Here is a 71,760-nt window from a genome sequence, read left to right as displayed (position 1 = left end):
ACAAGGTTTTTAGTGAGACAATACTAAAAGAATCAAGTATATTGAACGTTGAAGACATAAAGATCGCGTTGATATTATTGAAAATATCTGAATCAAAGAAATGAAACACGATAGTCTGTTAAGCAACGTAAATTCCAGAATCAACAACATGGTTCTATAAACATCCAAGTCACCAAAGTAAAGTATAATAAACTCCTTTTGACTGTATTAGACTAATGAAAATTGTCTGACATCAGGGGGAGCATCTAATGGTGTGTTGAACTCTTTTCCTTCACCGAGATTACTTTTTCCCATTGGGTTTTGTTGCTCGGCAAGGTTTCTAATGAGACAATAACAAACACCGGGAAGTAATTTCCCAACTAAGGCTATTGTCTTTCCCACTAGGATTTTCTGCCTTAGGAGTTGTGAAGCAACTAGTCAACTTCAACGGAACAAAGGGATCATCTGCAACAGATCACCTTTACTTGCATCTGTCATGTTGTACTCTTTTCCCTTCGTCAAGGTTTTATCCCACTGGGTTTTCCTTGTCAAGGTTTTAATGAGGCAACATATTCGAGTCCAGCTATGTTCTAAGTTTGTTTAATATTGTACTCTTTTTCTTTAGTTCAAGTTTTGTCCATCTGGGTTTCTCTGGCGAAGTTTTAACGAGGCAATTAACTTATAATCATCGATCTATGAAGGTCGTATTGCATGCGATGAACTACATGTAAAGTAAGAGACAACATGTGAAGTACTACATGTGAAGAGTTGTACCAAGGTTTTATCCCACTGGGTTTTTCCTTGTCAAAGTTTTAGTAAGGAAATTGATTTCGGCACAAGTCATCAAGGAGAGAACAACATTTGAAGACCTACATCCGAAGCACTGTATGTGAAGTACTGCATATGAAGTTCTATTGGACCGCACAAGGGGGAGTGTTGTAGGGCTTTATCCCATAGATGTGCGGGCCAATATAGTAGCTAGGGCCTTATTCCTATTATATATAAAGGACTATATCTATGTAACATATACTTTCTCTAATGAATGAAATCTCCTTCTTTGCTTGCCTCTTTATCTTTTGCATCCACTGAAATATTAAATAATTTTTTATTTAGTTTATTATGTACAAATGTGTAATAGGAATATTTCTATTTATTGAATATATTAAACAAAAGAAAGATGTTGTATGTATAATTTTTCTTTTTAATTTAGTTGATGCTAGCATAATAAATATGCATTTAGTTGATTTGATAGTATAATAAATAAGCTATGATAAGTTTTATATTTTTACTTATCATGTTAGGTTTTTTATACAATTCTTTAAATTTTTGCAAATTTTAACATAAATATTTTTTTACAACTCTTCAAGATTGTACAGATTTCAAGCAAAATCTAACGAAAGTTCCTGGTGAGGGATCTCTATCTTCTACCTTAAAATAATTGGAGATTATTATGAAAGAAAATCAGAAACACCTGCAACTTATGAATATCAGTGTAAGAGAAAATCAACTTCATACAAAGCAAACATTGCAAGATTTCCAGAAGTATGCTGAACTATCTAATTCACAGTCAAGTAGGGTCTACAAACTGATCTTAGGAGTAGCTGTTGTTGCTACTCTTGGGAGTGTAGTCGCTAACCACCTGTACTGGAAGGAGGATAAATCATATCGAGAACTTATCTACCAGTGGTGTGTAACAACACCCAAGAGGTAGAAGGATTGAAGAATGCTGTTGCGGATGATACACTGGAAGTTAAAGAATTAAAGACTGATGTCGTTGAAGCCACAACACAACTAAAGAACAATGTAGTAAGCAGTACGCTTAATTTAATTTAATTTACTTTTTTTTTTGTCTTAGTTTATATCCAATAGATGAAATTGGAGTTCTTTTATCAAAATTAAAAGTAATTGGCCAAGAATTTAATACATAAGTTTTACTGATGCCTCTTGTATCTCGTGTTATTATGGTATCTGGTGCAGACAAAGTTTCCAATCCCAAAGAAGAAAGAGAATGTTGCAGAGGAGGTGAAACCAGAGGGTTCAAAACTTGCAGAGAAGCAAGCAGATAGTAAGTGAAAAGTATAGTCCCTCCAATCCTTCTTTATTCGATGTGTGCAAATAATCTAGCGCATCATAGGGTTGCTCTGATTGTTTTATGATGTAGTTTCTTAGCTCATTACTTTGTATGGTAAAGAAATTATAACAGATCAAGGAAAAGTTTTACTAGGTAGAGAAAAGATGTATTTGAAAGCAAACAATATAGAAAAAGATCTATAAGTAAGAGAAACGTATTACCATGTTTAGATTCAAAAAATGTTTCTTGCCAAAGTGGGTTTGATTTACATAGGTGTACTTTTCCTCTTCTTTTCAACTTGGGTCTGGTCATATTCGTTTCTTATTTTACACAGTGAACATGTGCAATCCCTCAGACCCACACATGTCGGGAATAGAGGGAGATATCTCCCTGGTGAACCTTTTTTTTTTGCCTTTTTTTCCTCTATCTGAATTTTAGGAGACTAGTTAGATCAAAATCATTAATTGCATATTTGCATAAACATGTGATGCTCTTGAGAATGTATGTGTCTCCATACATTCAGTCATACACATGGATTGAATTCTTAGATCTAACTAAAAGCTACATTCAAGCAGAAGTATCATCTTTGCAAATAGGTAAATCCTTCTCAAGATTTAGTGGCATTCTGAGAATTTGATTGCTTTAAAATAAATTGACTAGCTTTAGGGCGAAAGTCGAAGACACCGTCATTATGTCTTTGACAGGGAAATCCCCCTGGCACGATATGTGGTCAAACACTAATTAATGTGTACACAACATTATATCTTTGTTCTCTATAGGCACCCTGCACATATAACATATTAATATAGATAGAAGCCGGTTTTGGAAACTAAAATTTGTAGGGGGAAGCTGTTGTATCAAGTCTCACCCCTCAGACCAAACAACTAGAGTGACTTCCTCAAATTTTTAACCGCGTCTCAAATATAAGAAAGATTAAGATTGAAAGTGAAAATATAAGAAAATATGAAAATAGAAGGTGTGATTTTAGAGTTGAAATTGTCGAATTTGAGAGAGTGAAATGAGAACCGCTGGATGAATTACCCGTCGTTCTCAAATTGAGCCGCGGCTCGTGCCAAGTAAGGACAACCAACTTAACTTGGGACTCGATGGGAAAACACTGTAACTTGAGGATTTTCCCACCCTGTTTGCTTGTCTGTAAGTCCCACTATGGGTGAATTTTTTTATAGGCTAATTTGCATGTTTGCTAGTCCCACTAGACTTACTCTAAGAAAGTATGCTAGGATTAGCGCACAAGAGGATTCTTGGTCTAACCTGGATGTAAATGTCATTTTAACAAGGATGTATCGATCTTAGTTCTTATAAAACTTTCTGTTTACCATAGGAAACAAAAAACACCAAAGCAATTTCTGTCATATATCATGCCGTAGACTTGTATTCAATTGATTATTAGTGACATACAAACAATAATTTCAATTCCTGGACAGACCGTCACAGGACTACACCAAAAATGTCTCACTCACATTGAATGGGAGCAGCTATCAGGGAACTAGGATTTTTGTTTTGGAACGGTCTTGGAATACAATGAGACGGTTTGTTTAAATATTTTTGGACCATCTGTTTAGGATTTTTGTTTTACTATAAAGATTTTGCGCCAAGCAATTTCTGTCATATGAGTGTATAACATATATAAACAAGGTAGCCGAGGTGCATAGAAGATTCGAGGAAACTTTTCGGTGAAGTAAAGACCAGGTCAAGTGACCGTGTAATCAGGGAACGTGAAGTGAAGAATAAGTCAAAGAATAAACCTAGAACACTGATCTTTCTAGGCCTAATCTACTCTATAAATAATAGTTTTCTATGTAATTGTAAAACTATCATAGTATGTCACAAAGATCAATAAACAATCATCCTACGGGGTTTAATCAGCGGACGTAGGCTATTAGTGCCGAACTACTTTAGATGCCGTCTCCTTTAAGGTTTTGGTGTGTAGTTTATTTGTTAGTGATTTCTTTATTTGATCATTGATTAATTTTAATAATGACTGCTAATCAATGATATCCATCCTAATTTTGATCTACATATCAAAATCTAACAGTCTTGTTTCGTGTGCCGGTGCTAATTTCACTTTTGTTTTCGGTGGTGTTGTTATACCTTGCTGCTAATCTTAAGTAAATTTGTTCAATTTTGATCTTAATTAGTGAGTCAATTTGTTTTTGTTTTGGATTTTAGTCGGTTCAGTGAGCACAAGTCATCATCGAGGGCTTACACTGCCGCTTGTTAACAGGTTAATTATGTAACCTGTTATAGAGGTTGCTGTTTCCATTAGAGGGGCTTCATCCATGATAATAATGTATATTTAGTTGGTTATAGGGTTATCCTAATGGCATAGAAAAAGTCTACATTACCCTCTAATCATCAAAAAGACTAAATTACCCATCATTTTACTTTAATCCTAAACGAAAAAAAAAACTTAAAATCATAATCAGTTTTGTTCTTTCATCTTCTCTATAATAAGTCGTGACCTTTTCCCTGTGCAAATTATTTTTTCATCTTCTTCAATTAATCGACGACTATTCGAGAAACTCTTTTTGTATTTATTGGTTTTGTGCCCGAATTAGGTTATATTCATCAAAAATCTCGTTGAAAATTAGGGTTCCATATTAAGTTACGGTCGGTTATGTAGCGTCCCCTAAGCTAGCAGCTGACTAATCCAAGAGATTAACTAAATAAGAGGCACTAAAAATCTAAATCATTTACTTAAACACTCAATTAAGGAATCTGCTACAGAACTTAACCCAAAAACTAGCCCGCTCAGAAATATAAATATACAAGAACTCCTCTCAAATGATACATATACAATAACCATTTGGTTTACAAATAGGATATACAACATAACAAACATAGCATAGGTTAACCAACTAACGAAATCAACGCTTGAAGCTTTCGCTGCACAACTTTGATCTGTCTCTGAAACTGAAAGTGGGAATGGGTGAGCACATCATCCCTAAAAGGGGTGCCCAGTAGGAAAATAACATTTAACTTTAAAGTAATCATAAGCAAGATTTGGAAAACAATACATGTTTTCCCAAACATTAAATAGCGACCAAGTCACTGAAATAAACAAACATGTATATGGACAAACTCCTTCTTTAAACAATGTATACTATGGTTGTGCAATTCCGAACTCGCAAATCCACACCTAATCGTAAGTATTGATGTCGACAATTCCGAACTCGCAAACTGCCAACCAATATATCATAAAAACTCTAGGTATAAATGTGAAGGAGCATATCTTATATACCACACATGGAAATTCTTATTTCCCATAACAATTCATATTGACCACAACACATTATAGGTCCTTTCCAAACGATGTAAAGATTAACAGAATAGACAGAATTATAGTAAAACAAGTTAAACAATGCATATAACGCATAAACAGAAATACATGAGTTTGTTAAACATAAACTTTTGTAAAGGAAAACAATAATGGTTACCAAAGAGTCAAATGTATTCCCACCTCATTTGATGACAAGCCACGCCTACCTTGAGATCCACGATCCACTGGTTCATCCATTGAATCGATCGTTGTTAATATAGACTAACTGTTAATCATACAAGAAGTCTAAGAATCTAGCCAAAAGGCTCACATAAGAATCATATAAGTCTATCTAATGGTTCGAAGCCCATCTATGACTTTACACCTTTTCATCCTCCATCCTTTAACATAGCTAAGTTTTACTAATTCAATTAAATTAATTCTACAGTCCATAGCTAAGTCTTATGAATATCTGTAGAAGAAGCCAAAGGCCATAAGGGGTCCAAACATCAACTAGGAAAACTAGTCTTAAGCTCAAGTCTAATAAAGAATCCCATTAAACTAAGGTCCCATTCCATCTGAGTCAACTAACAGCCACTAACGGTCAAAGGGGTTAACTAACGGTAAATGTCAGTCAACGGTCAAGAAAAGTCTACGGTCAAGGTCGGGTCAACAGTCCAAGGTTAAAGTCTAACTCGGTCAATGAGTCAAACAAGAATCGGTCCGGGTCAATTCAATCAATAAGACTGATTCAGGCACACATGTGACTCAGTCAGATTAACTGAGTCAGCTGACTAGGATGACTAACAATCCTAATACTCAAGAACAGAAGTTCATACAATCAAATATATTTCATTCATTCAAAACAACAACAAACTTCATTTACAATAACCAAGCTTACCTGCAATTGCAGTGGCTGCAAGCTTCCAATAGAAACTCATCTCAGCACGTTCATACTTCCATTACCTCTCTAAAATTCATAAATCAATTAATCCCTACATCTAAAATTCAACTCAGACAACACTTCACATATCACCATTATCACCATTTATATCTATTTGAGACTTACCTTCTCTACAATTCTCAATAGCACAACCTCTACAGTAAACCCATTCACAATCACACCCTGCAATTTACATTAACTACCACCAACAAAGCGACACTCATATCATCTACCTCAATCTCAATTCAGAACGAACACAACTAAAGACTCACATATCCATCACCACTACATTACAACATCACCAACATCTTCTACATTTCACCATTTAACTCAACTCTTCCCTGTCATAGACACCAATACCAGATTACTATCTCAGCTCAATTCAAACCCAATACAATCAGTTAGGAAGCATCACCACCACCATTTGTTCCATACACACTAACTTCAGTTCATTCATATCTTCACTGAAATCACATCCATTCCAACTCGTTTCAATCTTGCCCACACAATCTACAAACAATACCACAACTTCATGCAACACCACTGTCACTCTTTCAGTCTCAACTCAATGTTCAGGTCCAAAAGTACTACCAATAACATCTTCTATGTTTGCAACTCATTCATCTAAACACATTCCAATACTATAGTCACACAACATCCCATTCAACTTCACTATTAAAATATCTTAATTATCACCAGAAATACAATCCACTCAACAACAATATCTCCAAATCAGACAACTTCAACCACAACTCATAATTTCACAATTAAACTGAAATTACAACACTATATAATTGATTCTACTTCAATCTAAAAAGACCATCTAAGATTCATTAACTCTTCTCCAATTTTACAGAACATAGAATCAAATCAAGAAACTCCAAATTACCTTTTCTCCAAGTTCTGTACCAGCCGCTTGAATCAACACCACCATCATCGACTAAAACTAACTCTGATTCTCTTCTCTCAATCTCAGACTCACAACCTTCCTCACCTTCATCAATTCAGCATCAACAACTTATGTATACTTTTCTCATGTAACTGAAATCACCAGCAAACCCTAATTCTCGATTCTTAAATTACTCTTCTTCTTTGCAGACAAATCTTGTAAATAAAACTATAACCTTCTTCTTCACATCCTGATCTTCAAAAACCATCTCTTAGTTTTTTCTTAATTATCACCTAATTCGATTTCTTGTTCAATTTACAGAAAATCATAGTTCAATTCTCAAATATTCTATTCTCTAATTCAACCTCAGAACATCAATCAAAACCTTCCAATTTATCAAACCCTAATTGAAAATCTTCATACTTCAACCTATACTCTAATCCACGTCAAACCCCAACTTTGATTTATAACAACAACTCCATATTCATCTTCCCATGTTCAATCAATCAAAGCAGTAACACCTTCTCCTTCAATACGTGAATACACCAAGCTTCTAATTCATCTCTCAAACGAAAACACTCTCAATTCATCTCTCGATAAACAACAGAGAAGGAGAGAAGAAAAATAAGAGAAGAGCAGAGAAGAAGTAGAAAAGAAAAGAAGAAAGAAGAAGAAAGAAAATAAAATGAATCCCTCTTCTCGATGAGTGAAGATAAGGCCAACCAAAATGCTAAAGGCACCCGAGAAATGGATAAGGGCAGCCAGGCGATCCAAGAAAAAATTACTATTTTTCCATTCATGCTCATCCAAAGATATCTTCTTCATCCGGTATCCGAATGACACGTTCGAGTAGTCCAAACCACGTAAATTTTCGATACTTATCTAGCGATACCATTTTCGTATCTAGATCGTTGTTAGATTAATTCCTATTAATTAATGTTCGTGTTAAACTAATCGAGTTATTATCGGCTAATACGTCTCTTGACTAGTCTAATAGCGTTGACGAGCTTAAGGGTCCTTATATTCTCCCCACCTTATTCATTTTCGTCCTCGAAAATCCAATTATCCTTCTGGTCTTCAAAACTCCCCGCCTTATAGAAAATCCTATCTCTCGTCTAAGCGCAAACAACATGAAACAAAGCACAAACCTATATGGCATTCTAAAACTAAAATTTTTGGCTCTAGGTTCAACTACGCTGATTTAATTTCTATCAAAAAAAGAAGTCTAATTTTTCTTAAACTAATTTTTATTTTATAAGATACATGTCTCTCTAACTACAAGGTAAAATCCTCCAGATCTTTCTAGGTGAAGTTGTATCTATAAGTTTACTAAAAAATTAAACCAAACTTCTATGATCGGTCATCTCTGAATGCAGTTGCCCTGTCAAGGTTGGCCAAGCCCAACAATGCCTTCCTACGAACAGAGGAAACACAACCTTCACTATTCCCCGGTGCTGGATTAATTATGTATTAGCTTATTAAAATTAACTAATCTCTAAACTTCTAAATATCATAACTGGTGTAGTTCTAATAAATTTATTTCATAAATTATATATAAGTAATTTACATCATTTTAAACAATTTAGTCATTTGAATTTATTTATTTATTTCTTTCACCAATACAAGTAATCCCAATCCGATTTTACGCCAATTTATAATATTTCATAATTTTAACTTCACTGTAATACCATATATAAATTTTTCCAATATTATTTATTATAAATTTACTACCAGCCTAATTATTTGCATACTATTATCAACTGTATTATTATTTCCATTATTCTTAAGTCGATAGTCCGGCTGATACACTAAGCCTTAATCTTGTAAACATAATTCTACTTTTACGTAAAGATTGATATAACAGATTTTATTCACTCAGATTGAATCCATATGTTATATCTTATTAATGATTGGCGTCGGTACTTTAATATTGTTTAAGTTTGAGTATGCATAAAATTATAATATATCTTAATAGTCTTTAGATCTTGATATTAATGTAAAGTATCCTATTAATATACAATTTTTTTTTTAATTATAATATTACACTAGGTATCTGAATAATATTATTACTATTTCATGTATATTTGTTTCATTTTAAAGAATTACTGGATCATTTGTTAGACTAAAAGTAATTTTGGTACAAGATTATTAACAAGTTGAGTCTTTTTATTTATATACTATATCCTCGTTTTCTTAAGTCTAACGCCTAATAAGTATTATATTAATTATGTAGTTTAGACGCAAACATATATTTCTGATTTGTCATTTGTTTAATTTACAAAATTTAACCGTAGATGAACATTATTAATCTTTTTCCATAACTATTTAATCATAATTATTATTTTTATCGTTCTATATCCTTATCGAAATTTTCGTTAAGATAAGTTCAATATGATCCTAATTAATAGATGCCAACATTACTTTCTTTAAATTTATTATTACTATTATTTTCATCTATAATTATTATTATAATATTTTTATTACTAACATTGATAGTCGAACTATTATTCTAACTACTCTTACACATATTATTAAGACCCAAAAATATTACTAACAATTATGTAGTTATAACTGTTGATTCTACATATAAATTGAGGTAGTCAATACGTTTCTATGTGACTTTCAACATTTATCAATAATGCTAATCTCACTGTTTTTAGTATTTAATTGTCTACGTGTTCATACTTTTTAGATTAATTATTCTCTAATCTTTATTAGCTAAAGTGGTGTACCCTAAATTTTTTACTTTATCACATATACGAACAACCAAACAAACAAATCAAACAATCAAATAAATTTTTAATTATTGATAGATTTTAGTGATTAAGATTTATCTCACAAACCCAACCCAATTCTAAACTAATCTAGTTCACTAACTGGCACTGGCTATTTCTATCTTTTCCCATAAAAGATCTAATAGTGAGCTCCGATACCAACACTGTAACGCCCCCTAAGATAGCAGCTGATTAATCCAAGAGATTAACTAAATAAGAGGCACTAAAAATCTAAATCATTTACTTAAACATTCAATTAAGGAATCTGCTACAAAACTTAACCCAAAAATTAGCCCCGCTCAGAAATATAAATATACAAGAACTCCTCTCAAATGATACATATACAATAGTCATTTGGTTTACAAATAGGATATACAACATAACAAACATAGCATAAGTTAACCAACTAACGAAATCAACGCTTGAAGCTTTCACTGCGCAACTCTGATCTGTCTCTGAAGCCGAAAGTGGGAATGGGTGAGCACATCATCCCTAAAAGGGGTGCCCAGTAGGAAAATAACATGTTTCCCAAACATTAAATAGCGACCAAGTCACTGAAATAAACAAACATGCATTTAGACAAACTCTTTCTTCAAACAATGTATACTATGGTTGTGCAATTTCGAACTCGCAAATCCACACCTAATCGTAAGTATTGATGTCGACAATTCCGAACTATCAAACTTCCGACCAATATATCATAAAATCTCTAGGTATAAATGTGAAGGAGCATATCTTATATACCACACGTGGAAATTATTATTTCCCATAACAATTCATATTGACCACAACACTTTACAGGTCCTTTCCAAACCATGGAAAGATTAACAGAATCAACAGAATTATCGTAAAACAAGTTAAACAATGCATAGAACGCACAAACAGAAATATATGAGTTTGTTAAACATAAACTTTTGTAAAGGAAAACAATAATGGTTACCAAAGAGTCAAATGTATTCCCACCTCTTTTGATGACAATCCACGCCTACCTTGAGATCCACGATCCACTGGTTCATCCTTTGAATCGATCGTTGTTAATATAGACTAACTGTTAATCATACAAGAAGTCTAAGAATCTATCCAAAAAGCTCACATAAGAATCATATAAGTCTATCTAATGGTTCGAAGCCCATCTATGACTTTACACCTTTTCATCCTCCATTCTTTAACATAGCTAAGGTTTACTAATTCAATTAAATTAATTTTATAGTCCATAGCTAAGTCTTATGAATATCTGTAGAAGAAGCCAAAGGCCATAAGGGGTCCAAACATCAACTAAGAAAACTAGTCTTAAGCTCAAGTCTACTAAAGCAGCCCATTAAACTAAGGTCTCATTCCATCTGAGTCAACTAACATCCACTAGAGGTTAAAAGGGTTAACTAACGGTAACCGTCAGTCAACGGTCAAGACAAGTCTACGGTCAAGGTCAGGTCAACAATCCAAGGTTAAAGTCTAACTTGGTCAATGAGTCAAACAAGAATCGGTCCGGGTCAATTCAATCAATAAGACTGATTCAGGTACACATGTGACTTAGTCAGATTATCTGAGTCAGCTGACTAGGATGACTAAAAATCCTAATACTCAAGAACAGAAGTTCATACAATCAAATATATTTCATTCATTCAAAACAACAACAAACTTCATTTACAATAACCAAGCTTACCTGCAATTGCAGTGGCTGCAAGCTTCCAATAGAGACTCATCTCAGCGCGTTCATACTTCCATTACCTCTCTACAATTCATAAATCATGTAATCCCTACATCTAAAATTCAACTCAGACAACACTTCACACATCACAATTATCACCATTTATATCTATTTGAGACTTACCTTCTGTAGTTGCAGGAAATCCTACACTACACCCCTCACAAGATTTCATTAACATTCAACTCATTTTAGATTAACAATCTTAATTTTATTGATGAATCTTTGAACAATCTTACAAGAAAAGATAAAGGAATCAAGAAAAACCACTACTTTAGATTTTCTCTCTCCTATTTACTTGCTTCTCTCTCAGAAAAGATCTCTCTCATTTCCTTTACAACTGAGCGGTTATTTATAAGGAATTACATAGTGGATGACATCTAATCTGTCCTTTATTTTCGGATATGACTTGCGACATTCTCGCAACCTTACAAATGTTAATCTCGCAAACTCTCTAATTTTCGCAGGACCATCACATTTTTCTCATGATTTAGCTGACGTCGTTTATTATTTCGTTTCTGAAGTTGTTCTGCGACACTGCTGTGTTGTGTTGTTAGTAATTTCACTGAGGCATTATTGCTGCGAGATTCTGATCCTACATCTTACATATTCTCATATCTTCTCTGCGAAGTAAAGAACAATGTGAGAAATGTCGCAGCTGTCCATCTCTTCATATTCTGCATTTATCACACGTATCCTTTCTTCCATCTATTTCTTGACACGTCTTCTGTAACCATTGCTTTTCAACCGCTCACGTCTTTTCGCATTAATGGTGTTTATTTCTTCCAGTAAAAAATCTTCTTTATATATTCTTCTTACTCTTCTTTCCATTTTCTTTTTACTTTCTCTTCTCTTTTTACTCTCTCATCTCTGCAACTCTATCGTTCTTTTGTAAGTTCTGCTACTGTAATTCTTCCCTCTTCAATCTTCTTACTTTTCATCCATTCCCATACTTTATATTCAGATATGCCTCCAAGCGGTCAAAAGCATGAGAAAATTTTTAAGGAAACCCAAAAAGATCTCGACGAGAGAGGTTTTACACTTTCTACCATTCCTGGTGAAAGTGCCAAATCAATTCTTTCTATTAAACTTTTTTCTAATCAACACTGTGATGATCAGATAATCATAGTTTCGCTGGGTCAAATTCTCGCAGGTCTCCCCATTCCTCTTTATGACCCTGATATTCCTTTATTTTATGAGATTCTCGCTCATCCAAACTTCTCGCGAGCTATCTTTCAATTAAGTGGAGATTGCATCCGTCTGATGCTGGAGTTCGCTAATCGTGGTGCTGGTAAAGGATCTCTTTACTCTAAAGAACTTAGGGATCCTAAATTCGCAGACTTGGAGATAATCGCTGAAAAATACACAGTAGCGAGTTTCTTTGAGAATTATGAATTGATCTCCATGAAGAAAGAGAATACTCGCTGGGGTATTCGCTTGAAAAGGAAAGATAATATTGATGAAGGTAAAATACTCATGAAAGACACTGATTGGCACTCTGGTAAGAACACAACCCCTCGCCAATCCAAAGATGATAAATGGTGCGTTTTTCCCTTGATGCTGAAAGGACCTTATATTGCTGGGTCAAATGTTCTTCCTGAGAATCTCGCTTCTTATCAACCTTGGGTATTCTCTTGGCCCGAGAAGGAGAGAGAGGTATTCTCTTCCAGTTTCACCCACTTTATATTTCTTTATTTGTCTTTATTCTTTTGTTCGCTGATTCTTGCGACATTCTACAGATCCAGAAACTGAAAGATAGTTATCACAGGAATGGGAAGGCTAGTACCTTGTTAGATCTTCGCTCATACACAGATGAGGTAAGAAATATTCTCTTATGATTTTAAACAACATATTGTTTCCTCTATTTCTTATTTCTATCTGTGTGTGAAGATTTTTGCTGAAATAGAAGAGCCTGCCAATGTTGAGAAGACTGGTGATAAAGGCAAAGGTGCTCTTCGCAGGGAAAAACCAACTGCTCCTCCTTTAAAGAAGAGAAAAATCCGTTCTTCCTCTCCTTCAAATATTCCTTCTCATGAAAATTCCGAGAGTGAGGAGGATGATGAGGATAATGATGACCTTGCTGCAAATGAAGATTCTTCACCTGAATCTTCTATGGCTAAGCTCTCTGGCCTCTTTTATGATTCCTGGAAAGGAATGGGAGATAATCAATTCTCTAATACCTGCAATGATCTCGCTACGATTTGCGATGTTCCTTTACTAGATAGTGATAATTCTCTTCGCGGAGTTTCTAGATCGGTTACTCCCAACTTCCTGCTTTCTATTAATAGTCTGGTATGCTTTCGTATTTTTACTTATTCATTACTGTAACTCAAAATCTCTTTCTATTTTAATACTTTTTACAGTTTTTCGCAGGCTGGAAAAGCTTTTTTCGTTGTTGCCTCAGATCTGGAGAGGAGACACGAAATTCTTGAAAAGAAGAATCTTCAATTTCGTGCAAAGAATGAGGATCTGGAAATTGAAGTCAAAGGTCTTCGCGAGAAGAATAAACAACTAGAAATTGATTCTTCTTCGTACAAGAATAAAATCTCTAGTCTTCAGCAAGCTAATAATCAACTCTATGGTATGTTATTTTTCTCCTTTCCCTTCATCCATTCATCATGTTGTTTTATCTTATTTGATTGATCCTTTTTGCAGACATTTATGGTCTTTCTGATGAAGCTACCATTCTTCGTTCATTTCCTAATGCCTTGGATAATGATACCCTTCTTGAGCGTCTTAATAAATCTTTAAATAGTTTCTCAAATGATAAAATTTCTTCTCTTTCTCTGAATGAACTGAGATCCAAATTTCGCCTCTTAGAGATTGACCATAGATCTAGTTTAGGTTTAGCCAACCGATTTAAGCGTTTCTTTCTTAATTCTAAAGAGAAAATCAATGAGCTAAGAACCAAAATTAGCGGTCTCATAGATGATAAGGATCGCATCTCTGATCAAGGTGCTAAGGCTTTGGCGAAATTCCAAGAGACCCTTCTTGAAGTTCAACTTGAACGAGATGAAGCTAACCGCGAGAATACCGAGCTATGCGAAAGAGAAAACCAAATTAGTTCTCGTCTCCTTATAAATAATGAGTATGAATTCGCTTGGGCTGCGAAAATCTTAGACGATGCCAGAAAAGATTTAGGTGTAAATGTTAGTCTCCAAGTTGAGCATACAGCCTTGATTAGAGATATGATTTCTGACAGAGAAGGTTATTAACTGTTCTTCTTCACCAATCTTTTGTTTTTTATGAATTTTCATCAAGTTATTAATTGATTGCCTTTTTCTCACAGATTCTGAAAGTAGATATCGCGAAAGAATTGAGGAACTTGAAGCTGAAAAAGAGGAACTCGCAAAGAATCTTTCTTCTCGCAACGATAATTATTCTAGATTAAAGAATCAAATCAAGATCATTGTTGCGAACTTTAAGAACGACGCTCTGCATTTTTGCAATCAAACTATTCAAATGGTTTGTGATGACCATAGTATTCCTCACTCTGATTATCCTTGTCTCTTGTAGGAGATCCCAAAGAACATTCCTAGTATGACCATCTCTGATAGAGAAGCTGAAGATGAAGAATATGATGGTGATGAAGATTCTGATGGAGATAAAAGTTCTGATGCAGACGAAGAAGGGAACAAGTCTGATGAAGATGATGAAGGATCAACTAAGAAGTAGTCTTTGTTTCTTTCTTTGATCTTCTGTAATACTTGTACATTTATTCCTTCTTTCTGTATATTTGCGAATTCTTTTGGTTCTCCATATTCCTTAATATATTAGTTTCTTTCATTTTGACCCGCATTCATTAATACAATTCTTCCTTACAATATGGTTAATCAACATAATCATTAATTTTTTAATTTTTGTATAAATCTATCATGTGGAGACAAATAATATTTTCTAATTTCATTCATTCCCATACTTTCCTCTGTTATTTGTATCCAAATGAGAGATTTTGCATATTTTTCTTATTTTGTGCCTCAACTTCGCAGTTGTTTATGTATAATTTCCCAATCATATGCAAAGTGAATTTTGATTCTTTTGATTGAGAAAATGCAGAGCATTGTTCTTAAAGTTCGCAACAGTGATCTTGATTTGATTCTTTTCAAAATCTCATCCCTGTGTGGTCTTATTTTGCCTTCCTAGTTAAAGGTCTTATTATGCCACCTCTTGTCATTGCGACAAAATCGCAGGACGTCGTTGCACTTTCATGCAAAAACCCATTGATCTTTCCTTAACTTTTTCTTTTGTATTATGGCCTCTTCAGGAATGTTGCGACAATATGATAGGCCTAAATATTCTTGCGAAAATAAATCCCCATTACATTGCCGTCTTGCGACGAAATCGCAGGACGTCTTCGCACTTTCATGCGAAAACCCATTAATCTCGTCTTATCTTTTTCTTTAGTATTATTGCCTCTTCAGGATTGTTTCACAAATATGAAAATCCTTAATACCTTGCGAGTAAAAAGCCTCATGACATTTGCGTCTTAAGACACTTATCAGCTCCCTAATGGAGGGTGCCTCCCTTATCTCCCCCCTGGTTGCCCCTTCAAGGAGGCGTACTTCTACCATACAAGGTTAGATCCTCCCATCCAGTCTTAACAACAACCAGTTTTTTTCGCAGCCTCTTATCCCTTTTACCTATAGGGTTTATGGTTACGAGACTGCACCCTAAGTGGGGTTTTCTTCGGGCCGAGTGAAGTATAAGCCAAGACTTGTCAAGAATGGCAAGGTACGCTCCATACACCCCTGGCACTCTTGACTCAACCGTGTACCTCGGCGCCTTGATCAGATTCTGCACTCCTTGGGAGAGTCCTTATTACCTTAGTTGCCCAACCTAAGTCATATGTTTAAGCTGAGAATCCAAGGTGCCTCTCCCGTATGGGCTTTATTGACCCCAAATCTCCATGACTCAGGTTCCGGTGGCGGTGTAGCCTTTCCCTGAGCCATGCAACAGGTACCCCCTTATATTACGTACTTTAGGTCTTACATTTGCCTCTTGCGAAATTGTATTCGCGAACTAGGGTGTACGCCATAAAGGTTCGCCCCTTTCTCTTTTGTCATTGTTCTCTGATTGTCTTTTGTTGAATTCATTATCTCTGTGAGATTCTCGCACATCATCATATCGTATTTGCATTTCACAATCTCTATTTTGTCATTCAATTTTGTCATTCAACAAATCAATCATTCATACATTACCTTTGCCATCCTCTGCTTCTTTGTTATTTTCTGCTACTGCTTCCTTGGTAGTGGTATGTTCACCATATTTTATTCTGAGCTAGCATTAGTTTCGCAACATCTCTTCTTCTTTTCTTTCGATTGCATCCACCATCAACCTCTCACTTCTTTGTGTCTCTTTGATTTTGTGTCGCCAACTTTCCTTCTTGTTTTCTCTTCCTTTGCAGGATTCTACCTCTGTTTCGTAACACCTCTTTCCTTCAACCCAATCTCCCTTTATGATTCCTACACCTCTGGGGTGAGGGAATTTGATGCACTGGTGGAAAGTTGAAGCTACACCTAGAATCTTCTTTATATATTCTTCTTACTCTTCTTTCCATTTCCTTTTTACTTTCTCTTCTCTTTTTACTCTCTCATCTCTGCAACTCTATCGTTCTTCCGTAAGTTCTGCTACTGTAATTCTTCCCTCTTCAATCTTCTTACTTTTCATCCATTCCCATACTCTATATTCAGATATTCCTCCAAGCGGTCAAAAGCATGAGAAAACTTTTAATGAAACCCAAAAAGATCTCGACGAGAGAGGTTTTACACTTTCTACCATTCCTGGTGAAAGTGCCAAATCAATTCTTTATATTAAACTTTTTTCTGATCAACACTGTGATGATCAGATAATCATAGTTTCGCTGGGTCAAATTCTCGCAGGTCTCCCCATTCCTTTTTATGACCCTGATATTCTTTTATTTTATGAGATTCTCGCTCATCCAAACTTCTCGCGAGCTATCTTTTAATTAAGTGGAGATTGCATCCGTCTCATGCTGGAGTTCGCTAATCGTGGTGCTGGTAAAGGATCTGATTCATCAATAAAATTAAGATTGTTAATCTAAAATGAGTTGAATATTAATGAAATCTTGAGAGGGGTGTAGTGTAGGATTTCCTGCAACTACACCTTCTCTACAATTCTCAATAGCACAACCTCTACAGTAAACCCATTCACAATCACACCCTGCAACTTACATTAACTGCCACCAACAAAGCGACACTCATATCATCTACCTCAATCTCCATTGAGAACGAACACAACTAAAGACTCACATATCCATCACCACTACATTACAGCATCACCAACATCTTCTACATTTCACCATTTAACTCAACTCTTCCATGTCACAGACACCAATACCAGATTACTATCTCAGCTCAATTCAAACCCAATACAATCAGTTAGGAAGCATCACCACCACTATTTGTTCCATACACACTAATCTCAGTTCATTCATATCTTCACTGAAATCACATCCATTCCAACTCGTTTCAATCTTGCATACACAATCTACAAACAATACCACAACTCCATGCAACACCACTGTCACTCTTTCAGTCTCAACTCAATGTTCAGGTCCAAAAGTACTACCAATAACATCTTCTCTGTTTGCAACTCATTCATCTAAACGCATTCCAATACTATAGTCACACAACATCCCATTCAACTTCACAATTAAAATATCTTCATTATCACCAGAAATACAATCCACTCAACAACAATATCTCCATATCAGACAACTTCAACCATAACTCATAATTTCACAATTAAACTGAAATTACAACACTATATAATTGATTCTACTTCAATCTAAAAAGACCATCTAAGATTCATTAACTCTTCTCCAATTTTACAGAACATAGAATCAAATCAAGAAACTCCAAATTACCTTTTCACCAAGTTCTGTACTAGCCGCTTGAATCAACACCACCACCATCGACTAAAACTAACGCTGCTTCTATTTTCTCAATCTCAGACTCACAACCTTCCTCACCTTCATCAATTCAGCATCAACAGCTTATGTATACTCTTCTCATGTAACTGAAATCACCAATAAACCCTAATTCTCGATTCTTAAATTACTCTTCTTCTTTGTAGACAAATCTTCTAAATAAAACTATAACCTTCTTCTTCACATCCTGATCTTCACAACCCATCTCTTAGTTTTTTCTTAATTATCACCTAATTCGATTTCCAGTTCAATTTACAGAAAACCCTAGTTCAATTCTCAAATATTCTATTCTCTAATTCAACCTCAGAACATCAATCAAAACCTTCCAATTTATCAAACCCTAATTGAAAATCTTCATACTTCAACATATACTCTAATTCACGTCAAACCCAACTTTGATTTATAACAAAAACTCTATATTCATCTTCCCATGTTCAATCAATCAAAGCAGTAACACCTTCTCCTTCAATACGTGAATACACCAAGATTTTAATGAATCTCTCAAAAGAAAACACTCTCAATTCATCTCTCGAGAAGCAACAGAGAAGGAGAGAAGAAAAATAAGAGAAGAGCAGAGAAGAAGCAGTAAAGAAAAGAAGAAAGAAGAAGGAAGAAGAAAGAAAAGAAAATGAATCCCTCTTCTCGGTAAGTGAAGATAAGTCCAACCAAAATGATAAAGGCACTCGAGAAATGGATAAGGGCAGCCAGGCAATCCAAGACAAAATTACTATTTTGCCATTCATGCTCATCCAAAGATATCTTCTTCATCCGGTATCCGAATGACACGTTCGAGTAGTCCAAACCACGTAACTTTTCGATACTTATCTAGCGATACCATTTTCGTATCTAGATCAATTCCTATTAATTAATGTTCGTGTTAAACTAATCGAGTTATTATCGGCTAATACGTCTCTTGACTAGTCTAATAGCGTTGACGAGCTTGAGGGTCCTTACAGGTTATTCTTCATTAACCAACCGTGGTTTGTTTCTCAAAGTGTTACGGTTCGTAATGAACTGGAGACCAACTATAAATTTCAACAAATAACCAGTTATGGTTGGTTATTGAACCGTATTTTTCTTTACGGTTGGTCTCATCTCTATTCTAATGAATCGTAAATGATCGTAAGTAGAATTTTGTTAAAATTTACAACCGTAGAAATTTGCGGTTTTTTTGCTTCTTTCTTTTGCCTTGTTTTCCGGTGTATGATGTGCCTTGCATAAAAGTGATCTAGTGCCTTCATAACTTGGTTCCTATTCCAACTGTCATATGTTCTCCATTCACATCAATTGGGACAACTGTTTGTATTCTGATTTTTTTTTTTTTGAAGAATCTTTCACTTTCATATGATGACAATGTAAGTATATATAGGTTTGGATGAAAGATTATTTTGTATTGTTTGATCATACATTCTGTTTTCTTTGTATTTGGATATCATAAATAAAATGATTCAACTGCGTGTTGCAGGACACTCTCATTATCGATAAAGAAAAGATGTATGGAATTGTTGGGAAGAGATTCAACAAAGAAGCTTGGTAGTACATTCTGCTCATGACAATATGGTAGAAGATCAACATCTAACTAGTTTAGGGACAGTCTGGAGGAGGCTTTAGAAACTCTTCATTATACAAAACAGACATAAGACACAATCCACGAGGTGGAATAGACAAGCATATTCTGGAAGTTCCCTTCGATATCGAGTAGACATAATTTAATCACCGGAAGATTAAACTATCCAATAATTGACCTAAAGAATTACATAAATAAAACTTATTGCTGGTTTAAAAACTACAAAAACCATCCGTAGTTTAAGTTAACATACTGTAAGTTTATATTTCAAAGCCGTAAAAACCAAAAACAACATGCACAAGAATTACGGTTGATATAGTAAGCACCAAAACCAACCGTAGCTTCAATTGCAGTTTGTTTTATTTTTCTTAACCAACTGTAATCTCTTCACGGTTGGACTCAATAGATTAAATACCCATCCATAACTAGTTTTTCCCAATTTTAACCTATGGTTGAAAGTTCATCATTATCTAAACGTAAATACCTCGTACAATTGGATTTGATGGAAAAAACCAGCCGTAAATAGCCCTGATAAGGTAAAAAAGTCAATCTTTTACATAGTGGTATGTAAAATTCTGTTGATCTATCTTATAAAGATTCATCCACATCAAACTTTTTACTGGAATCACTTGTATTGGTTGGATAATCAAAATCTAGGGTTTTGAAGAAAAAGAAAAATCAGTTTTTCTCCTTCTATTTCTCTTTCCTCCAAAAGAAAAACCAAAATACTAAACCGAATTTTAAATCAAAGTCATTAATCTAATTTAATAATTAATACTAGATTATCTAATCTAATCACTAATGAAATGGGGTTTATTTAGCTATTATAGAAAATATTTAGATAAAGGGCTTTTGGAATTACTAACTAGTGACCCAATTTTGTCCTATTATAGCAGACCCCTGCTAGTTTCAAGGAAAAAATATCGTTTGGTCTTTTTTTAGGTGGTCCCAAGTCTATTTGGTCCACCAACAAAGAAGAAGTTTAGTTTGGTCTTTATTTATTTAAAAATATTAAAAGATCTAAAGTACCATTTTTTTCTCTCTTTTGTTTACTTTCTTTACTTTCTTCCCCTGAGATATATTTTTCTTATCTTGTTTTCAATCTTTTCTTGTTTCTTTATTTTCTCTCCACTAATTTCTCTCCTTTTAACATAAACATTAATGAAAATTAAAACTAAATATCTCTCAAAATATAAGTCGAAAATAAAAAAAATTATATATTCGAAAAGGTCTCGACGAGATCTACGCAGTGAGTGCCTATTGTGATATGTTTCGAAACTTTGATTTTTCCCGTTGTAATGGTAGTTCATATCCAAGAATGAACATTATTTTAGAGCATGGTAGTTCTTAATTCTAGCAGTTCATTTTGTAACTCATAATAATAGTTCATTATTGTAGTTCATAGAACGAACTCATGATAGGTGTTCATATTTTTATAGAATGAACTCATAACGGGAGTTCCTATTGTAGGAATGTTAATTCATTTTGTAAAATGAACTAGTAATGATAATTAATGATGGTAGTTCATATTGTTGAATGAACTTGTAATAGGTATTCATTATGGTAGCTTTCACACCTCCAAATGCTCCAAGCAATTTTTCGCGAAGGTATAACCCGGTAATGCAGTGGTTCAGTGATCTCTTATCACCCACTCATATTTCAGCCTTATAACTTTGCGCCAATGAAAACAACCAACTCTACCTTGAGTATGCAACGGAAGACCTACTTAGATTTTCTCTACCATATAATGTAGCACATACTACAAAGAGGTTCCTACCATGTTTATGGAGTATTATCGAATCAACAGAATACCAAAGCCAAATGCATAAGCCAACAAACTCACTTTTATTAGCTTAAGGGAAAGATACAAAACTCGTCCAACCAATGGACTTACAAGCTTATTCTCTAAGCCTAACGCAGAAATCACTCTCTACTGCAAATGTGGTTCCTCAACACTAGAACTATTGAACAACTTCAATTACAAGGGTTCTATGGCTATTTATAATGCCAAGAACCAGGGCCAATCCGTATGCAACTCTGTTGCACGCCCCATGGACAAAAATCTGTCCATGGGCAGTTCCCTAACCGCCTGACTTACTTTTTAACTGCTAGCTTTGGTGCTGGCTTGCACAATGGCGCCAAACCTGTATAAAATGGTTAGGTCATGCCAAACTCGGTTATAAAGTCACTTTATAACCGTCTCTAACTTGCTCATTCACTTTGGCATGCGTATGATGCACACACGCTCGCAACTTATAGCTTGAACTCAAGTCCGACAATCATTATGTGTCACTGAACTTTGGTCCTGCCAATATTAGAAAATGATTGTGCTTCACTCACTCTTGGCCTACGCAAGTTCTCGATAATGATTACGCTTCGCCCAACTTGCACTTCTTCCAAGTATTCAGCAATGGTTGCGCTTTGTTCATTCCGATACACACTCATCTCATTTGGATGCCAACATCCAAATATCATGCCAACTGAGTTTTAACTTGCTTAGTTCAACTTCATACTTCATATGCATCACTTGCATTCCTTTTTCCTGAGCAATTGATACCAATGGCGCATTTGGCCCCGCCATTGTTGCATATGCGTATTCCAAGCCTTGGCCAAAGCTTAGAACCATGCCAAAGTCATTCCAGGACTTGCAATTCATCCTTTATTCCTTCCTTGAGCTGGGCCAACTATGAATAAGGATATGCAACACCATCTCATAGTTGTTGCATGTGCTAAGTAGCCTTTCTTGTCTCAGCCATGTTGGCGCTACATCGTCGGCATGTGCAGCTCCATCTGCCAGGCTACATTCACAGTAATGCACCACTGTTGCGCTTAATTATTGGGCCATATCATAGACCTCCCCAACCCAATCCATTCAATGTCCTCGTTGAATTCAACATCAGTTCAGCCTCTACTGAACTCTCTTTGTCCTTGTACGCATCTGAACCACTCTCAGAAATCAGCAACTTTGTTTGGCCTTCAACCTTGCCAAAACTTTTCTGCCTAGTACTTTCGGCCAACACTTAGTTTGTTTGCCTTGCCACTAAGCCTATGAATTCAAGCTTCATTGTCGCATCGTCGACTATGCTTCAATCTCCACTTCATTCACATCTTAACACCCAAATGCTTTTGTGATCTATTGCCATGCATTTTCAGAACTCCTCTGAAATTCGACAGTACTCTTTTGGATAACCCTAAACCAATTGTCCTCATTCGATTTCATCCGCATCACAAATGTTTTCTCCAAGCCATTCCGTGCCTAAGTGTACACTTCAAACAACCAACATATCATCCTGATATGCATAAATTAGCTTACTGTTTTCAATTCCGACTGACATTGCAATCTTGCAATTCAACAAGCCTTACTGTAATATAAGTGTTCTTCAATCATTTTGCAACACTCCTGTGCAAACTCGACTGAAATGCATGACATTAACCATGACTTAGGATACCAGGGGTTTACTATTGCCTCGCTGGACAGGGTTCCTCTTCACGCGCCTTTGAAACTAACAAGGCATCACTTGTTCTTTAAAACTGCTACGCTTTAATGTAGCGGAAAAACAATATCATGTTCTTCCTCACTATGAGTTACTCTTAACCCATATGCTTGATGGAATTACATCTTCATTCTTGCTGCGTAACTCCATGCTATCGCTGCCAAATACTGTCGCACTTCTACGTAACTCTCCCTACAACAAACTCGTCTATGCCACCAACTTCACTTCTTTCTTGGTTTTTCTTTCAGCGTTTATTATTGTATACTTTGGCTAAGTATAATTGTAGTGCTTCCCCAATGAACTAGCTTTACATTGTCCAAAAAGAGACAAGGTTTTTGCTTAAATACCTCATTCATTCACTACACTAGCCTTACATAAGAAACATAGGGACTGCTTCCCATTTACACCATTGGCCAACACTCGGCCTTACTGAAAGCAAACAACTAACCAAAGAAAATACACCAATACTAGTGTGCCATCTTTCAAGACCATAAGATCAGTAACACCCAACTTAAACTTGAAAAAGAACATCAAACAGATAACATGCCAAAGTCTCCATACTTCAGAAACCTTGCAGGTTCAAGCACTTGCAAATAGCAATGCAAGACCCCTACTTCATACACATGCTAATCACGGCGAACAAGGGATGCTAAGATCCATAGGATATCCAAATTCCATATGAATCTCAGCTAAGCTTTCTTCGAACGAGCGGACAGGAGTAAACTCACTTGCCTTTCCTTTGTCATATTTCATGTCAACCGGACTAACTTTCCTTACACCTTTCACGAAACAAGGTGCACTTGGACACTGTATGAAAATACCGCCAAGGTGAGGCATCACTGTTTCCTCTGCTTCTTTGAAAAAGTTGTTACCAAGGATCATCTCAAAGTCATTGAGATGCATCACCATTACACCGATTTGGCCACTCCATTCTCCAACTTCAACATTCACCACAACCATCCCCTTGATTGGCTTAGCTATATCATTTAGTCTTCATGCAGTGATCATCCTGATATACTTCCAAACCCAAGTACTCTGTTATCGAAAAGCTCATGACAGTGTGCGACGCACCTGTATCTGCAATGCCCCATAGACGATGATTGTGTATGCCAACTTTCACATAAACGAGGCCAGCGCCACTCAGCCCATGCTGTACTGCCGCCGTTTGTTCTACTATGTTGCATAGTTGAATAGGATTAACATGCTCCACTTGATCAGCTTCTTCTTTGTCGCCACTTCCCTCAGTGTCTATTGCACACAATTTTTCTTTCTTTGGACAATCACGCGCAAGGTGAGGACCCTTGCATAAGAAACAACCACCGGCCATGTTCTTCGCAACCACAATATCATACCTTTGATAGCTTTTCTCCTTGGCCTCATAACTTTTCTTATTCTCCTTGTCCTTACACTTCTGGTTCTTCTTATCCTTGCCCTTCCTATTAGCATCAGTTGAGGTATTGACTGACCTAAAATCAACAAGGCTGTCCACAATTATAATGGATGAAGGTAGGTCTTTGGCACCCTGCCTTCTCACTTCAGCCTGAGCCCATGCTTGCAAACCATATGTAAAATTAAACAACTTATCTTCCTCAGACATGTTGCGAATATCTAGCATCCGAGACGAAAACTCTTTCATGTATTCCCGTGGTGCACCGGTATGCCTCAGCTTACGCAAGTTCTCTCTGGCTAACCAAGCCGCATTGCTTGGAAATAATTGACTCTTTAATTCTTATTTCATGACATCCCATGTCACAATGCTTGGACGACCAGAAGTAAGATCATCATCAGTTCTAGTTCTCCACCATAATTTCGCATCACCCTCCAGGTACATGCTAACGAGAGTAACCTTTTGTTTTTCGGGGGTTCTGGCGGCCTTGAAGTATTGGTCCATGTCCCACATGAAATTCTACAATGCCTTCACATCTCATGCGCCAGAAAACGCCTTAGGTTCTAGGACTTTACTCTTCATAAAGTCACTGCCACTACCACCCGCATTAGCTTGATCCGAACCAATTACACTCACCATTCGCCTCAAGACACTTAACTCATCTGTAAGCTCTTTCAAGGCTCCTGTGAACATGGTCTTAACATCAGTGATTTGGCTTTCCAAATCAGCGTGCTTCTTAGTTGCTTCTTGGTTTGACTCCAACATATCAGCAGCGTACTCATCAAGAGCCTGAATGCGAGCTAACACCGTTGCATTATAATTGGCATTGTTAGGATGGCACACCTCATTGCCAATCTTGTCTTCCAAGTCCGCTACCTTATCAGTTAGGGCATCCAGCGTACTCTTCTTACCATCTATATATTATCTCTTGCAATTTCAGCAACTAAACTCGAGCAAAATAGAGAAAATCTTCCAACACAAAGCTAAAACAGAGCAATCTGTGCTCTGATACCCGATTGTCACACCTCCAAATGTTCCAAGAAATTTTTCGCGAAGGTATAACCCGACAATACAATGGTTCAGTGATCTCTTATCACCCATTCGTATTTCAGCCTTATAAGTTTGCTTCAATGCAAACAGCCAACTCTACCTTGAGTATGCAACGGAAGACTTACTTAGATTTTCTCAACCATACAATGTAGCCCATACTACAAAGAGGTTCCTGCCATGTTTATGCTTCACAAAATTGGGGGATTATTATCGAATCAACAGAATACCAAATCCAAATGCATAAGCCAACAGACTCACTATTATAATCTTAAGGGGAAGATACAAAACTCTTCCAACCAATGGACTTACAAGCTTATTCTCTAAGCCTAACGTAGAAATCACTCTCTACTACAAATGTGGTTCCTCAACACTTGAACTATTGAACAACTTCAATTACAAGGGTTCTCTGGCTATTTATAATGCCAAGAACCAGGGCCAATCCATATGCAACTCTGTTGCACGCCCCATGAACAACCATTTGTCCATGGGCAGTTCCCTAACCTCCTGACTTACTTTTTAACTGCTAGCTTTGGTGCTGGCTTGCACAATGGCGCCACACCTGTCTCAAACAGTTAGGTCATGCCAAACTCGGTTATAAAGCCACTTTATAACCGTCTGTAACTTGCTCCTTCACTTTGGCATGCGTGTGATGCACACACACTCGCAACTAACAGCTTGAACTCAAGTCCGACAATCATTATGCGTCACTGAACTTTGGCCCTTCCAATATCCGACAATGATTTGCTTCACTCACTCTTGGACTATGCCAAGTGCTCGATAATGATTACGCTTCACCCAACTTGCACTTCTTCCAAGTATTCAGCAATGGTTGCGCTTTGTTTATTCCGCTACACACTCAGCTCATTTGGATGCCAACATCCAAATATCATGCCAACTGAGTTTTAACTTGCTTAGTTCAACTTCATACTTCATATGCATCACCTGCATTCCTTTTTCCTGAGCAATTGATACCAATGGCGCGTTTGGCCCCGCCATTGTTGCATATGCATAGTCCAAGCCTTGGCCAAAGCTTAGAACCATGCCAAAGTCATTCCATGACTTGCAATTCATCTTTTATTCCTTCCTTGAGCTGGGACATCTCTGAATAAGGATATGCAACACTATATCATAGTTTTTGCATGTGCTAAGTAGCCTTTCTTGTCTCATCCATGTTGGCGCTGCATCGTCGGCATGTGCAGCTCCATCTGCCAGGCTACATTCACAGTAATGCTCCACTGTTGCGCTTAAATGTTGGGCCATGTCATAGTAGTTCGAATTGTATAATGAACTCAAAATAGGTATTCATATTGTAGAATGAACTCCTAAAGGTATTTCATATGGTATAATGTACTGGTAATACTAGTTTATATACTAGTTCATTTTGTAGAATGAACTCATGGAAGAATGAACTAGCACACGAGTTCATTCTAAAAAATGAACTAGTATAATAAACTAGTATTACGAGTTCATTAAAACATATGAAACTACTAAATACAAAAGTAGTTAGAAGGGAATCTACAAAAGTAAAATTATACAAAAGTAAAAGTAAATGCACTTATGTCAATGTAGTTGATAATATAAAGATGGCATATAGTTACAAATTTAAGAAGAAAAAGTACCTGGACCCATTCACTTTTATCATCTAGTGGTGCAAAAGTTGGTGCATATGTGGCCTTATAGTTCTCCACTGAATAGTAATCACTGCAGTACCTGCTCAAGCAGAGTATTTAAAGGTTAGTGCTAGATACATTTAAGCTAGAAAATTAACAACAAACTAGAAATTGCATAAAGAACTTCTGAGACAAGGTACAAATTTAAAAAAGAGAAATCTTACTTTCTCCATTGTGGCCTTATGCTATGCAATGCACTCACTGCATGCATACATGGGAACCCCCTCAACTGCCACTGCAAACAAGAGCAAGTCTTGGCAAGGATGTTCACTGTGAACACATAATTCTTTGGATTAGTCACCATATATAACTCTCCATCCACACAAGGGTCAACACCATAGTCAGTCACAAAATCCAACATTTTCTTAATCAATTTAACAACACTAGGAACCAAATTTCCATCTACCCATGATGCAGATTCAGTCCTCCTATTGTACCATGTACCCATCACTAAGTTAGCATACATTATTCCTATAATTATAATTGGTTTGTTTCTCATCTTTTTGATCATATTGTTAAAAGACTCTGAAAAATTGTTGTTCATATGTTCACAACAGTGAATAGGGTTAAAAAAGACCCTAGAGCATGTAGCAGGATCTTCTCTGCTGAGATAAGCACCAGCTGCAACACTCTCTTTCACAATATCGTCAAAATGTTCCTGCAAAACAAATTATATTGATAACAACTATCAAACAGTACATAACCAATCAAAAACTAGCTTAACTTGACTGTCAAACAGTGCATAAAACCAATAACAAATAAAAGTTGTGAACTGTCAAACCTGAAAATGCTTTTCTTTATATGCTTTTGCTGCATTCCACAAAGAACTGTATAATCCAAGACCCTTGTGATACTTCTTGAAATTTTTGTATAAATGTCTGCATTTTAACACATTGCAATTAAAATAAGGCCTTTAACTGATCTGACAAACAAAAGAAAAAAGATTACAAAAAAAAGTTACCTCCAACAGTATCTGTGGTGATGGCCAGGGAATACTATAGCAACAACTTCCAATAAACCTTTTTGCTATCTGAAATGAAAGCCACTTTCACTGAATGTGCTAATATTGCAGCCTTCAAATGCTTTAAAAAAGTGATCCAATTTTCCTTTGTTTCAGCTCTGCATACCATAATTCCTAACATTACTAACCCATTCTGTCCATCAAGTGCAGTTGCAGCCATCAATACATCCCCATATTCTCCTGTTAGATGGCAGGCATCAAGCCCTATAACTCTTCTGCATGCTTTTCGCCAACCCCTCATTGCAGGTTCAAATGAGAGTGTCATGCTTTCAAATGTGTTATTCACTGTGTCAAAAGTGAACTTAGCAACAGACCCATCATTACATTTAGTAAACATCTTGCAAAATGCTGGTACTTCATTGTAACTCTCTTTATAGTTCCCATATAATGACTCTAAAACTATATTTCTAGCCTTCCATGCACACTGATATGGTATATTTACTTTCTTTTCATCTAAGAAGTCTTCCTTGATTTTATAAGGGTCTGGAACAACTTTTTTAGGCTTATTCTTCATCCGATCAAGAACAAAATCCTTTACAAAATGAGGATCAGCAGATCTATTCCTACTTTTGTGATCCCCTTCACACTTATGTTCCAAATTCACTTTCCTAAGAACAAAAGTCTTCTCACCATCTTTCTTGCTAGCATACACAAACCAATGACAATCATGTTCGTTTTTAAACCTACACTCAGCCTTAATTCTAGAGGGAGTACTTCTATCCAAAATAAAAATTGACACTTATTAAGAACACAAAAACCTCTGAGATGTTTCTTAAATGCTTGCTTACTTGCAAATCTAGTTTTTACCTCCATTTTGCTAGGATCTACTGGAGTAAAAACTTCTTCTTCAGGAAAAAGATCTACATCATGCCCACCCTTCATGTACTCACCAAAATCATCATCAAAGTCATCCATGTAAGCATGTCTTTCATCCACATCCTTACTTGCGCATACAAGATCAACATCAGTACCATATAATAAGTTACAAATTACAATAAATGAAATCAGTTATAAATGAAATATACCTTTTTCTTTTCCTTCTTTTTCCTTTTCTTGTTCTTCTTCTTCTTCTTGTTCTTCTTCTTCTTCTTCATTGTCTTCTTGTTCTTCTTGCTCTTCTTCATCTGACCCATACTCAATGTCTTCATTACTGTCATGTACTGGAGGAGCTTCTGGATCCTCAATTGGGTGACATTCATCTATTTTGATGTTTTTCAGCTGAATATTCTCTACATGTTCAACAAACTTAACTTCATTTGTAGCTTTGACCCAATGTCCAACATCAAATACATCATCATCAAGGTTAATGGCTTTGGGAATTGGTACATCTTCAGCTTGTTGTAGCAAATATATGAAACCCATCTTTCTTGATACATCTTCTGCTGACTCTGTACTATTATCCACTCTATTTATCCTTGGAGATCTTCTAGGTGTAGTTTTCATACTAACTGTATTCTTTGGAGTCCCAAACTCTGTACCCTTTATCCCCATCCACAAACATATACACTCATCATCATTCACATAAGAATCCTCCCAAAAATCATCAAAATCATCATTATTTAGCAATGGTTGTGCCATACATGGTTCCTTAAACCAATATGAACAATACTTCTCCTTAGACATATCCAAAGACAATCTAGAATACACCATATACTCAACCTTCCTCAACTCTGTTTCATCTATATGACACTCTGGAAATACCAAAGTCTCATTCCTTGGCTCCACATACACGCTAATATTCCTCAATTTGAATAGACTGCAACACAAATAAAAAAAGGGCAAAGATCAGATAACTCAATCACAAAATTTATAACCTAATTAACCAATAAAGGAACCCATGAATTACAAATAAACCCTAATTACAAAAGGGGAAAACGGAAACCTTATAAATACAAGTAAATCGATCAATCATTGACTTTCATCATATATTAAGTCATGGGTTACGTTAATCTCACTTTGATTCAGATTTTTTAAATCCCAATTTGTACCTCATCTTCACTCTACCAAATCGTCTCTGGAACCCTAGATATCCAGAAACCCTAGTCTTCAAAATACGATCTGGTTTTTCACTAACATCTACATCTTCAACTGCTACTGCTTCTTCTCTAATAATCCCTAACCCTAGTTTCAACGGAGGAGAACAAAGAGAACGATGGAGAGAAGAAAGAGAATGAACCTTAGAGACTGAAAAAGAAAATGAGACTCATCTGCAGTTCACGTGTCTTTGAACTGGATTAGGGGTATGTTGGAAATTCTGCGCACCGAGTTAGACTTATTCAACGCCGACGACCGATCCGGTGGGTCCAGACGTGAAATCTAACGAAATGACAAGATTATAAAAGACTTTAGAATTCTGACGGGTTTATTAATTATATGCTTTGAAGCTGGTTAGTTTATTAATTTTCCCATTATATAATGGAAGGATAGTTCGTAAACCACCTCTCCTACTAGCATTTGCATTCATAATTAAATTGATTAACAGCTTCTCTTGCAAACTTCCATTTAATTACAAAAATACAATACATTGATATGCTGACGTCCATAAATGCAACCAATGCCATAAATGTCCTTCCCATTCTGAAATATAAGGAAAGCTAGAGAACAAAATGATCACAGGACAGCATGAACCATGCCGATTTTGTGAAAGGGCACCATAGTTTAAGCATATGCATCATTGTAATAACTACTCCTCAGTGATTGTTTTAAACAATACTCCTCGGTATTGTTTTAAAAATCATGTATAAGTGCATCTCAGTGATTTGTAGGCAAGCCGCTTTTGCCCAAACTGCAATAAAGACACCTCCTGGGGAAACTTTTTTTTAACAGAAACGCGTTACGTTTGGAAAATCTGTACAACAAAGACTCCTACTTAGGTTTATTTCGCAACTTATGCTTGGAAGAAACAAGAAATAGTTAAGTTTCTAGCCCTTGGAAAAAAGGAAGAAACCAGGATATGATTTTAATAGAAACCAAGTTACTCAATAAATATTGTCCAAGTAAAAGTGCCCATTAAAGCAGCAGGAGTCCAATTCGAGGAAAATGAATAATCTTTCATTGATATTTCTTTTGCTTGGCACCTCAAGACACTGCAGGGAAGACCACCTTGCCTCACAAAACATTTTCAAAAGCTTAATCATAACAAAGACAACAACCGCCTTATGTGGGCTTTTCGCTGTTGTATCCGCCTGCATGGCTTGTGTGCATTTTAATATATAATATATCCTCTTTACGATCAAAAAAAAAAAAAAAAACAACCGGTACTTGCAATACGAATTATACAAAGTTCTTCTACTATAAATAAATGCAAGTCGAAGGAACAATTTTTGTGGGACGGAGTGTGTACTAAAATAAGCTTCAACAAAATTCAATAGGATAACATCTATACCGCATAAACAAAACAGAGAGGAATGGGGATAGGGACATATGTTTTGCAGTATAAATACCTTAAAAAGGTACCACCCAAGTGTAAAGTAGAGCCAAAGACAACTGATAACTGCACCAGTTATTGCCCCTCTAGATGCTCCCTTAATAGTATTATCACGGAACTTTGCATGTACCTATGCCTCTATAACTTTATCCCTTTCTGCACGAGTAAGTTTATCAAGATCTATGTCAACCGGATGAGGAAAACAACAATAAGATCATCCAAATCAAAACCAAAAATCAGAAAAAAAAAAAAACAAAAAAAAATAAGTAAAAAAAAAGAAACGAAAAAAAAAAACGAAAGGAAGGGAAGAAAAAGACCTAAACCTTAGGGGTGGGGTTCTTGGCATTAGATAACATCCCAGTAAGAGCTAGCACTATGATGGAGGGTATCCCTTCCTTATTCCTCATATGTAGGGAAGGGATGGTACAAGGAAGCCAACCTTGCTATGGTGGCGTAGCATCCCTTCCCTACATGACACGGCTACTGAGTAACCGTATAAATAGTGTCACACGGATACTCAGTAGCCGTGTTGTAGGTTTTAGTCATCAGAAACCAGCTCGGGTTCCCCACTTTTTCTTCTCTAATTTTTCATCCTCTCAAAACCCTTTCAAGCCCCCATTACCCCCTTTCGATTATCATATTGATTCATTGCGATTTCGTGGCTTAAATTAAAAGGGTTTGATCCTTACTCCAAGGTGAAACAAATCCATTCTTCAATTTCGAATTTCATCCAAAAAATTATCTAAGGTGAGTGATTCTAATGTTAGGGTTTCAAATACATTTGATTTTGATTTCGAATTTAATTTTGATTTCGAGTGATTCTCATAGTATAACCCTTCCCCCTTTGAAGATTCAGCCTCCGAATCATCAGGTGAAGAGTAAAGAATTTAAATAAAGATAGATTTTGTGGGTATATCTCTCTGTAAACTCTCACGAGAAATAACTCGTCCAAATGTAATCGCTAATCATATGAATATGAAAATAACTATTATTATTTACTGTAGAAGCATAATACATCAGGCTCATCACATTTAAACTCCAACACACACATACTAATTATAAAAAAACACATTACATCAATTGATATTCAAACTCTGGATTGAAATAAAACATAACAACACTTATTCAGCCCATGCTACCGTTCCACACTCAAGGCATCTCCAGTAACGTTTTCCAAATGTTTTCTTTGCACTTGACCAGTGCATTTCCATAAAGAAATAACAACCCTCAGTTTCACACGGAATCCCTTTGGTGCATTCAAACCCCACCTTTCCTTTTAGTTTCAAGTCCTGGCAGAGTTCTTCAATTTTTTCTTGTTTCATTGCATCTTTCATTGCATCCTCCAGACATTGTGCTTCTCCCGGAAATTTAGCATACTCGCATTCCAAATACTTCATCTTCTCTGGTATCGACTCTTTTACCTTCCTAGTGCCGGTGCAACCTCGTTGTGGACATTTTGTGTATAGCCATGGGCATTGAAGCAGACTATGATTATCCATGAAACAACATGGACAAACCTCTTTTGCTTCCACACATACTATTTGTTTTCCATTTCTACTCGAACTGTTAGAATACATGATTGAGGTTTATATTTGACAATGAATAGAGATTGATGTTGGTTTGAGAAAATGTTATATATTTATAGAAATAAATATATAGCCGTTGAACACGAGTTTTAAAAAAATATAGCCGTTGGACACCAATTCTAAGAAATATAGCCGTTGGGAACGATTTCTAAGAAATATAACCGTTGGACACGAGTTTTAAAAATGTATCTGTTGGACACGAATTCTAAGAAATATGGCCGTTGGGAATGAATCATATATAAATAAGATATCCCGTTCTTACTTGCAGCAACAATCTACCCATTCTTTTGCAGTATCAATCTTTGAGGTTAAATTCAAAGCTAAACATCTATTGAATGGAAAATCAATCAAGAGCTACACAATAGGAAGAAAAACTCAAGGAATATGAAGAAAAACAAGAGACAAAGAAACGAGGTCAAGAACAATTCCAAATGACGAAAAGGTTAAAGGATGTTGAAGAAGAGACAGAATGAATTAGAAACTTTTACCTTCTCAAATATGAATCTCCAGAAGATCATACTCTGTTCTGGACTGATGTTGGTTGGGATCCTAAATCTATTTGACATTTTCTATAAAACTAAGTCAGAGAGAGGGTGGGGATGAATCTTCTGAAACAGCTCCGACGATTAAAGTTCTTTTTGTCAAAGAAAACCCTAAACTTATATATACGTTGGTCGCTCCTATGAACCTATGGTTACATTACATATTGCTTGGATATGTTTGCCGTTTCCGGTGTTCTCTTCGCCGGTCGGTTACCTGGGCCTACTTTTCCACTTGTCGTGTTAATGGGTCGAACCGTCATGATTTGGCAGGTTTCTCATTGGCAAGTTTATCTCCGGTGTTGGGGCAGTCGTGCTTTTCAGATTGATGGGGTTTTAACATACAGACCTTTTATCATCCGGCAGTCGTGTTTTCGGATGGATGGGTTAACCCATGAGACCTTTTATTGTTATGCACTCATTGTTCGTTAGTTTGCTTATGCTCGGATTCTTTATCATTTCAAAGAGACTTTTATTCCTTATCAAAACTTACAGGGGACTTTATTCAGCATTATATCACTTAAACTGACTGATGCTTTGTTACATGTAAAGCTCAAGATTAACCAATCTTGGCGTAGGAATAACAACAAGGGGAGTCGACTTCTTTAACGCAATCCCAAATGTTTCCGCAACATCAAGTTTTGTATGTCTAGGTAATTCCCAGTCGAATGAGTGCAACAGAGCGGCTAAAACATATGTCAACATTCTTTCAGCCAAAGGAATTCCAGCACAGATTCTTCTCCCGGATCCAAATGGAAGATAGCTGAAATTCTTACCATTGTAATCGAACTTCTTAACATTTCCGTCACTCAAAAATCTTTCAGGTTGGAAAGTTGACGGATCATTCCAAGCATCTGGATCACGTTGCATTGCCCACGCGTTACAAAACACCGTAGCGCCTTTAGGGATAATGTAGCCACCGATTTCACATGACGAACTTGGAGAATGAGGAATTAAAAGGGGTGCAACTGGGTGTAACCTGAATGTTTCTTTTACCACTGCATCCAAGTAATGAAGCTTCGATAAATGAGATTCTTCCAGGGTGTTGTTAGTTCCTACTACTTGGTCTATCTCTGCTTGTGCTCGTTCCATAATCTCCGGATGCTGCATCATTTCTGTCATCACCCATTCTATGGTTGTGGATGTTGTTTCTGTACCAGCCACAACAATGTCCTACAATATTTAACAAGTTAATATGTTCGGTTAGCCAACAAAAATTATATTTAAAAAAAAAAAAGAGATTATACGTACCAAATATAAGGCCTTAAGCTGGGTCTTAGTTATTTGCGTTTTAGGATCCTTTTGTTCCATGAGCTCCAAAAGAAGTTGCAAGAAATCCTTTTTGCTCTCTTTGCTCTGGCAAGTCTGGTCCGTGTCATTCAGTTTCACCCGCTGGTCGATAACAGAATCCATTATCCGGTCTAACCACAGGCAAAGAACTTTTGCTTCACGTTCGATTCCTTGTATGTCAAAGATTTTAAGAGCCGGAAAGACATCCGAAACATTAGTTCTCCCGATCAGTTTAACCAGTTCACCGATCACTTTCTGAAACTCAGCACCAACCTTAGACCTCTCTTCTCCCTGGAGTGTACCACCCCATAACATCCCCATAATCATATTAAGAATTATTATGAACACTTCCTCGCCAAAATTTATCGGTGTATCGATCTTCTGCTTGTATATGTCACTAACTGTTTTTCGCATTTCGTCTCTTCGTAATCCATAACTTAAATCAAGACTTTTGTTGCTCAACATTTCATGGGCGAAAACTTTTCGAAGTTTTCTCCATTCTGAATTACTAGCACTCCAACCAATGTCTACACCACCATAACTTGCAACTAACGCGGCAACTGGAGCATCACGGTTTGCGAAAATTGCATCATTGTCTTTTAAAACTTCTTTCGTCAGTGAAGTAGAACTTACTACTATAAAGATTTTGCTACCTACTTGAAGTTTTACAATTGGACCATAAACTTCAGCTAAATTGGCAAAGTACACATGCAGATTGGGTTCTAGAGAAAGGAGGTTTCCGATTAACGGTAACCCACGAGGCCCCGGTGGTAATTTTAATTTCCTATTTCGAAATATGTACCAGTAAGATATTGCAATGATCAGTAAAACACTCACCATAACGAAAATGATCTGGTTTTCTCCGCTGATGTTTCCATCTTCTTTTCTGCAACTCCATGGCCAAACGAATTCCTTAGCTACACCTACAATATCATCTACGCTCATAATCATATTCATTTCTTGATGAAATTTTGGAGAGCAAGATTTTCAAGAACTAAAGCACATCATACTGAAGAATTAGTTGATGTTTAGGTGTTTCGAAAAGAAGTCCAGCAAGTACATTTAAAGGTGGGAATACTACAAGTCTACAAGAAAACTTGGTTTCAGGGTAGATAGGCCGTAGACGTCACTGAAGGATATGATTTGGTGCTAAAGATGTTAATTTGGTTAATTTATTAGTAACGGGTACAGGCAATGGTCACTAAAGGCAGGCGACTTGATAATAATCCAATAATGACAAAAATTCGGTGGCTAAATAGATTTATGAATCATCTATACCCACGTGAGGTAACTTGCCCGCCCTAGGCAGGTTAGTTAAGGAGTGACGCTGCGACGGCTATCAAAAGTCGTCAATGACTGTGGCAGCCGGCTCGCTAAATTTATACCTTGTCAAGAAATTCCAAGCAGATATCTTGCTTTTTCCTCCTGCAGTTAAATAGACATTTGCTATTGCGACTGGGACAAGGGAATTTTTTCATCACTTTTTTTATTTTTCAAACCAAATTTGCGTAAATTAGGGAATAAGGTTTTACTAGCTCAGTAGTGTGAGCTACAACATCAGTTACAGAAACGATGTCCTTACAAACTAAAGCATAAACATAATCTGGGGCATTGCCCCAATTAAAACTACATGTTCCTGAAGTTCTTGCCTTTTTATTCATCTTGTCCGCTACTCCATTACCTTCCCGTCTATTCAAGATGCTACGAAAGCTTTCTAACTGTTGTGCACGATGCATAGGTATTGGAGTATTTTACTGTGTAGGAGAGAAGATCAAGTGACCGTGCGTGAAGCAAATACCAAGTCAAGGAAAACCTAGATAAATAGGTTATTAGTTTTCTAGGATATGTACTACCTGGTCAAATGAGATATTTTGTTATCTCCTAGGTTTAGTTATTAAGTCTATAAATAAGACTTCCAATGTAAGTGTAATATTATCTCAGTTCCTACTGATGATCAATAATGGTTTCACCCTACGGGGTTTGTGTGGGCGTAGGTGTTAGTGCCGAACCACGTTAAAATCTCTTTTTCATTTTATCTTTGATCAATGATTCCTCGATACCCATAATTTATTATGGTATCAGAGCGGAGAGATCCGCTCAAATTAGTTCCGCTTTCTTTGATATTTTTTTATCATTCTCATCTATATGTTCGGACTAGTCTTCAATATTAGTCTATATTTTCTATGGATGATTTACATTTTTTATTTATTCCTTTACAATGAAGGAATTGGTTTATGAAAAGGCTTCGATAAATTTTAATTGTTTCCTGTGTAATAGCCTGGTTCATTTTCTAAACTTCGGCGATGCTCCCATCATCATGAGTTTCGTCTTTTACAATCCTATGACTATGAGTATCGATCAATAGATAGACCTAAGATGGTTCTATTTAATATCAAAAATCATAATCCTAAATCAAGGATTTCTTCATCTAAATCCAATCTTCTATTTATTAGTCCGACACAATTTGTTGTCAATCGATCTTTTTCATTAGTTTGGCTCATAAGTCCTAACTAAACATTTGTATTCTCGTTATCAAGTTGATTAAATGATAATGTTGTGCCACTAACGTGGATTTTGTTCTCAAAACAAAATGCTGGATTTTATCTCCATGTTTGTTTTACTCTCAAGAGCAGATGATAGATGACTTCAGCATTTCAGAGTCATCATCGTTTCTTGTTTTTGTTGGTGTGGTTTCTGTTACACATCATCAGCATTATTTATTCTTAATATTCTCAGTATTTTGTTTGTTCGTTTTATCAAGAACAATACCCTTTTTCGACCTTCTTTAGTCAAATATAGTTATGGAATATTACTGCTTTCATCAGAAATTTTCCACCTCGCAATTCCTCACTATGAATTGTCGAACAGATTTGATTCGATATGTTATTTCTTTACGTCAAACTCATCTTTATTAGTTTTACATCTCATCATCATCATCATCGATGTTTATATCCTTGATTAGTTATCACACTATCAAACCATACATCGAACTATACCTTCAAAGCATTGTAATGGCTACACAGCCAACTGCTTTTGTTAATAGTCATGCCTTGATCATTCGGCACTCTTATCCCACATTGATTTTTTATCAGTTTAACAACTAATTAATGTGGTCTTCAGGAAATGTTATGTGTTTTGTTCAAAGAGAACTCGTCTCAGATCTTTATCCATGATCAAAATTTTAAAATCTTAGGCTCCAATTTTTATGAGCTAATAATTCCTAAAGTTTCTCTTCGAAGATGTTGAATTCATGATGAATTCACATCATTTTGGTTTCGATCCAATATTTGATTGGGTTGACCGGTGAGTCATTCACAAACATTAGGCTATTCTTTCCTAAGTTAAGTTATGTTGACAAATTCAACATTTCATTAAAATTTTCTCTTTTCCTTCCAAAATTTTTGGAGAAATAATGAAATATCCATTCATTTCCGAATATATCATTCCATATCTTCGGAAATCTCAATATCCATTCATTTCTGAATATATCATTCCATATCTTTGGAAATCTCAATTTCCAAAAACAGCTGAACATATTTCCATGTTCAATTTTAATTCCTTAAATCATTCTCCATTCTTAATGACGCGTTTCAAAATACAAGACTACAAAGTACTGGGAATCCTTCAAAAAAGTTTCATGGAAGATTGTATTGTTACAATTTGTGACATCTTTTGTTGCTTCCATTTCGTGGTTACCTTTGTTCAAGTGACCGTGATTTGTATTCGAGGATCAAGCGACCGTGCGTGAAGTTTACACTAGAGAGTTTTGGTTACAAGTACACTACAAAGTTTTGGTTACAAGTTTCGTATCTTTCAAGAAATTGTTCAAATTGAACACTTCCAATATCTCCATGTCCAACTTGAGGGGGGTATTGGAGTATTTTACTGTGTAGCAGAGAAGATCAAGTGACCGTGCATGAAGCAAATACCAAGTTAAGGAAAACCTAGATAAATACGTTATTAGTTTTCTAGGATATGTACTACCTGGTCAAATGAGATATTCTGTTATCTCCTAGGTTTAGTTATTAAGTCTATAAATAAGACTTCCAATGTAAGTGTAATATTATCTCAGTTCCTACTGATGATCAATAATGGTTTCACCCTACGGGGTTTGTGTGGATGTAGGTGTTAGTGCCGAACCACGTTAAAATCTCTTTTTCATTTTATCTTTGATCAGTGATCCCTAGATACCCATAATTTATTAATAGGTTTACATATAAAGCTCGAGATTATCTGATCTTGGAGTAGGAATAACAACAAGGGGAGTCGCTTTCTTTAAGGAAACACCAAGTGTTGCCTTAAAATCGACTTTTGTATCTTTAGGTAATCGCCAGTCGAATGAGTGCACAAGAGAACCTAATACATATAGCAACATTGTTTTTGCTAAAGGAATTCCAGGACAAATTCTTCTCCCAGATCCAAATGGAATATAACTGAGATTATTACCAGTGAAGTCGAATTTGTCAGTTAAAAATCTTTCGGGAAGAAACTTTAATGGATCGCTCCAAACTTGTGGGTCACGATGTATTGACCATGCGTTGCATAATACTGTCACACCTTTAGGTATAATATAACCACCAATTTCACATGAAGAACTTGGAGAATGAGGAAGTAAAAGGGGTCCAACTGGGTGTAGCCTAAACGTTTCTTTCACCACTGCATCCAAGTAATGAAGCTCCGATTATTGAGACTCTTCCACGGTATTGTTAGTTCCTACTACTTGATCCAACTCTGCTTGTACTCTTTTCATAATCTCTGGATGCTGCATCATTTCTGTCATTACCCATTCTAGGGCTGTGGAAGTCGCATCTGTACCACCCATGATGATGTCCTGCATGCAATATTTAATAATAAGTTGGTCGTAAAATGGATTAATTTGGTGTAAACTGAAACGAGTGAGAATAAACGTACGTACCATAAACAAGGCCTTAAACTGGGTCCTAGTTATTTGCGTTTCACCATCCTTTTGTTCCATGAGCTCTAAAAGAATTTGCACAAAATCCTTCCTCTTCTTTTTGCTTTGGCAAGTCTGAAGTAGGAGGTCCTTGTCCTTAAGTTTCTTCCTGTGGTCGAAAACCAAGTCGATTTTCCGGTCTAACCATGCAGAGTGAGCTGTTGCTTGACGTTCGATCCCCTGGATATCAAAGCATCTAAGAACGGGGAAGAAGTCTGAAACATTAGGCGTGCCGGCTAAATTATTCAGCTCAACAATCACCTTACGAAACTCAAGAGCATCAATCCTAGACTTTTCTTCTTCTTCTTCAACTGTACCACCACCCCATAACATTCCCGTAATCACATTAAGAGTTGTTATAAAAACTTGTTCGCCGAAATTTAAGGGCGTATTGATCTTCAACCTGTATATTTCATTAATTGTTTTCCGAATTTCTTCTCTGCGAAAGTCGCAGCATGATTCCAGACTTTTTTTACTGAGCAGTTCATGGGCGAGAACTTTTCGAAGTTTTGCCATACTGAGTTACTTGGACTCCATGCAATATCTGTACCCCCATAACTTGGAGCTAATGCGGCAATGGGCGTATCGCGGTTAGCAAAACTAGAATCATTGTCTTTGAGAATTTCTTTCGCTAGTGAAGAAGAACTTACTACAACATATATTTTGCTGCCCATTCGAACTTTAATAACTGGACCGTAGGCTTCAGCTAATTTCCCAAAGTAACTATGAAGATCGCTGCCACAAGAAAGAAGACTGCCAATTAACGGCAACCCTCGAGGCCCGGGTGGCAACTGTAATTCTCCATTCCTTTTCGGCTTTCCAGTTGGAAATATGTACCAGCGAGAAATTACAATGACCAGCACAGCACTTGCAAGAGCCAATGTGATCCTGCAACACCATGTATAACCCAATTCTTTCAGTGCATTTGCCATAGCAGATATTTTCTTAATTATATCAGTTTATACACTGCATATCGGAGACGAAAATTTTCAATTATCTGCAGAATAAGCAGTTTAAGTGAAACATCTAGTCTTCAGGGACCGAATTTATACAACTTTGGCAAATGGCTAGAGTCTATCCAGATGCTATTCAACGTTTCTCTTTCAAATTTAGACACTGTATTATAGTCAGCATATCATAGAAGAAGAGGTATGTTTTTCTGACCGATCTTATCACGACCAGTATTATTTCTGACCGATCTTATCAGAAGATTTGGTTAATTATTTCTTCCACTGTATCAATCACTTTTACGATGGCTAAATAAACACCATTATGCCATTGAGTCGCTGCCATCACCATCATCACATCCCGCCAATTGGAAAAAAAGGAAAAGACTAAAAACAATTATTGAAAGTAGGCTATCGATTTAAAATCCGTCGGACATACTAGCAATCATTCACCACAAGTTATGATCAATGAAAATTTTCCCACCTTACCTGTTGGGTGCTGAATTGTGTCCCTTGACATCTTGATAAGCCAATATGTTTTTGCTTACACAAACTACCTTATTGGGTTAAGGTATCCCTTAAGTACCTTATTTTTAGTGAATTCTCCTTTTGCAATAATAAAACGGTCCGCGAGTTATAACCCCAGAGGTGTCACCATCCTTCCACAAAAAATCCATCAAAATAAAAGTAACACAAAAACCCCATCAAAACAAAATTAACACAAAAAGTCCAAATTTTATTTTGGTTTCAACAAATTTTATGATTAAACCAACATTTAAATTTGGGTATTTGTATTAATTTTTAAAAATTTGGGGTTTTTGTATCAATTTTGTTTACGATGGAGTTTTAATGGATCCCAACATTTGAGTGGGGTTTTCGTACCACAAGTTTGGTCACCTTGGGTTTTTATGACTAGTTTTGATAATAAAAAGTAGGAATTACCAATAGGTACTAATATAGTAGTCTTAGTTAGTGGCAGGTCCACCCACTAAAGCCCAGTAACCAGAGGTCCATAATTAAAAAAAAAAAAAATGGACCCAATTTTTTAAGCCTAGGTCCTGTACACGTGCGGAACACATGAAACGTATTATTATAATTCCCAAAACACCCTCGAGTATATAAAACACAAACGTGTGTGTCTAAAATAATCAAAACCCTCTTTTCATTTTCCTTTAAACCTTTTCTTTCAGAAACATCTCCTCCTCCTTCTCGAGGGTTTTCCTTCCCAGTTCTCAGACTTTCTCTTTAATGGCGGCCGGTTAAACATTGTGATTCCAGATATAAGCTGTTTCTACACTAAACAAGTCTCTCGATCTTCACTGCTGCTTTTCTTTCTACTAGTGCTTCCAATTAATCGCTCTGTCTTGGTAAGTCAACACTTCAGTTTAGTAATCTTTGCTTGAATGTACAATTTTTACATAATCACTTGAATTATCTTGATCTTGCATTGTTTGGTGATTTTTTCGATCTGTACATATATATGGTCCTTTTTGATGTTTGATTTTTCGATCTCCTTCCTTGATTAGTTTATTCTCGTGAAAATAGGTCAGATCTAGATGGATCCTCACATTTTTTGTTTATTTCGTTATGAGATTTGCCTATACTAGTTTCTTTTTGTTAGTTTTAGATTTTTTTCACTTTGTTTTTCTTTATGAACCATCAATACATATATGATGTACTGGTAGTTTTTGATGAAAATAGTTCAGATCATGCTTGTTTGTTGTTACAAATTGTTTGGATCAGAAGTACATATATGGAATACTGATAAAAATTGCTTTAATTTTGTTGTATTTATAGTTTTTTAATTTTTTTTTGCTTGATCTAGAAGTACATGTATGCAATACTGAGATATAACTGTTTTGATTTTGTTGTATTTGTATATTTATAAGTTTTTTTTGACATGCAGTTGATTTTTACTTATGAATCATAGGTACATATGTGGAATAGTGAAAAGAACTTCCTTAATTTGATTATCTTTTTGTTTTTTGCTTCAAAACCACGCTTGTTTGTAGATTCAGATGTTATTATCCACAAGTACATATGTCAGATACTGATATGAAGTGCTCTTTGTTGTGTTTGATTCATAGTTTTGTCACCTTTTTAGTCTTATCCTTCAGTAAGTATGTTAAATACGGTAATATGTCTTTCGATTCTCTTATTCTTCATAGATCTGTCACCTATTCTTGTCATGCAGTTGATTTGTAATTCAAGAATCTTTAGTACATATGTCACATAGTGATAGTAAGTGTTTTTTGTTGTGTTTGATTCAGTAAGTGTGTGAAATACTGAAATAGATTCTAGTTTTGTTGATGTGTTTTACGCGGTACGTATTCATATACAGGTTTGTACTCGCCATTTTGCAGGTACAACCATGGTTTAATTTCTCTCCTTTTGGTATTGCTTCTTTTTCTCCCGCTGATGTACATATGAAATCCATGAAAAGTAGATTACTGTGTAGAATAGGCTTTCATTGGTGTTTCCTTTTTCCGTGTGTTGTTTTTGCTGCTCAAAACCACCGTTACTCCATTGGTACTGCCTTTTGGTATTAAACGACATCAAAGTTGGCTGGGAGACAACCGTCCGTTGATGATGAGCATATGGAGTTGGTACTATGGTATTGAGCTGTTAATATTACTAAAGCCCCAACTGCTATGGAGTTGCATTAGACAATACAGTCTCCATGAGTCGTGTATACAAATAACTAACCTTAAGTTAATTACTATCAAAGAATATTCCTATCTTGCAACGATTGTCGTTTTTAAGAATGCATTTTATCTCCAGTCTGTTCTCCCTGACACCAATGTTGATCTTTTCTTTATCAACTATATATACAACTAAATGGTTATCTCCAGTCTGTTCTCCCTGACACCAATGTTGATCTTTTCTTTATCAACTATATATACAACTAAATGGTTAACCATTTCTTTATTTTTCCTTTGCAGGAAGAGTCGACCAAAGATGAGAAAAATTCTATTGAAAAATCGCCACAATAATAGGGATTTTGCGGTGTAGAATGATTGCTCTCACAGGTTTGGTTCAGTTAATATGTTAACTTAACTTTCTTATTTATCATCTGGACAGTTGTTAATGCTGACTAAGTTGAACACATCAGATGAAACAATGATAGAATACACCCAAACAATGGTTTTGATAAAGCTTAGAAAATGAGCATAAATTGGAGACATGGCGTAGAACTCAGGAATTGATTTAGATGTCTTTGAAAAGAATTCTTCTTCAGTGGAACATTAATTGATTTTTTCCATGACCATTGTCTTCTATATTGATATTAGCTGATTCAGGAGTTTGGGTTTTTCTATTTTATTATCCTATCGAGTATATATTTCCATGACAATAATAGAGCCTTGCAAGCAGATTAAATTTATTAATATGTGCGCATATCTGAGTTGCATAACAAATGTGACATAGAGAACTTCGTTGTTGGAACAGATGTGTACTTTTCTCAGTAACACTCAAGGTTGGGGTTCCTTCATTAATCCACCGAATTGCAATTCCTGTGCTTGCTTAGAACCATTTTTATTTTAGATGTTAAATTAATGTCTCCTGCGTTTCAGGTTCGGCTCTTCTTAGATTTGATTAAGCTACTGCTGATAAAAAATTTCTCATTATGTGGTAACAATCGACAGGTAAAATCATTGATAACCTCCCATGGTAATTTGAATTTAATTACACCCCTTTTAAATTCTTTATGGCTATGATTGAGGAAAACTACTAATGTTAGCTTCGGGGTAAAGCGCAGCTTATGCTGTAAATGTCTTCTCATTGTTGATACTAATGTTTTTTTTCTTTTTCTTAATGTATTAACTGTTGTGTATTAGATGCTTTGGATTAATGGCAGGGGCATCAAGAATGCCAATTATGTGCTTCCAGTTTAGTTTTTTGGTTGTCGATTAACTGTAAGAAACTAGCAAAAACAAAAAACATAGTTGCACGACTTATTTCAGCAGAAGTAATATAGTTTTTCAGTTATATTATGACTGGATTTCCATGAGATTGCTGCTTTTGTTGACCAGACTTCGATGTATTTCTGCAGGATTTATTGGTGGAGACCGCAACAGAGCAGGATGGCTCAGTCAGTAATATCACCGTGCAGCCCACAGTTTTTCAGGTTCATTAAATTCTGGATTTATTGGTGGAGACCATTTGTCGTGCATTATGAGTTTTATTTGCATTGGTTTGTATGGTTCCTCAAATTAGACTCTGTATGTTTGGGCATAAGTTATGGCCCCTATGATGAACGTTTTAATTTTTGTGTGTCTGCAGGCATTGACACTAGCAGTACGTAAAGCGAGTCAATCTATATGCAGTTAAGAAGAAAACGATAATAGAAGATCCTTGCTTTTCCCCCAGAAGCATGGCAATACAGTCGAAGAAAAATTATAATCATCACAATGTATGTGATGTAATACGTTTTCTAATTTATTTATCATTGATTCTTACAGATTTGTACTCTACCTGGAAGCAGTGCAGCAAATATGTACTCGAATTTGTAAGCATTCAGATATATAATCGGATTTGTAAGCAGTACGACAGATATGTACTCAGATTTCTAAGCAGTGCGACAGATATGTACTCAAATTTGTAAGCAGTGTAGCAAATATGTACTCGAATTTTTAAGCAGTGTACCAAATATGTACTCAAATTTGTAAGCAGTGTAGACACACACGTTTGGTAGTAATGGGCATTATGGATATTTCCATGTTTTAATTAATTTTGGACCTCCGGGATAAAAAAAAATCCGGTTGGACCCTATTATAAATAACTATATGGGCCTAGGACCAAACAAGAAATTTTCCTAATAAAAAACAACAAGAAGTAGTACTGTTTCCGAGTTAACTGCTTCCGCACTAGTTAGTAAGAAATCTTATTTGGATATCCAAAAATCTAACAAGTGACTACTGCTCATACTCCCCACACGAGATAATGGAGCTTTCTTTATTAACTTTGCTTGCTCATAAACAACCTCTTGAATATATCACAAATTGCTTCCAGACTTTTTACCAAAATTCGGTACGGCTAAATCTATCACAAAACAGAAACACACACCATTTAATGAGATTTTGAACAGAGAACATAAAAATTTTAACAACTGAAGCCAATTCGACCTCAACCTCGTATTTTGCTAAATATGTTACTACAATATTGTTATCACCCCCAGGAGTGGAGCATTACGTATAAAGCTCGAGATTATCTAATCTTGGTGTAGGAATAACAACAAGCGGAGTCGTTTTCTTTAAGGCAACACCAAATGTTTCCCTTAAATCGAGTTTTGCATCCTTAGGTAATCGCCAATCGAAGGAGTGCAGAAGAGAGGCTAACACGTACGGCAACATTCTTTTTGCTAAAGGAATTCCAGAACAAATTCTTCTCCCGGATCCAAATGGAATATAAATGAAATTATTACCATTGTAGTCAAACTTCTTAACATCTTCATTACTTGAAAATCTTTCGGGATGAAACTTCAACGGATCGGCCCAGACTTCTGGGTCACGATGTATCGACCACGCGTTACATAATACTGTCACGCCGTTGGGGATAATATAGCCGCCAATTTGACACGGAGAACTTGAAGAATGAGGAAGTAAAAGGGGTGCGGCTGGGTGTAGCCTTAATGTTTCTTTCAATACTGCATTTAAGTACTGAAGCTCTGACAAATGAGACTCTTCCACCATGTTGTTAATTCCTACAACTTGATCCAACTCTGCTTGTACTCTTTTCATAATCTCTGGATGCTGCATCATTTCTGTCATTACCCATTCTATGGTTGTCGATGTTGCATCAGTGCCGGCCATGACAATGTCCTGCATTAATATTTTAATACAATGGTCATAGAGTGGATTAGGCAAATACAATTGGTGAAAAGGGTGAGAGTATTATATACCACAAATAAGGCCTTAAGCTGGGTGCTGTTTATTTGCCTTTCATCATCTTCTTGTTCCATGAGCTCTAAAAGAAGTTGCACAAAATCCTTTCTGTTCTCCTTGCTTTGGCAAGTCTGAAATTGGTCCTTGTCTTTTAATTTCTCCTTATGGTCGATAACCAAATCGATTTTGCAGTCTAACCACGCAGAGAGAGCTGTTGCTTGACGTTCAATACCTTGGATATCGAAGCATCTAAGAACGGGGAAGAAGTCCGAGACATTAGGTTTGCCAACTAGTGTATTCAGCTCAACGATCACCTTCCGAAACTCGAGAGCATCAACCCTGGACCTCTGTTCTCCTTGAATTGTACCACCCCATAACATTCCCGTAATCACATTAAGAATTGTTACAAAGACTTCTTCACCAAAATTTATGGGCATACTAATCTTCAGTTTGTATATTTCAATAATTGTTTTCCGGATTTCTTCTCTGCGTAAATCGTAGCATGATTCAAGACTTCTTTTACTCAGCAGTTCATGAGCGAGAACTTTTCGAAGTTTTCTCCATTCTGAGTTACTTGGACTCCATGCAATATCTGAACCACCATAACTTGAAACTAATGCGGCAATGGGTGTATCACGGTAAGCCAAAATAGAATCATTGTCTTTCAGAACTTCTTTTGCCATTGAAGCTGAACTTATTACAACATATATTTTGCTACCCATTTTAACTTTTATAACTGGACCATAGGTTTCAGCTAATTTCCCAAAGTAAGTATGAAGATCGCTGCCACAAGAAAGAAGACTGCCAATTAAAGGTAAACCTCGAGGCCCAGGTGGCAATTGTAGTTCTCCATTTCTTCTCGACTTTCCATTTCCAAATGAGTACCAGCAAGAAATTACAATGATCAGCACAGCACTCACCATAGCAAATATGATCGAGTTCTCGCCGATGATGTAACCACCTTGCTTCGCCATGCTTGCCATAGCAGATATCTGTTTCTAAAATTTTCAGTAACCGGAAGAAAAAGTTATAAGTGAAATATTTAGTGCTCACGGACCGAATTTATACAAAGATGGCAAATGACTTTCACAGTACCCAATGGAAGAGTTTACCCAGATGTAATTCGGCCTTTGGTATGATCAAAGAGCAAAAAAGAGTTTGTACCACTTGAATTGGTCTATGATCCAAAACAATAAGATAAAATATAAAAGTCCAAACATGTCGTTTTTTCATTAGGAGCTTAATAAAAAATTTAAAAAAGTCTAAACATGTCTTTCCACAATTTTTTTGTTTTAAAAGCCTTCTCTTCTGTAACCATCTTCTGACGTGTTTTTTTTTTTTCTGTTTAGAGGTCAATCGGTCACTAACCAATACCAAATAAACAAAAGGTGACCCCAAAACCTTGCACATATGCTTTAGTTAAACAGTACTTCTAAATACTTAAAACATTGGAACTGTTTACAAATGTACGTTATATGACTTGTTATAACTAGTGAAGACTCACGGTCACAGAGGAAGGGCCAAATTATCTAAACTGAAAGGGAAAGCTCACTGATGCCCACTATCTGTCTCGCGACCCATTTCCTCTGAAGCATCTTGAAAGCGTTGATCGTCAATTTGAAGCTGTTACATGTAAAAAAAGATAAGTCATCCAAGGAAGAATTGAAAAGAGAAGGACAGTGTTTATAGAGAATGTTATTCATGGTAACTAAAAATATACATATGACATCTATCTGCACAACAGCTTGTACAAAATCATATATACTGCAAGAAAAAGTAAAACATCATGTCCATCTTTGCAAAGAAATCAGCCAAGAGTCTCTATAAGCCCTGAAGTCGAGCTTTGTGGTCATTGTTACAAATATGCAAAGCAAGTGGATGGGCTGCCCAAGCCATGCATTCAACATCACTTGAACCTTTTGATGTGTCTCGTCGGTATCATATCTTGGGGTCACCGACACCTGTCCCGTGTCAAACTACCCAACTTCTCACCGCAAACATTATTTAATTAACCCACTAAAAGTGTAGTGTCAAACTTGCACAGTACAGGAGTCATGAAGCACATTATGATGGTACATAATGAGTACCAACTAAACAACTTCGAAACTGAAACTCGATCCTTTATAGACACGGAATTTGTATGTCATCTTGCGTACAACATGAATAGATTCAAAGTGCGGATGAACTAAATGTGAGTATTAAATAATTGTTCCTATCACTAGCCTAATGCGAGTCTTTTCAGCTATTTTGAGCAGATAATACTTTCCAGATCTGGTTAGTGAATCTTCTCATCTATCTTGAGCAGCTAATACTTATATCTGATCAACGGATGGTTTGGCAGTCAAACAGGAAGTCTACCCTACTTGGAAGGCCTAGTAATTTCCACTCCACCAGGCATCCTCCCAATCATGTTTGACAACTTAAGTTGGTTCGTGTTTAGCACAATGACGCCATTACCATGATAGCAAATTGTACAATCATTTTAAGTTATATAACATAAGTCTTAATCTCTTCCATTCATCTTTAACCCTACCTAAAACTCATTAACTTCATGTTTGGTACGCACTGTTGTATGCAAATTATTTTAGAGTCATTATTGTATAGATAAAAACAAAATGATTTTCTAATATAGACAGACAAAAAACTCACTATTGAATTGCTATGAGTCGCAAGAAAATTGTCCATAACCCAGAATCTACCACCTACTTATATTGATTATTTACCACGGATAAAAATGCTTCAGATTTAAGTTTCTGAGAATTTTCGTCCCTGAATCTACGTTCAATCTCCAGTTCCAACTTCTAAACAATTATAATATGACGAAATAAGCATCCAACATGTATTGTTTTTTGGCAACATGATCTCCCACAAGGGAATCATCCTTTCTAAACCAATGTTTGACGCATTGAATAATGTCGTCTCTGACTACACGTTCAATTTGTTGTATGCATTCTTAACCGATACTATAATGGAACAAGATGGATCTATGTTCAAGATGAAAAACAACAGAACGATACAGAAGAGAGAAGTATAGGACTCCCCATCAACAATTTAACAAGCACATAAAGATTCTACAAGATTTTGATACGAAGGGTGTGAATATTGCAAATGTGAGAATTCGGTAACATACAGCATGTAAATCTCTTCCTATCAATCACAGGGCAGATACACAAAAATTAAAATTTTCAAGCATAATGATGAGCATTCATAGCACACATACCTCGAGCACAGAACGAGATAGCTCATGTTCACCATTTGAAAAACCAATAGGATTTTCAGGATCTTCACAATCACCACCTGATGGAAAAAGAGATCTACATTAGAGTGGAAAGCAAAAAATAACAGGAAAAGAGAGACAAATATTAGTAGCAAGTACAAATGAGTTTTGACTTTACCATCATCTTCTTCAACTTCAATCTGGTCAGCATTGAAAACCCAATCAGGATCGTCCTCTGGCTCTGCTCATTTACCAAAGTGAGTAGAGTAAAACACAAAGCTCAAAACTTAATAATTGACGACAACATTTAAAAATAAACAATAAGTAATAGTAATAACCTGCGTCGGGGTCAGGGTTTAGTTCAGCACACTGACAGAAGATGTCAAACAAATCATCCACTGCCGAGTAAGAAAGTTAAGGACCATCAAAAGAGTATTGTCCATTATAGGTCACACAAAAACCATGTCAACAGGATATCACGAGACCCACCCAAAAAAAATACAGAAAGATAAATCAGGTAACTAATAGAATTTCAAATTGTAAATTTTTATTGGAGAAGGATACACTGGGTAGGATCAGAAGGAATAAGCCTCATTTCTTCAATCTCAGATAAGTCTAATGACTGAATACTATCTGAATCTGACTGCTCTTGTCCAGTTGTTAAAGTCTCAACCTATAAATAAAAAATAAAAGGAAACAAGACATAACAAACTGATTAGTTAAGCTGCTAACAACAGATTTATAATCGAGGGGCCAAGCCAATAAGGGAACATAAGGAGAAAGATAAAAACTTATAAAGACTATGGAGAACGCACGATCCGCATGGTGGTAGTATAAATAATGAAAAGAAGCTAACTAGATAAGATGCAATGCAAAAATACAAGTAGATTAGGCAGCACTTCAGGCATTCACACAAACAGAATGCTCAAATCTGTTGCGCAACCCATGTATAGTACAAGTAGATTATGCAGCATTTAATTATTAGAACGCTTAATCTGTAAGTAATACGAAGTATCTCAAGAGTCAAGACAGAACGAAAAATCTGTAATGACCAACCAAAAATCTGTAATGCAGCCATGTAATAGTTACAAGCATAGATTATGCAGTGTTCCATGCATAAATGCAAACAAATCACCCACAGTCCATACCGCAACCAACCAAAACTTAATTGCGCACATATAGGTGAACAAAATCTCCATTCAGCTTCTCTTTTTTACCCTAAGGAAAACAAAACAAAAAATTTACCAAACCCTAGAAACATTAAAAATTACCTGAGCATAAATACAAGGCAATGCGTAAGCCTCGGGGTCTGTAGAAACAGCATGTAGAGAAATTGATAGGAAATCAACTACATAACCCAATTCCCTCTCTACATCACTCAACCAAATAATTCGTCTGCATTACAAACAAAAAAAAAATTAGAAGTTAAAAAACAAAAGACCTGGAGAAATTGCGACAACAACAATAGGAATGATAGATAATAATAATAATAATTACTTGGTGGTTATGTAAAGAGTTCCAGGAGATTCAGGAGGTCGATTTGCAAGAACAATGGCTACTAAGGGTTGGATATGCATCAATTCTTCACCATTCTCAACATCTAAAAGTGGTTCTCCAGCACCATCTCCGATCCTGTCTGTGAAATTTCTTATTCCAAGTGAAACCATTATGATGATGATGAAATCGCTCGCTCTTCTTCTTTTTTCTTTGTCTGGTTAGGGTTTAGAGCGCCAAGGTCTTTCGGTGTACAAGGAGGAATGACCATATATAATGATTATGCTGCGTGTGTGTTGTAAAAGGTGTTGTACAACCGCATTGTTGGTATGTCATGATAACCGTTAGATTCTATCTACTTAAGAGACATTTAAGAGATTTTCAGGGGTAGGCACGTCAAGTAAGAAAGTAGTCTCCTTCTGGAGACTTTGCTAGATTCCAGCATGTGAAGCTGAATTTTGATGCCTCGTATGTTAAAAGAAACTGGTTTAGCAGGACCTGGAGTAATGATTCGTGATTCTGCAGGTTAATCCATGGACTTAGATGTAGTTCGACAAAAGTTTTAGACCCTGAGCAGGCAGAGGCACTGGCACTCCTTGATGCAGAGAAATGGGAAATTGGACAAGGGATCACACATCTTCATTTGGGGAGTAACGGCAGCAATGTGGTGTATGCGATGAATGAAAAACAAGGAGCTGTGAAATGAAACAATAAATAAACTCATAAAGGATAGCAAAAAGGCACCCATTGATGCGCAATAACAATGTTAATACATTATATCTCTTTACAACTTGTCACTTCAGGAAAAAACTATTTGTAAGATCTGCATAACTTTAGTGCAAAGTTTTCTTTGAAATCCAAAAATTTCAGAGACGTGGTGATTCAAGACGGTAAGAGTTTATTCGAGTAAAGTTTTCTCAATAAAAATCAAGATTTGATAACCTTGGAGTAGGAATAGCAACAAGAGGTGTTGCTTTCTTCAAAACAATCCCAAACTTCTCCGTAAGATCAAGATTTCCCCCCTCGGGTAATTTCCAATCAAATGAATGCAGAAGAGAAGCTAATACATAGATTAACATTCTTTCAGCAAGAGGAGTTCCTGCACAAATCCTCCTCCCAGACCCAAATGGAATATAATCAAAATTGTTACCTGTGTAACCATATTTCTTGAGATTATCATCACTACTCAAGAACCTCTCCAGCTGAAACACTAGCGGATTGTTCCAAGCCTCCGAGTCTCTATGAATAGCCCACGCATTAACAAACACTCTGCTTCCCTCTGGAATAGTGTATCCAGAAACTATTGCAGATTTAATAGAGCGATGTGGAATCAATAATGGTCCTGCAGGATGTAACCTTAAAGTCTCCTTCACCACTGCTTCTAAGTAAGGCAACTGGTTCATATGAGACTCTTCTACGATGCCGTTTTTACCTACTACTTCATCTAACTCTTCTTGAGCCTTCCTCATAACTTCTGGATTCTTAATCACTTCTGACATTGCCCATTCTAATGTCGTCGCGGATGTGTCAGTCCCAGCTACAACAACATCCTGCATATTTGTATATGATTACATGATTAAGTTTCAAATTAACCAAAGAGTGTGTGAACCAATATCATTCCAGTGGTAGCTTCAAATGGATTACTAAAACTAACTTACAATTAGGACTCTAAAGACCTACCTTAATAACTAATATGTTGCTCACATAAAAAGAAATCTTATTAAGAAAGGACGAAGAATTACATACCTGGAGCAAGGCCTTAAGCTGAGCCATAGTTACTTGTGTTTTGAACTCTTGTTTTTTAGTGAGCTCCAATAGAAACTGCAAAAAGTCTTTACTGCTTCTCTGTTGCAGTCCGTTATTCCCCTTCTCTAATTTCAAGTGCTGATCAATGACCGAATCAAACATCCGATCCATCTCATTAAAAATCTTCCACGACTTCTTCTCGATTCCTTGTATGTCAAATCTTGTAAAAATTGGAAAAAAATCTGAAATATTGGGTTTGAGGCCTAGCTCAATCATTTCATTAAACAACTGCCGAAACTGAATTCCAACGCGAATCCTCTCGTCCCCCTGAATTGTGCCACCCCATAACATGTTCAATACCACATTTAGAGTTGCTACAAACACTTGCTCACCAACATTTATGGGTGTACCAATCATACCATAAACATCTTTCACCATCCGTCTAACCTCGGACCTGCGTAGAGAATAAGAAGAATCAAGACTTGTGTTACTCAATAGTTCATGAGTCAATATCTTACGAAGCTTTCTCCACTCTTGATCACTTTGACCCCATATAATATCTTTCCCACCATACGTCATAATCAACACTGATGTTGGTATATCCCTGCCGGAAAAGTTTGCATCTTGGTCTCTAAGGACTTCTTTTGCTACGGAAGAAGAATTCAACACAGTCACGTGCATCCTACCAAGCTGAAGTTTGATAATTGGACCATATATTTTAGATAATTTTGCAAAGTATACATGGAGATCAGGTTCTAATGAAAGAAGGTTTCCAACCAAAGGTAACCCTCGTGGACCAGGTGGAAATCGTGTTTCTCCATTGCCCCTCCTGTGTAATCTCCTACCAATAACTACATAAATACAAGTTATTAGCACCAACATTACCATGGAAACTCCGGTATTGACTTTGTTTCCGCCATTTGTGACGTTTTCGATCCACCGCCACCATGACAAATCTGAAATCTGTGAAATCATCTTAAATGAACCTGCAATTATAGACCAGCCTAAGCTATTTCCAAAGAGAAAATTGCAGTGAGGCTGGGTAATGAACATAAAGAGAATGAACCGTATATAAATATGTATGTCAACTATCACCTACTATTGAAATATTTTTAAAAGAAGACGTGTAGAATCAGATCCAGATTCATGAAGGTTATGTTTTGATGGGTTTTCTCGGGCAGAATACCAAAGTTGACTAAATTATTAAGTAAAAGGATTGACAGATTTCTCTTTCAGACTGCCACCATTCCACATGTTGATTATGAGAAAGGAGTATTTCACCAACTTCTTTTCCTTTTTAAGTATTTTATCGGACTTACCTTGAGAACGGCTGTATTCATTGGTTCAGTTCACATTATTGATGCTTTTCTATAGAATTTCGATTATCAGAATATTGCTCTAGGTTCAGTTTCTTCAAATATGTAAAGATGGAATGTAACAACAGCTTACTAGTTAATAGAGATACAAAACACACGAATTTTAATGATAAAGAGAAAGGCGGTCAGTTAGAACATTCAACAAACACATAAGCGATATAAAATCAAACAAAACAGCCGTAATAAAATCACAAGCGAAAATCAAAATTAAAATACAAACCTATCAAATGGGATAGTCAAAATCTAATCAAGTGTTGTGAAATAAGGAACAAAGCAAACGTCTGGAATGGAATTTGCTAGTTCCCATCTCTTTAAGCAACTATCTCCGACCGTTTAGACTTTAAGAGTTACAAGTTACAACAGCCATCAGAAAATGGTATTACTGGGGAAAACTGAAAGAAAGAAAGAAAGAAAGAAACAAAAGCCGAAAAAACGTTAAAATAGCCGTTATTATGGATCCGCCACGAATTGTTATTACCGTTATAACAGTCCCACTCCCAATATCAACGAAATGTGCCTCTCAACTCAACTGCAATGTCATGGTACTTCATTTATGTCTTACTCGTAAAATTCAGGATAAAATCTAGGAGTAGGTACAGCCACAAGTGGTATCGCCTTCCTCGAAACGATACCAAACTTCCCCGTGAGATCGAGTTTTGTACCTTCAGGTAACTGCCAGTCGAATGAATGCAATAGCGTAGCTGATAGATACGTTACCATTCTTTCTGCAAGAGAAATCCCAACACAGACCCTCCTCCCAGACCCAAATGGAAGATAGTTGAAGTTATTTCCTCTGTAATCATATTTTTTCATATTATCAGGAGTACTAGTTAAGAACCTCTCAGGTAGAAACTCTGACGGATTGCTCCAAGCGTCTGCATCCATGTGCATTCCCCACACATTGAAAATCACTTTAGCACCTTTAGGAATAGTGTAACCACCAATTGTGCAAGGTGAATCAGGGCAACGCCTAACCAACATTGCACCTGGCGGGTGTAATCGAAGGGTTTCTCTTACAACTGCATCCAAGTAAGGCAACTTGAAGATATGAGATTCTTCCACTATGTTGTTCTTCCCGACCACTTCTTCTAACTCTTGTTGAGCCTTTTTCATCATATCTGGATTCTGCATCATTTCAGTTATCACCCATTCCACTGTCGCCGATGTTGTGTCTGTCCCCCCAACAGCAATATCCTGGATATGCAAACATCACCAAAGGTAAAGAACTTGAGCAACAGTAACCAAACCTTGCTCCTAGCGAGCTAAACGAATTTTCGCATCAAGGTGCGTATCAAAATTGGAATTTCAAAATTATTCCAAGTTTCATATCAAAGACTAATTGAATCCAAACCAAGAATCGACTAAACAAAGGGACCCCAAAACAAAATTCAAAACGTAGATATGATGCAATCCACTATGCACAGACATTCGATAACGGGACGGTAAACAAGTTTCTATTATCATGCAGAGCTATGCCGTATTATGTTTATAGTCAAAAAAAATGTAAAGTAAGTGAAATGGTGAAAGAGGAAGAAAAAGCAATACCATGAATAATGCTTTCATCTGGGTCATGGTAATTTGTGTTTTAGGATCCTGTTTCTCCATGAGCTCCAGAAGAAATTGCAGAAAGTCCTTGCTTTCTTTGTGTTGCACCTCGGTCCTTTCCAATTTCATGTGCTGATCGATTATTGAAGCAAAGATTCGGTCCATCCATGCTAATAGCGCCTTTGCTTTCTTGTCAATACCTTGTATGTCAAACCATTCAAGAAACGGAAAAAAATCTGAAACATTAGGCTGAGCACTCAGCTCAACAATCTCATGAAATAGTTGCCTGAATTCTGCATTAACACTTGTCTTCTCGGCCCCAACCAGTGTGCCACCCCACAGAATACTCATTATCACATTAAGGTTCGCTGTGAACACTGCTCCGTAGACGTCGACTGGTGTTTCGATTTTGCTGTACAAGTCTTTCACCATCTTTCGAACCTCATTTCTACGGAGACTGTAACAAGAATCAAGATTTGTGTTACTCATCAGTTCATGGGCACATATCTTTCGAAGTTTTCTCCATTCACTGTCACTAGAACTCCATACCATGTCAATACCACCATAGGATAAAACCATCCCCACGACAGGTCCGTCGCGATCAGCAAACTTAGCATCTTGATCTCTGAGGCCTTCCTTAGCCAGAGCTGGAGAATTCAGTACAACACAACATTTCATACCCCATTGAAGTTTGTAAATTGGACCATAAACTTTAGCTAACTTTGTAAAATAAAAATGGAGATCAGGTTCTAGAGATAGAAGGTTGCCAATCAAGGGGAACCCTCGCGGTCCCGGCAACGACTTTCCGCAGTTCCTCCTCCTGCTAATTATAGACCAAGAGATTGCCACCACGGTAACCGCCACAGAGACGACTACTCCATTGTTGCTGACAATATCCTTCCACCCTGACCAATTAGAAACTTCAGAAATCATCAAGTATCTGACACTATGTTTGCAACTAACTGAAGATGATTTAGGTTGCTTATGATGCCTATTTTAGGTAATTGAATCTAGGAAATGGTTTCTTCTGTTATTCTGATCAGATCTGAGGACTGGTTTTATTTGGGTTATTAGAACATATTTTAATAAGCCGCCGGGGAAAAACAAAGACAAGTTGCACACTTGCACTATTTAATAAGAGATAGATATGTCATAGAAAACTTGGCACTCACATCTCTGAATATATATATTAATAAAAGTTAACCAGTAATACTTATTGATAAAATTTTGCCAGTTCCGGATCTTGAATATTGCATTACTACTTGGCAGAAAGTCCAATTTGCAAAATGTATTTTCGGATTCAACTTTCTTCATTTGGATATCGTTTGGTGCAACCAGAAGCAGCATAGCATTCATTGTTCATGACTGTCAAGCAGAAAGCAAGGACATTCTACAGTTTCTTTATGGAGCTCATAGGGAGTGAGGATCTTGAAACCCAAATTGTTATGACCAAGATGAAGGGCCTTGTTACTGGCAAGAAAAAAGAAATTGTTTAATACAGAACCGAAAAGTAAGTCTGTCAAGATTAGCTGAAGGTGTAAGAATTTTTAATTTGGATTTAGGAGAAGGGTTGTGTAAGAATTTTTCTTGCTGAAAGAATGCGAACCTATGTATATGTTATAGCTTTCCTATTGCATTTATTTGAGTGTCGATTAGCTGAAGGTGCAAAACTTGATTTTATGGTTGGTAAAGGGACACCCCTGATGGCGCTCCTTACCTCAAGATGGCCAAATTTTGAACTGTACCAGTAAAATAAAAATCAAAGGATGTTCTGTTTACTTTTACCCTAGCTCTCTTTATTGCGGGGGGATTTTGACTGAATGATGTTTACTTGATCTACTCGTTGACTCCAGTCTTGGATAGTTGCATATATCGAAAACTTGGCTAGTTTGAGGCGTGCCCAGTTATTATTTGAGGCATATCACAAGAAGATAAAAATGACCTAAGCAAAATCAAAAGCCTATTAACCAGTTATTTCTATCATTATTAATTTACCACTTCTTTTTATGAAAAGGTTAGAAATATATTGATCAAGCAATATGATACAATAAGTTTATAATTTCATTTTTGTCAAAAATATTGGAAACAATGCTAGTTTTTTGAACTCTTTGTTGAATATGCAAAGATCGATGTTGAATTTTCCTGCTCCTTGCTTCTTTCGCAATCGAGTCCACTATCGCATTTTAATCTCTATTTATATATCTGACTTGCGCTTGAGGAAGCTCTGCTAAAGTAGTAATGATTTCTTCAATCGTATTCTCTGCTATCCAAGAAGTATCCCTGTCTTTGTTGATGATCAAATTTGCTAAGATTTTACAATCTGTTACAAAAGTCACACTTGATAAAATGTTGTTTCTTGACCATCTTATCGCCTTTAAAAAAGTTATCGCTTCTGCATGAAGATCTGACGAAGCTAATCCGAAACCCGCTGTAAGATGTAAAAAGGTTTCTTGATCCACTGAATACAATATGTAAGCATAACTCATAGATAAGTTCTCTTTTTTAAAAGAGGCATCTGTGAATATTATCCAATCCGTCTTTAGATTTGACTACAAATATTTGGTAGTCTTCATTTGAATTCCGTGATTTGATTTTTGTCTTTAATATTCGAAGAGATGCTGAAATTCTTTATTCGTTCAATCAAGAGCTTCTCCAATGGCATGTGTGTGGAGATTAATGTCAAAATCCACCTAGGATGTACATCCATTTTCTCTAAAATCATTCTCCAACGCGGATGTTATAAATCAATGTATGCATGACTTTAGGTACAAAATGTCAAAGGGAATGTCTAGTTTCCCACATTCCCCTTGACATTGTCTACCATCCTAGTCAGCTTTTTTTAATTAAAAATATATTTTATTTACTAAAATACAATACATAATCATATTTAGATGTAATAAAATCTTAAATTTACTAAACATAAAATTTACATTTAATAAGAAAATGAACACAAACAACACCATTGGAGATGGATAACTTTTTTCACCTAAACTTAAGGAAAATTTGGAATAAAAATGTCTTGTTTGTGTTGCCACATAGGAAATACATACAACAATCATTGGAGAAGCTCTAAGACTGTTGGTTTTGGGCTTATATTTCCAAAAACCACTTCGCATCTATATTTCCAAAAGAACCATAAGATTGTCGCGCTTTTTTCACTAAATTGGGATAACTTTGCATCTGTAATCCACTTTTCTATCCATGAAGTTATTGAATTCGTTGAAATCTGAGAATTTACTGCGTCTAAAGAACAACCAAACCATATTGCTCTAGTGAAAGGACATCTTCAGAATAAATGATGTTTTGTTTCCGAGGCTTGTAAGTTGCATATTGGGCACTAAGATAAGATGTTCGGGTTGTGGGTTGCTCGTCTACTATTCGTGGGTAGAGTCTTATGGTGCAATTTCCAAATAAACAGTTTTATTCTTGGTATTACTTGCATTTTCTTGGTTTTGGTTGATTATGAAATTGTAAATGTTTTTCACCGAAAAATTTCCCGATTGATGATGTTTCCATCTGATTTTATCCACATCATTTTTATTTGGAGAAATTGCAAGAATTTTTTCTTTTATCTCTGTATTAAAAAGATCTTCTCTTTTTTCATTATCCCAATCTCCTTTTGAATTCATTAGCTCGTGGACTTTTTCCGGCAATGGGTCTTCTTTATCTGTCGGTTTTTGGGGTTTATCTGAATTACGTATCCAGTTGTGTTCCCATATCCTTGTGTTAGCTCCATTTTTTCTTTTCCAAAAAAAATTATCTGTAGGATCAGAATCTCGCAACGATAATGTTTCAGCGAAATTATCAATGACACAACACAACAGCGTCGCAGAACAATTTCAAGAATGATAAAATAAATGACGTCAGCAAAGATCACGGGAAAGATACGATAGTTTTGCGAAAATTAGAGAGTTTGCGAATTTAACATTTGTAAGGTTGCGACAACGTCGCAAACCATACCCGAAAATAAAGGACAGATTAGCTGTCATCCACTATGTATTTCTTTATAAATAGTCGTTCGAGTTGTAAAGAAGATGAGGGATCTTTTTTGAGTAAGAAACAAGTAAATATGAGAGAGAAAGTTTAGAGCAGAGATCATTCTTGACTTCTTTATCTTTCTTGTAAGAACATTCAAAGATTTATCAATAAAATTAAGAGTGTAAACCTAAAAATGAGTTGATCAACAATGAAATCATATGAGGGGTGTAGTGTAGGATTTCCTGCAACTACATAATGGCGCTAGAAACAGGGACTTGAAGATCGAAAGTTGAAGATTGTTATTTGAGAATATTCAAGTTAAGAAATTAATTAAACAAATCAGTGAATCAATTAGAAGAATGATGAACAAAATTAGTGAAAATGGCAAAAGATTGGAGTGTAATATGATAACAAAAACGATGATTAATGAATTCCATGAAAACATCAAAGGAAGAATACATAAACGAAATTTTGAAGGAAGGAAAGTTATGGCGGTAGAAAAAACATCACCCTTGAAAGATTGGGAAAAGCAAAAAATTACATTCATGGCGGAAGAAATACCAAAAGAAAATTTAAACCACACATCTCCGTTGGTCATCACAATGCCTATTACGAAAAGAGAAGGAGACAACAAAAAATCCACAGGAGAATGGATTTGAACAGAACTTTAATCGATACAGGAAGTTCAGTGATATAATATTTTATCACATTCCGGGGAATGGGATTTAAAGATGAAGAAATGTCCAGTTCAACATATTTTGTTCACGGCTTTGGAAAATCCACAACAAAACCTAAAGGAGAGATAGTGGTACGAATTCCACTTGGAGAAATCGAAACACATGTAACGTTGCGTGGTGGATATGGAATCGCCATATAATATGTTATTAGGAAGACCATGGATACATGCGATAAAAGCTGTGGTATCAACGTTGCATCAATGTATTAAATTCCCCACCCAAATGGAATAGGTGAAATCAGAGGAGATGTTGACAATGCGAAATTATGTCATCAAATTGAAGTAAAGCATTATGAAGGACAAGCAAAAAGAAACAATTTCGCAGAAAGTTGGCAAAGGAAGCAAAGAAGAAGAAGAATTTAGAGTATATATGATAAGGGCAAAAGAAGGCAAAGGAATACCCAGCGAAATTTCGGAAGAAGGAGAAGGACCTATGAAAAATAAAAGAACCAACACCAATGGGAGAACCTAAACCCAGTTACACTGCCGCAGAACCAACAAAAGAAATAAACGTTGGGACTATAGAAGAACCTCTAATATTGAGAATTGGAACCAAAATGGATATGGAAGAAGAAGAAAGAACTGTTAACTTGTTGCGAGAATATAAAGATGTTTTCGCAGGAACATGGATGAGATACCGGGAATAGATCCATCAATTGCATGCCACAAGTTGGAGATTAACAAAAATGTGAGACCATTTAAACAGAGAATAAGAAAAATTGCAACAACTTACCATTCCCAAATAGAAGAAGAATACAGAAAATGCTTGAGGCGGAATCATAAGAGAAGCTAAATACCCAGAATGGATAGCGAATATGGTCATTGTCCCAAAGAAAAACAAAGGAATCAGGATTTGCATAGATTTCACTGATTTAAAAAAGCTTGCCCCAAAGATAGTTTTCCGTTACCAGATATTCCTCAAATGGTGGAATCCGCAGCGGGAAATGATAGGGTATCATCTTTAGATGGACAAAGGGTATAACCAAATCCCTCTCGCTGAAGAAGATCAAGAACATACTGCTTTCTTTGCCCCTAGAGGTTTATATTGTTACACGAAAATGCCATTTGGTTTGCGAAACGCGGGAGCGACATACCAAAGAATGGTAGAGAAGGTGTTCGCAAAATGGATACACAAAACATTAGAAGTATACGTGGATGACATGTTAGTAAAGAGTAAAGAAGCTAAAGACCATGTACAAGACCTGAGGGAGATTTTTGAACAAATGCGGCAGTATAACATTAAATTGAATCCTGAGAAGTGTACTATTGGAGTTGCATCGGGAAAATTTTAGGCTACATTGTATCAAAGGAAGGAATACAGGTTGATCCAGAAAAAGTGCAAGCAGTTCGTGACATGCCAACACCAGCAACAATAAAAGATGTACAGAAGTTGAATGGGCTTCTAGCTTCGCTGGGGAGATTCATTTCGCGATCATCAGACAAATGCAAATATTTTTTCGATATACTCAAGAAGGGTGCGAAATTTAAATGGACTGATGAATGTGAAAAATTTTTCAAGGAATCAAAGAACATCTTATGAATACAACTATTTTACAAAAAGCAGAATCAGGAGAAGAATTATTGATCTATCTTGCGACGACGTCGCATGCATTAAGTGTTGTGTTATTGCGAGTAGACGCAGGAGTGGAGAAACCCATTTATTACATTAGCAAAACTTTTAATACTGCTGAGAAGAATTACTCAAAGATTGAAAAGTTAATCTTAGCATTAGTTTATGCATCATTTAAGCTCCGCATATACTTTCAAGCACACAAGATAAAGGTATTAACAAAAGTACCAATTGAATCAGTGATGAAGAATTCTAAAAGATCAGGAAGAGTGGAGAGATGGAATGCACAAGTAGGCCACTTTGATATTAAATATGAAATTTTGTCTTCACCAAAATCACAAGTTGTTGCAGATTTCTTGGCAGAATTTCCTTTAGAAGAAGATGAAGCAGTAGAAGAAATGATGGATGTAGAAGAAGAACATGGAGATCCAAAAGATTTATTAACAGAACCAAATAGATGGGAGATATTGGTAGATGGATCATCAAATGGAGAAGGAAATGGAGTTGGAATTGTTTTAATTTCGCCAGAAGGAATAAAATGGCTTTTTCATTCAGATTGGAATTTGCATCCACTAATAATGAAACAGAATATGAAGCTGTGATACATGCCTTAAAATTCGCAATAGAAATGAAACTAGAAAATGCCAGGATCACTAGTGATTCGCAGCTAGTTATTCGCCAAATAAAGGGAGAGTATACTACAAATGAACCATCCTTGAAGAAATACAAGAAGCTGGTTGAAGAATTGTCAGCGAAAATCCCAAAAATAAAATGGAGGCACATTTCAAGAAAGGATAACAGACTCGCAGACGCTTTTGCTTTCATCTCAAGCATGATGACAGATCCAACTGCGAGATGCATAAAAATACAAACACTTCTGTCACCATCAATCAATAAAAAGAAGAAGACGTGGACGTGATGATAATAGACAATGAAAAGAAGAACAAATGAACAATGCAGACTGGAGAATGGAACTTCATGCATATTTGGCGAAAGGAGAAACACCAAGAAATAGATTGGAAACACACAAGTTAAAAACCGTGCAACGAATTATGAATTAAGAGATGGGTTGCTATACCGAAAATCCTTTAATGGACCATCACTCAGATGTTTGACACGAGAGGAAGGAGAAAAGGTGCTAAAAATGTTACATAGTGGGGATGCTGGCAATCATAGTGGAGGAAGATCTTTGGCACATAGAGCAAAAATGCAAGGTTATTACTGGCCATACATGCATGAAGATGCAAAACAAATATCAAGACGTTGCGAAGATTGTCAGCGGCATGGAAAGAAAATACATGCACCTGGAGCACCATTGTCATCTTCAACCAGTGTTGGCCTTTTGGAAAGTGGGGCTTAGATATTGTGGGGCCATTTTTACCAGGATTGGACAAAGAAGATACTTAATAGTCGCAACAGATTATTTCACAAAATGGACAGAAGTGAAGGCAGTACAACATATTCGCGACAAAGATATCTTTACATTCATATTCGAAAATATCATTTGCAGATTCGGAATTCCTGCACAGTTGGTATCTGATAATGGGAAACAATTTGAAGGACAGAATATAGAAATGCTACTTAATGCATTCAAGATAAAATGTGGAAAGTCTACTCCTTTGTATCCACAAGCTAATGGGAAGTAGAAGCAACAAACAAAACAATTGCAGATATATTAAAGAAGAAATTGGAAGGACATCACAGAGCATGGTGCGAACAAGTACATAATGCAGTATGGGCTTATAATACAACTAGAAGAGAGCTACTGGAATGTCACCTTTTTGTTTAACATACGGAGTTGAAGCGGTGTTACCAACAGAAGTTGTTATTCCGACAACAAAAAAGAAGCTTGGGAGAAAAATCTTAGTGCGGGCTTGATTTTAAATAAACTTGATGAATTAGAAGAAAAGAGAAAAAGCTTTACAACATATGGAGAATTATCAGCGAAGATAGCCGAGAATATAATAAACGTGTCAAAATACGCGAATTTCAACCAGGAGATTTAGTTCTGCGAGAAACACCTATATCAGCGAGAAAATGGTGGAAAATTAGCGAAAAAATGGGATGGACCTTACATCATTAAGGAGATAGTTGGAACAGAGCTTATAGATTAATGGATCCAGAAGGAAGAGATGTTGGTCATAGATTAGACAGACCATGGAACAGGTTGTACTTAAAAAATATTATCCGTAAGAAGCTTTGAGAAGTTATGGATTCTGAAAGAATAATTGCAAGATTACTCATATCAAAACAAGATCATGATGTGCGAAATTTTCGCAGAGATAATCACAGAACAATGACATAAAAGAAAGGGGCGAACCTTTATGGCGTACACCCTAGTTCGCGAATAAAATTTCGCAAGAGGCAAATGTAAGACCTAAAGTACGTCATATTAGGGGGTACCTGTTGCATGGCTCAGGGAAAGGCTACACCGCCACCGGAACCTGAGTCATGGAGATTTGGGGTCAATAAAGCCCATCCGGGAGAGGCACCTTGGATTCTCAGCTTAAGCATATGACTTGGGTTGGGCGACTAAGGTAATAAGGACTCTCCCAAGGAGTGCAGATCTGATCAAGGCGCCGAGGTACACGGTTGAGTCAAGAGTGCCAGGGACGTTTGAAGCGTACCTTGCCATTCTTGACAAGTCTTGGCTTATACTGCACTCGGCCTGAAGAAAACCCCACTTAGGGTGCAGTCTCGTAACCATAAGCCCTATAGGTAAAAGGGATAAGAGGCTGCGAAAACAACTGGTTGTTGTTAAGACTGGATGGGAGGAGCTAACCTTGTATGGTAGAAGTACGCCTCCTTGAAGGGGCAACCAGGGGGAGATAAGGGCGGCACCCTCCATTAGGGAGCTGATAAGTGTCTTAAGACGCAAATGTCATGAGGCTTTTATTCGCAAGGATATTAAGGCTTGTCATATTTGTGCAACAATCCTGAAGAGGCAATAATACAAAAGAAAAGATAAGACGAGATCAATGGGTTTTCGCATGAAAGTGCGAAGACGTCCTGCGATTTCGTCGCAAGACGGCAATGTCATGGGGCTTTATTTTCGCAAGAATATTTAGGCCTGTCATATTGTCGCAACATTCCTGAAGAGGCCATAATACAAAAGAAAAAGTTAAGGCAAGATCAATGGGTTTTTGCATGAAAGTGCAAGGACGTCCTGCGATTTTGTCGCAATGACAAGAGGTGGCATAATAAGACCTTTAATTAGGAAGGAAAATAAGACCATATGATAAAACAAAATTTTATAAGTATTCGTAACAGATTATTTTTTGCAAGAAAGATAATGAGAGGCAAGTATGGGAATCAATACACAAGAAGCATTATCTTTCTCATCAACAAAATATTAAAAGGAAAAGTTGACCAAAGTTGGTTGAAAAATGTAACTCGCAAAAGTGATAAAAATAAGACAGTTCAAGAAGACAAAGCTAGATAAGAAGCTCAAGCTTCAGTATTAATTTCAGTAGCAGGAGATAACAGAAATTCTTCGCCAATATTCTCGCAAGCCTCTCCTTCATTTCGGTTTTGATCTTCGCCTTGACTAGCATCTTGATTATCGCCAGCAATTACTTCTTCAGGAGAAATTTCTTTCTCATTTGATTAACACCAGCAGATGCTTCTTTAGAAGGAACCTCTTCTTCATCTTCCAAGAAATTATCCTCTGCACCGCTTTCGTAATCATAATCACTATCAGCAGGACGAGGAACTTCATCATCATCTACTTCTAAAGGATCAATTGATGTAGGAGGAAGAGAGTTGGACAATAAAATGTCATTTACAAGGACTTCAGCCCGGAGATGAACTTGGCGAAGAAGTGCTCTCTGATGATTCCTATCTTGAATATCCTTAAAATAAGCAAGATAATCAAGTCTTCTTTCTGCTCGGTCGCGAGAACCAGTAAGGGTAGAGACGAGCAATGCATTTTCTTTGCGAATTTTGGCATATTTAGCCTCCAAAACAGAAGAAGAATGAAGATTCTTCTCAGACTCTGCGAAAGATAGAATACAAAATTTTATTAAGATAAGGAATTCAGAGATATGACAAAGAAAAGATAATTAAGGCAGTCAAACTATTATGACTACCTTCCTTTTGCGAAATAAGGTGTTGAATCAAGGACAAAACTATTCTCCCAACGGTCCATTGCGTCATCAAATTTATCTCCAACTAAACCTTTAAGTCGAGACTGAAGATTTTTCTCTTTAGAAATAAGAAAGGCATTTTTCTTCGCAAGAGAAGAATAAGATTCTTCTAATTTGGAATATTGTTCTTTAAGCTGATTCGCCTTTACACTTAAAGCTATTCTACCTTGAATGAGTGTATCTCTTTCAGCGATAGATGACTTGTTACTTCTTTAAGTTCATTTCTCAAAGAGCGAAGAGATTGCTCTTGGTCATCACATACTTTTTGAAGAATACTAAGTTGTTGCGAAGATATCGCCATCTTGTTTAAATAAGTTCTCTTCTCTTGGATAAGGTTTTATTCTCATCTGATAAAGTTTCCATCCCTAAATTAGCTTTAGTTAAAGAATAAGAAACGAGATACTTCATTACTTAATAAATCTTGTCTTTGAATAATTGGGTATTTTCATTGGTAAGATTATTTATATGATCAAGAGAATATGAATAGAGGTTATCTAATTGGTTATATTGATCCATCAAGATTTCTTTATCAAACGGGCTTCTTCAACAGCAGATTCAAATTGATATCTCTCCATTATTCGTTTCTGGTTTAAAGCTTAACATGCGAAAGAGGGATTTCAAGGATAATTAAATATGGGAAGGATAAAACCATTAAAAAGGCAAATTAAAGACATAAGAAAATCATACCTCTCAATTCATCATTCTTCTTGCGAAGATTGTCACGATCCAGTAAAACATTCTGAAGCTTCTGATTTTCGAGACGAAGAGCATTACATTCTTTTTCCAAAGCTGTCTGCGAAAGCTCTGTCAGAACCCAAATGCTTGCTCAGAATTTCGCAAACATTAGACTTGATAGGATCAATAAGACTTCTTGACATCATCCAGAACTTCAGATAAAACTTTGAAGGCAATATCTATCCCTTCCACGGTTTCTTTCGAAAGAGGAAGAGACTTAGGTAGAGAACTGGTAGAGATAGAAGGTTGAGAAACATTCTCAATGGGAAGAGAAGAGGTTTCATTCACAGAGGATCAACAAGGGGAGTTTCAATCATTGAAGGTCAGCTGAAGAAATGAAGTCTGAGGCAGCTTTTTCGCGAATTGGGGACAAAGGTTTAGCTTGCGAAGATGTCGCGGAAGATTTAGAAGAAATGAGTAAGTGGAAGGGAACAGAAGTTGGAACAGTTTTAAAGTGGCTAGATTTCTTGTTTGGTTTATTAACATCTTTATCACCCTGCGAATTACAATCCAGATAAGAAACATAGGCAACAATATTGTTATTATAAAAGGATAGTGTTTCTTACTACCTTCTCATTCGCAGACTTTCTTTTATGTGCAACAACCTTATGCTGCGACTTGGGAATGTTAGGGTTCTGAACTGTAAATCTAGTGTTGGAAGCGTTTTTGCTGAAATAACAAGAGTATGGGAATCACATAAACAACATCAAATAAAGCAATAAACAAGTTCAATTTCAGCAAAACTGATAAAGAAGAAAAAAAAATAACCTTGATGAATCCATGGAAGATAATAGCAGGGAGATTGTTTCGAAGAAAATTATGAACTATGAAGATTTGTAGAAGAAATAGTATGAAGATGAAGAAGAAATTAAAAAGATTGAAGAAGAAAGAAGAAAAGTTACAATAGTGGAATTTGCAGAAGAACGATGAATTTGCAGAGAGATAAAAAGAAAGAAGAAGAGAGTGAAAAGTAATATATATAGAGGGAATTTATCCTCGAGAGAATAAACACGGTTAATACGGAAAGATATAAGAGGTTAAAAAGTAACGGTTATAAAAGACGTGTCGAGAAATAAATGAAAGAAAGAATACGTGTAATAAATGCAGAATATGAAAAGATAAGCAGTTGTGGGATTTCTCACATCATTCTCTACTTTGCAGAGAAGATATGAGAAGAGGCAAGATGTAGGATCAATCTCGCAACGATAATGTTTTAGCGAAATTATCAATGACACAGCACAACAGCGTCGCAGAAGAATTTCAAGAATGATAAAATAAATGAAGTCAGCAAAGATCATGGTAAAGATATGATAGTTCGGCGAAAATTAGAGAGTTTGCGAATTTAACATTTGTAAGGTTGCGACAACGTCGCAAACCATACCCGAAAATAAAGGACAGATTAGCTGTCATCCACTATGTATTTCTTTATAAATAGTCGTTCGAGTTGTAAAGAAGAGGAGAGATCTTTTTTGAGTAAGAAACAAGTAAATAGGAGAGAGAAAGTTTAGAGCATAGATCATTCTTGACTTCTTTATCTTTCTTGTAAGAACATTCAAAGATTTATCAATAAAATTAAGAGTGCAAACCTAAAAATGAGTTGGTCAACAATGAAATCATATGAGGGGTGTAGTGTAGGATTTCCTGCAACTACATTATCCTTGATAATATTAAGACCTTCATGGATACTTGTCCAGATCCAGAATAATTCATAATTTCTTGTAGGCGCCAACGGATTGGAGTTTTGGAAATATTTTCCTCCTAGCAGTTTTACCCAAAGTTGATCTTTTCCCGTCATTAGCCTACTTGCCAACTTTGATAGTAAAGTTATGTTGAATTTGTGAGGATTTTTTATACCTAGACCCCCCTCCAATTTCGGATTTCACATGGAATTTCACGCTTTTATATACCCACCTTTTCTTTTCTCCTCATTTTTATTGCACCAAAAATCTCTTTGAATCCTATCCATGATCTAGAGTTTCTTTAGGAAGAGCAAGAACTTGCATTTGATACGTCGGATACGCTTGGAGGATGGATTGAATTAAGACTGTCCTACCTACTTGTGATAAAAGTTTTGCTTTCCAACCTTGTAGAGTCGCATAATATCTTTGGAGCAGGGGTTCAAAATTTTCCTTCCTATTTTTTATCAAAGACGAGAGGTGTACCCAGGTATCCATCCTTTTTCACCATCAAGGGAACCTTTAGAATCTTCGCTATTATTTTTCCATGTCTTTGGTCTTCCAATATTAATAGGTTGATTGTTTCGCTCCTCTATCTTCCAAAAGGGAAAAAGATCTCTGAGAATTGTTTCATGGATCCGAAAGAGAGTACTTGGATTCTCCCAATAACGAAAAAAGTGTATGGACTGAAATAACTTCCTGATTTATACGTTTGGATATAATATTAAAAATTAACCAGTAATGCTTATAGAATATTATTCTGATTATCTCTGAATATAATATTAAAAGTTAACCAGTAATACTTATTGATGGAACTTTTCCAACTCAAGATGTTGAATATTTGCATCACTACCTGGCAGAAAGTCCAATTTACAAAAGAGTAGTTCACTACAGACCGCCTTCTTGGACTACTCAAAAACTATTCAGACACATGAATGGGTCCGGTAGGTCCCGCCTCTCCAAGAAACAGCAGGGGCCCATGTTTTGGGATGGGTCTGTGACTAGGCATTTTATATGTGGTTCACGGTCTGTATATATTTTTTGTTTACAACGTGTATTTTCGCATAGCTGTTAACGGGTACCAATTTATTGGGAAGAGTACCAAAACTTCTGTAATTATATATGGGTTTTTTGGTACACCCCCACTAACAATGTTGTATTTTTGGTGTGAACATTTTACATTTGCATATCCTTTGGTGCAACCAGAAGCAGAAAACAAGGACATTCTACAGTTTCTTATGGAGCTCACAGGGAGAGAGGATCTTCAAACACAAATTTACATGACCAAGATGAAGGGCCCATTTCTTTAAGTTTTAATACTAAACGGTATGTCTGTCAAGATGCCAAACGTTTCTAATCTAAGTACCTTACCACTTGTCTAAACATTTCTAATCAACAGAAAGTTTGAAGTTTCCACCTGGTTGATATTGTTGCACATGTCGACCGACTAAGGTCTACAAAATCAACAGAAAACTGGCCTTTTTTTCAGGCTTGCAGAATCGGTATATATGAATATTTATAGCAACCGATTATGGAATGAAATCCACATAACTGATTGATATGTAAGGCCATATCAATCGATTGTAATCTTGTTACTACAAACCATAAGTTGATTATGGATAAACTCATTACAAACCGAAATTAAAAACCATATGTTCATTCATGCATAAATCAACTGTGAGATAACTAAGAAAACCTCATCTAAATAAGTCTTACCATAATTACAAATCAAAAAGTCTTAGAACTAAAACTTATAACGTCTTAGTTATCATAAAAAGGTAACAAAGAGCATCAGCAACACCACCACCATCAGTTGCTTTGGCGACAACAGCAGTAGCAAGTCTTTAAAAGTAACTGCTTGAATTTCATATAGCTCCTTGATCCCTTCATTATGTGCCCTCCGAAGTGCAATATCGTTTTTCTACTTTCTTGGAAATTTGATAAGTTGATGTTCTTCATGGTCAAGTTAATCATCCAGTTCAAATTTCTCCTTTAATTTGTTCTCTATGTCATACTTGAACTTGTGTTGGCTTCTTTTGATTACCTCTAGCTTCCTTTTAATATCCTTTTTTGGTGAAATTTTGATAATATAAACCTAAGTAACTGAAATCCATATCTACAGAAAGTAAAATTACCTC

At 36.2% G+C, this 71,760-nt stretch overlaps 7 protein-coding genes across 15 annotated transcripts; all 7 read right to left on the bottom strand.

Annotated features, from left to right (window-relative positions):
• Positions 1–34,782: 34,782 nt before the first annotated feature.
• Positions 34,783–36,678, bottom strand: LOC113275210 (ferruginol synthase-like). The gene is made up of 2 exons (XM_026524664.1): positions 35,583–36,678; positions 34,783–35,504 (listed from the first exon to the last, which is right to left on the bottom strand). The coding sequence occupies exons 1-2, from the start codon at positions 36,576–36,578 to the stop codon at positions 34,872–34,874; spliced, it is 1,629 nt and encodes a 542-aa protein (XP_026380449.1). The 5' UTR covers positions 36,579–36,678; the 3' UTR covers positions 34,783–34,871.
• Positions 36,679–40,243: 3,565 nt separating this feature from the next.
• Positions 40,244–40,939, bottom strand: LOC113273760 (flavonoid 3',5'-hydroxylase 1-like). Its single transcript, XM_026523379.1, has 2 exons — positions 40,537–40,939; positions 40,244–40,452 (listed from the first exon to the last, which is right to left on the bottom strand). The coding sequence occupies exons 1-2, from the start codon at positions 40,906–40,908 to the stop codon at positions 40,303–40,305; spliced, it is 522 nt and encodes a 173-aa protein (XP_026379164.1). The 5' UTR covers positions 40,909–40,939; the 3' UTR covers positions 40,244–40,302.
• A 34-nt stretch (positions 40,940–40,973) lies between these two features.
• Positions 40,974–41,507, bottom strand: LOC113272383 (inactive cytochrome P450 76AD1-like). Its single transcript, XM_026522226.1, has one exon. The coding sequence runs from the start codon at positions 41,505–41,507 to the stop codon at positions 40,974–40,976; it is 534 nt and encodes a 177-aa protein (XP_026378011.1).
• A 4,954-nt stretch (positions 41,508–46,461) lies between these two features.
• LOC113275206 (ferruginol synthase-like) lies at positions 46,462–48,464 on the bottom strand. Of its 2 annotated transcripts, XM_026524660.1 has the most exons (3): positions 48,325–48,464; positions 47,422–48,187; positions 46,462–47,341 (listed from the first exon to the last, which is right to left on the bottom strand). In XM_026524660.1, the coding sequence occupies exons 2-3, from the start codon at positions 48,124–48,126 to the stop codon at positions 46,709–46,711; spliced, it is 1,338 nt and encodes a 445-aa protein (XP_026380445.1). In that variant the 5' UTR covers positions 48,127–48,187; positions 48,325–48,464; the 3' UTR covers positions 46,462–46,708. The 2 variants fall into 2 exon arrangements, with proteins under 2 accessions (XP_026380445.1, XP_026380444.1); XM_026524659.1 differs by having other exon boundaries at positions 47,422–48,464.
• A 221-nt stretch (positions 48,465–48,685) lies between these two features.
• Positions 48,686–52,492, bottom strand: LOC113275209 (chloride conductance regulatory protein ICln-like). The gene is made up of 7 exons (XM_026524662.1): positions 52,119–52,492; positions 51,893–52,016; positions 51,186–51,294; positions 50,960–51,019; positions 50,800–50,862; positions 50,625–50,701; positions 48,686–49,027 (listed from the first exon to the last, which is right to left on the bottom strand). The coding sequence occupies exons 1-7, from the start codon at positions 52,286–52,288 to the stop codon at positions 48,953–48,955; spliced, it is 678 nt and encodes a 225-aa protein (XP_026380447.1). The 5' UTR covers positions 52,289–52,492; the 3' UTR covers positions 48,686–48,952.
• A 125-nt stretch (positions 52,493–52,617) lies between these two features.
• Positions 52,618–55,588, bottom strand: LOC113275205 (geraniol 8-hydroxylase-like). 8 transcript variants are annotated; one of them, XM_026524657.1, is made up of 4 exons: positions 55,458–55,588; positions 54,747–54,847; positions 53,862–54,315; positions 52,846–53,665 (listed from the first exon to the last, which is right to left on the bottom strand). In XM_026524657.1, exons 2-4 carry the CDS (start codon positions 54,779–54,781, stop codon positions 53,033–53,035), a joined length of 1,122 nt encoding a protein of 373 aa, XP_026380442.1. In that variant the 5' UTR covers positions 54,782–54,847; positions 55,458–55,588; the 3' UTR covers positions 52,846–53,032. The 8 variants fall into 8 exon arrangements, with proteins under 8 accessions (XP_026380440.1, XP_026380442.1, XP_026380441.1 ...); XM_026524656.1 differs by having other exon boundaries at positions 54,747–54,870; positions 55,458–55,558; XM_026524658.1 differs by having other exon boundaries at positions 54,747–54,824; positions 55,458–55,495.
• LOC113275208 (cytochrome P450 76AD1-like) lies at positions 55,402–57,856 on the bottom strand. Its single transcript, XM_026524661.1, has 2 exons — positions 56,783–57,856; positions 55,402–56,431 (listed from the first exon to the last, which is right to left on the bottom strand). Exons 1-2 carry the CDS (start codon positions 57,713–57,715, stop codon positions 55,796–55,798), a joined length of 1,569 nt encoding a protein of 522 aa, XP_026380446.1. The 5' UTR covers positions 57,716–57,856; the 3' UTR covers positions 55,402–55,795.
• Between the last annotated feature and the right edge of the window lie 13,904 nt (positions 57,857–71,760).

This window comes from Papaver somniferum, chromosome 4 (genome assembly GCF_003573695.1).
Source record: "Papaver somniferum cultivar HN1 chromosome 4, ASM357369v1, whole genome shotgun sequence".
NCBI lineage: Eukaryota > Viridiplantae > Streptophyta > Magnoliopsida > Ranunculales > Papaveraceae > Papaver > Papaver somniferum.
This window is presented reverse-complemented; position numbering and strand designations above follow the sequence as displayed.

Bases quoted from the DNA above. Each gene is read 5' to 3' on its own strand.
- LOC113275209 (XM_026524662.1), bottom strand. From the start codon at position 52,288: ATGGTTTCACTTGGAATAAGAAATTTCACAGACAGGATCGGAGATGGT. The intron at 51,295-51,892 runs GTAATTTTTAAT...TTTTATTTATAG, and splicing joins TGCCTTGTATTTATGCTCAG to GTTGAGACTTTAACAACTGG. The intron at 50,702-50,799 runs GTAAAGTCAAAA...TTTTTCCATCAG, and splicing joins TGAAGTTGAAGAAGATGATG to GTGGTGATTGTGAAGATCCT.
- LOC113272383 (XM_026522226.1), bottom strand. From the start codon at position 41,507: ATGGCAAATGCACTGAAAGAATTGGGTTATACATGGTGTTGCAGGATC.
- LOC113275210 (XM_026524664.1), bottom strand. From the start codon at position 36,578: ATGAATATGATTATGAGCGTAGATGATATTGTAGGTGTAGCTAAGGAA. The intron at 35,505-35,582 runs GTACGTATAATC...TAAATATTGTAG, and splicing joins AGCTTAAGGCCTTATATTTG to GACATTGTTGTGGCTGGTAC.
- LOC113275206 (XM_026524659.1), bottom strand. From the start codon at position 48,387: ATGGCAAGCATGGCGAAGCAAGGTGGTTACATCATCGGCGAGAACTCG. The intron at 47,342-47,421 runs GTATATAATACT...ATATTAATGCAG, and splicing joins AGCTTAAGGCCTTATTTGTG to GACATTGTCATGGCCGGCAC.
- LOC113275208 (XM_026524661.1), bottom strand. From the start codon at position 57,715: ATGATTTCTGAAGTTTCTAATTGGTCAGGGTGGAAGGATATTGTCAGC. The intron at 56,432-56,782 runs GTATTGCTTTTT...TTGCATATCCAG, and splicing joins AGATGAAAGCATTATTCATG to GATATTGCTGTTGGGGGGAC.
- LOC113273760 (XM_026523379.1), bottom strand. From the start codon at position 40,908: ATGTTATGGGGTGGTGGTACAGTTGAAGAAGAAGAAGAAAAGTCTAGG. The intron at 40,453-40,536 runs GTACGTACGTTT...TATTGCATGCAG, and splicing joins AGTTTAAGGCCTTGTTTATG to GACATCATCATGGGTGGTAC.
- LOC113275205 (XM_026524651.1), bottom strand. From the start codon at position 54,914: ATGTTCATTACCCAGCCTCACTGCAATTTTCTCTTTGGAAATAGCTTA. The intron at 53,666-53,861 runs GTATGTAATTCT...ACAAATATGCAG, and splicing joins AGCTTAAGGCCTTGCTCCAG to GATGTTGTTGTAGCTGGGAC.